This window comes from Sardina pilchardus, chromosome 24, assembly GCF_963854185.1.
Source record: "Sardina pilchardus chromosome 24, fSarPil1.1, whole genome shotgun sequence".
Classification (NCBI taxonomy): domain Eukaryota; kingdom Metazoa; phylum Chordata; class Actinopteri; order Clupeiformes; family Clupeidae; genus Sardina; species Sardina pilchardus.
Genome location: NC_085017.1, coordinates 14,127,613 through 14,198,380, shown reverse-complemented (window position 1 = coordinate 14,198,380; position 70,768 = coordinate 14,127,613). Strand labels below are relative to the sequence as shown.

Sequence of the window (70,768 nt, the reverse complement as noted above, 5' to 3'; positions counted from 1 at the left end):
AGTATGTATTGCATTTTGTGTTGGGATAACTTAAAGGAGTCAAGTAAACTACACTAATTTTATTCACCTAATAACAACTTGAGTGAATTATTTTCTTTCCACTCATGTCAAGTAAGTCATCATGACAAGTAAGAATTATGTAGGCCTACACACGAAAAAATGCAATGTACTCAATGTGTGAGCTATCATTTTCTATGGATTATGGGTAAATGCTTCTTTGATTTTCTAATAAGTATTTGTTCTCTAGCTGTTAATTGTGGCTTCTTACTGTTTACCTGGTGATGGGCAAAAATATTGTGTTGATGATTTTCAGAATATGGTCAGATATACCATTAAGGAGAAGCCCATTCTCAAAATATAAAGAACATTTTGAAGTTCACTTTTGCTTGATGGTGTGTGGTGTCAATGTAAATAACACAATAACATAACAGCTATAGTATAGCCGTAAATATAGTTTTAACTATTGCATTTAAGATTCAATTTCAGTCAAGATTAATAATATGTGATAATGTGTTAAGAATATTATGGACAGGGGCATTCTGGGAAATGTAATGTGTGGTCAGCCATTTCTTCTTGCCATGATTACTTAATTGAAATGAGTGTACTGTATACAGTCATGGCTGAAAGTGTTGGCACCCCATGCAATGAATAATGCATCATGAATAAATAAATGTTCTTCCTTAAAAGACTGGGGTCATACGTATTGGCACCCCTATGTTAACCCTATGTTCTCAACTCCCATAGAGGCAGGCAGATTTTTATTTTAAAAGGCCACTTATTTCATGGATCCAGGATACTATGCATCCTGATAAAGTTCCATTGGTCTTAAGAACTAAAATTGCCCCACATCATCACACACCCTTCACCATACCTAGAGATTGGCATGTTGTTTTGTTCGGAGAACGTCTTTAAAAATCTGCCTGCCCCTATATCAACCCTTTGTGTTAAATTCCCATAGGGTTACATAGGGGTGCCAATACATTTATTTATTTATGATACATTATTCATTCACATAGAAAGTTGGTGTCCTTAAAGGTTGGATATCTCCTACTTTTATTACTTAAGGCATTAAGATCAATTTCCAAAAGATGATTTTATATCCCTCTTTTTAGTCAACTTTAACATGGGTGCCAACACTTTCAGCCATGACTGTATTTTACTCAAGTTGAAATTAGGTGAATAAAATGAGTATAGTTTACTTGACTCAACACAAACACTTAACACAAACTACACACATAGAAATAACTCAGCTGAATGACTTATTTACACTTAAGTTAACTTCCCGGGTTTTACAGTGCAGCCAAGCAGTGGTTCTCAGGTAGGCGCCAGGCGGCCAACAGAAGGTACCCAGGGACCATGTCCATGTGCTCAGTCTGAGTCCTGGTCAGGGACATCGACACTGCCTGGTACTGCACTGACTTGCACTTTCCTCACATCCACATATCGTCAGCTCCAAGCACCTGACCTGTACTCACCAAGCTCCAAGCACCTGACCTCTGTGGTTAAAAGCTGGGGGGAAAGCATGCCATCCTTCATGTGCCATCTTCTGTTGGCTGCCTATACCCGAGCACCACTGTTTGGATGGGGAAAAATACCTTTGCCATACGACTATTACAAAGTTATTACTACTAACTAGTTACTAACCTCTAATCCTAAAGAACTGAGAGAGCAGTTATGTTTGGGTAGAATTGATAACTATAGTGATATGTCCATTAAACATAATTTGTCACAGCCTGGTACATTAATGAAGTCAAATAGCACCATAGACCACCATCTACACTTCTACATTTTCGCCATAACATTAAAGTATTACAACATGTGCAGCAGTGCACTGTCTCTCCCTACAAGCTTTAAACTTGGCTTGACTCATTCCCATAGATAGGGGTACTGATTCATAGAGGTTTTGGAATACTATGTTATGTTTCCAATATGATATTCACTTTGAAAACTGGTTCTCTTTAGGCGGAGATTGTTTTTTTCATGTTCTAGGTCTGTTGTCTCTTATACTGTACAATAAATGTTAATTCTGACACTTCAGCAGACATCCCACGAGTGTTAGCTTTCATTCGATACCATTTGTATCTATATGATCCTTGTGGTTGTGGAGATATTCAACATTTATCGTTGGCATGTCATGCTGAGCAGGAAACCAAAACATTGGCCTGAAATTGCCTTTACTCAAACTTTGATTTTTGTGTGCAATGCGCACCCTAACCGGCTAAACACTCTTTCAGGAATCAGGATAATGCAATAGGCCTACAATTATATGATGTTTAACATAGGCAATGTGAACCTACATGACCCATAGACAGTAAAAGAATGACCATAAATGCATGACTTCATATCACAACATAATATAGATGTTATAAAATAAAGCAGGCCTAGTTGCCTTTGGACTGTTCAAGAGCTCCATGCTGGTGTGTCATCTATATATGATCAGTTTGGAAATTGTCCTTACTGTCTATCAACACTCATGTCTAATTCAATTACTACCTAGGAACCTCCACCTTACTTTAGCAACCTACTTTATATAGTGTCGGGAAAATCTTCCCAATATTATGACACAAGAACCACAGACAAGTAGTATATTTTCAGTATACTCTGGCGCCAAGAGGAGAGACATAGAGAGGAAGTGCTTTACCTCTCCGAAACAGTCTCTGAGCTCTTGGACACAAGAAAGTTCTTTTATTTAACAAGCAGATCAAAACACATGAGAATGACCTTCAGTCAGGGGCTCCATCCTAACTCCCTAAATGTCTTATCTTTACCAGGTGCATAACTTTCCTGTGAGTCTCCCAAGTGAAACTGTGAATAACAAGTTATGAATAACAACTCTGTGAATAACAACTCTGAACACATATGAAAGTGGATTATAACTTTGACGCACACAAGTGAAGTTCATAATGATAAATACATAAATGTCTTTGTCATATAGCACAGTAACCACTATGAATACCCTATGATAAACCTAACAGGTATTTCAATTACCCTTGCAACAATACAGAAATCATCACAATCACCCTAATATTAACACAGACCACTTTCCATTCAATTCAACTAAACTGTCCTCCTATCAACATCCATTAATCTACCTATACATCCATTAAACCATTTGTCTATCAACATTCATTAAACTATCTGTCTTATCAAAATATTTACTGTAACAGTCTTACGCCCAAGTAGAAGGCCATCAAGGGCGTCTGGTTAAGTGGCCTGCAATATCACTCTCACTCAAAGGTCAGGCAAGACACACGTAAGATGTTAAGGTTCAGGGAAGATGGCCAAATCTTTTTATCCCTGACATGGAAAGCTGAATCTGAAAAATAAAAATAAAAAAGATGCAGTTGAACTACACTATACAAGAACTACCTCTAATTTATGTTTTCAGTTGTTCACATTCACACATTAGGGCTGTGTCTGAATCATAAGTACCCACGCTGGGCAGCGTGCATTTTCCGGAAGTTACGTCAGAATAGACTGTCCGAAAGTCAAGCGCTCTCACTAGATGGGTACTTCGTTTGGCATGATTTCCAAGCGTGCATTGATGCATCTTTTTTGGCCTCAGATATCCCATAATCCATTGCGCAGCGCAGGTCAAGCTCCACACGTCATGCAAATCGTCAAGCAAACACACCCCCCTCCCCGAGTCAGGTGACGCCAACTAGTTTGTGCTGTCCAAATGTAGGGACGCATACTGAGGAGCAAGCTAACTGACTGAGACGCTACTGGAAAGAACGGTACTATCCAGCATGCACCCTTGACAATTGGACACGGCCTAGATCCCAGAGACACACATACTGTAGGGGCCTATGCTACGTGCCAGTGGCAGCTAACACACCACCTGACCTGTACAGTGCAGATGCTGACTCTGTTCTAGGTCAAAGCCCTCAGGTTCTGTGCAGAGGGCGTGGTGCCGAGTAAAGATTCACTTTTATTGGTCCATTCCTGGTTACAACATACATTCATAGCAGAGAACGTAATTGTGTGTTTGCGCTATCACCGCCCCCAACATTCAAGACAACAAAGGCTGTTATTATGTCTCTTTCTTCACTCTGTGGACATAAGTATTAGCATTTATGCTACTGCTTGGTTGAATTTCCTATTGTGATGCACTCGACTCTGGTGCGCGTGATTGGCTGCATTACCACCTCACATGTGCATTATCTTGCTGATACCTGAATACCGTGTGGTACATTATCACTTACATAAGGACGCATAAAATATATTTACTGTAACAGTCTTACGCCCAAGTAAGAGGGCATCAAGGGCGTCTGGTTAAGTGGCCTGCAGTATCACTCTCACTCAAAGGTCAGGCAAGGCACACGTAAGATGTTAAGGTTCAGGGAAGATGGCCAAATCGTTTTATCACTGTGTTAACCAAGTTACATAATGAAATGGCTTTCAGATTTCAAGTCACTGATCATCACTGTTCAATTTAATTTTAAATAGTTTATCGGTGAATCAGACATTACCACCAAGCAACCCAGTGCCTCGTTCCTTCTTAGATTAGCAACATGTGGGGTGTGTTTTATGTCTTCAGAAACATTAAATATGCGTTCAGATAATAGGTCAACCTGACCTTATCACCATGGTGATATGGGAGGCTCAGCAACAAGTTATTCAGTCATCGCTATGAAAGCTCAGTCCAGGTCAGCATGGTTAATAATCTAATCTAAAAATCTTCATTTTAGTTTTTATCTTATCATATGGACATGTTTAGGATACATTTGATATGGTTGAGACGCAGTTAACTCATCCAGAAACTATAGACAATATCTCAATGAAGTGTTTTCTAAATTGATTTTTGAAGTTCTCCAACATTACATTTTAAGGACATTCTACAGTGATATGTCTGTATATTCTGCAACAACAGCAGGTCAATATGACCTACAGTAGATACAGTAAAGTGACAAAGGTGGGTTAAGTTAACCGAACCACTCACTAAAGCCTGCTGGCTGCCAAAGTTCACAAATGACAAAGACTGTAAACTCTTATCTTCACTATAAAAGTTGACTTGTGCACCTTACGTTTCTAAGCTCCTTTCTGGGAAAATATCTTTTCCATTTTCCATACGTAGTGGGTCAGCTTCACAAAGTGCATTATAAGTTACAGACATTAATGGTTACATGAGGTTACCTTTGTTGTCCACTATGTCTGTCAGAACGCCAACATGCCAATGGTTCTGAAAACAAAAAAGACTGACAGCTATTCTTTAGTAGATTTGAACAGCTGGTAAAGTAGGTCTCTCACACAATGCGTGTATGGATTTTCACCTTATACAGCGCCCTCCACAATTATTGGCACCCCTGGTTAAGATGTGTTCTTTAGCTTCTAATAAATTCATTTTTTTTCCAAATAATATAGGACCACAATGAAAAAAAAGCGTAAAATCCAACCTTTAATACAAGTGCATTTATTTAGAAGGAAAAAAATCCCACATTAAGAAATAATTATTCTTCATAAAATCACCTGTTCCACAATTATTGGCACCCCTAACAATTCCTAGGAAATAAATGTAATTAAAGTATTTCTGTCATTTCTGTCATTTCTACAGTAGTTTACAAAGTCAATCAGAGTATGTAGGAACATTTAATTAGTAATTCTTAACATCCTGTTTCCCTGGGCTATCAATATGACGTGACACAGAGGCCATTTCTCTTCAACATGGGAAAGACAAAGGAACACACTGTTCAAGTAAGGCAGATGTGTGTCGACCTTCACAACTAAGGCAATGGCTATAAGAAAATAGCCACTCGCACACCTGCCCATATCTATGGTCAGAGGAATCGTTAAGAAGTTTAAAACAACTGGAACAGTGGTAAACAAGCCTGGAAGAGGATGCATGTTTATTTTGCCACCACGCACAGTGAGGAGGATGGTAAGAGAAATAAAAAAATCTCCAAAACTCACTGTTACAGAATTGCATCAAATGGTTGCATCTTGGGGTCACAAAGTCTCCAAAACAACCATCAGGCACTATCTACATGCCAACATGTTGTTTGGGAGGCATGCAGGGAAAACAACCTTTCTCACTCAAAATCATAAGCACAAACGTCTGGAGCGGTACTGGGCCTTCAACTGGGACCGTGTGCTTTGGTCAGATGAGACAAAGTTAGAGCTTTTTGGCAACAAACACTCTAAGTGGGTCTGGCGTAACAAAAAGATGAGTATGCAGAACAGCACCTCATGCCCACTGTGAAGTATGGGGGAGGACCGATGATGCTGTGGGCCTGTTTATCTTCCAAAGGGCCTGGGAACCTTGTTAGGGTGCATGGCATCATGAATGCTTTGAAATACCAGGAGATTTTAAATCAAAATCTGGTGGCCTCTGCCCGAAAGCTGAAGATGGATCGTCACTGGGTCTTTCAGCAAGATAATGACCCTAAACATATGGCCAAGTCTACACAGAAATGGTTCACCAGACACCGTATCAAGCTCCTACCATGGCCATCTCAGTTCCCAGACCTCAACCCCATTGAAAACCTGTGTGGTGAGTTGAAGAGGAGAGTGCAGAGGAGATAACCCAGGTCGTTGGATGATTTGGAGATTTTGTGCAAAGAGGAATGGTCGAAGATCCTTCTTTCTGTTTTCTCTAATCTTGTGAAACATTATAAGACAAGATTAGGTGCTGTTTTATTAGCAAAAGGGGGTTGTACAAAGCATTTACATCAGGGGTGCCAATAATTGTGGCACACATGATTTGATGTAAAATAATTATTTCTTAATGTGGGATTTTTTTTCCTTCTAAATAAATGCACTTGTATTAAAGGTTGGATTTTACACTTTTATTCATTGTGGTCCTACATTATTTGAAAAAAAAATTAATTTATCAGAAGCTAAAGAACACATCTTAACCAGGGGTGCCAATAATTGTGGAGGGCGCTGTATATATAATATATATATATATATATATATATATATATATATATATATATATATATATATATATACATACACATATTTATTTATCAAAGTGAGATTAGAGAGCACTTGTTACCGTAATATTAACTCACAAATAAACGTCTAAGGTCTAAGAGTGCTCTGACTGATCTGACTGCTGATGGTGTGAAAAAAGCAGGTGTGCCTCAAAAGATTGATGAATTATACAAAACATCCTAATGACAAGGTAAAGCAAAATGGCCTTGAAGTTGTCAGACAACCTATACTTTCTCAGAATGAGTCATGTCTCTCACCCCTACTTCTGGTAACAACAGCTATTGACATGAGTAGAGAAAAGATTAGCCAGCAAAACCAACATAGCAATGTAAACACTATCCTCGCTCAGACACTTCTCAGGTAGACTCTGATATTAAGAGCCACTCCCCATGTAGACCCAGAGAAAGTCAAAAGTTCAAGTTAGTGAAACAAACAAAGATAGCTGAAGAAAAAAAAAATCCCCACGTTTGTCTGAATTATTGCCTTTGTTTACATTAGTTAATCATTCTGAAACGTGAGTTCCTTGGGTTTGGCAGAGGAGATAGGAAGCATTTCCCGCCAATAACATGGCCACCATTCAGAGATGCTTCTTAGGCAAATATCTAATTCCCGATTGTTCATTCATGCCCCTTGCGTCCTTTTTTACACCCTCATAAGGATGTCCCATCATGCTGATGAGCTTCTGTATGCACCAGAGCTATGACATATTTAAGAGGGAAGACCGGCATTTTCTTTGTTGCTACTGGCTTGCTTGCAGAAAGGTCACTTTGGGGATGATTTCTGTAGCACTGCTCTAAATTTAGCAGACTGCTATTTCTGAGTTCAGAGTCTAGAGTTTGTCAAAACCACCAACAAAAAAAAAAACAGTATCATCACTACAGCAATAGAGAAGGTGGCATTTGAACAACATGCAGTCCCGAAATCTATGCCATCTGAAGTAGTCCCATGCCATCATAAACATGACCTCTCCAACAATGCAACCCCATCCCACCACCATTCACTGATAAGAGAGAACGGAGTCAAGATAAGCTGTAAAATGTATATGACCAACTCTTCATAAAGTAAATAGAAAGAATGTTCAAATGAGTTGGAATTGGTGGGTGACAAGTCATCCTTGAGCAACAAGTACAAGAACGTTAATACAGGACCATTCAAACAGTAAATCTGGTCTAGACACGAGGTAAAAACAGAGCCTTTAAGATCAGGTCAAGTATGAAATGTGAAACAGCAATTCCGACTTGTCCTTTATATAGTTTGACCTGATTAATTAAATGTATAAATGACAAGAAATGTGCCCCCCCCCCCCCCCCCCGGCATGCTTTTTAAATAATCTGCCAGCAGTGAGGTCATTTCTGATGTTTTTTCTTCATATTTGATTGTATTCTGATGCTATGGTTATCTGTGTCACCACAACAGTGATCCTTTGGGAATTTCTGCCTTAATATTCTTATCATAGAGGCAAGATAGACATGAGTCCATTTCCAGATAAGATTGTAACCGTGCATTTGATTGGAACGTCTTCATTCGTGTTTTAACTGTAAATATGGGCATTTCTAGATTACCCATTTTCATCACCTGTTTTTTAATCCGATTTCTTGATTTGCTGAGGTTAATATAGTTCCCCCTTATTTGAATTGTGGATTCTCTTGTCTTTCCACTGAATGTTGCATTTTGTTTAAGATTTTCTAGAGGTGCCCATAATTGTGCCAAGTGTGTTTTTGTTAAGAATATCTCTTTATGGGGATTCTTTTCTTTTCTTAATACATTTGTTCCCTTCTGGATTCTCCTCATTGTTCTCATTGTACGTGCACTGTACAGTGTGTGGAGGGCGCTGTATCTTTACTGTACATCCAGAAAGCCAAGATGAGTTGCACACGTGAGGGAAAGCCGTGTTTGTGACACATTGTGAAGATCTGGTGTGAGTGGCTTGTCTACACTGCCCTCCTCTGGACAGCAAGTGCAATTGCCATTATTTTGTATGAAGTGTGTGGGAATCATAGTGGTGAATGACAAAGTGCAGCTTTCAGCTTCATTTTTTTCCCTACAGTAACTTTTGACGCACAATCAAGTTTACTTCCGTCATTCTGATTATTTAGTAGGTTAACCCTTTCCTACATTTCCTTCATGTTACATTGCTCCAATCCTGTCCTCCATTTCTTGAGCACCTCTTGCTATGGCACCTAGAGATCACACACTGCTCAGGGGGCCACTATTTACATATTTATTTTGTTTTGAGGTAGGATTAACTCTGCATTGACCTGGGACAATAAAGGATAACTACACATAAATAGATAAATAAATACATGCTTTCAAATGCATGCTTTTCCCTTAGTGTTTTAACTAAAAATGTAGTGGTCCTCAGTTGATAAGATTCTTTCTTGGATCTGGGTTACCGTTTCTGTTTCCTATTCAATCTGTGGTTTCTGTCATGCATAACGGTGGGCAATCAATGTTTGCAGCTAATTTGATTTGCTATTTGAGATATAAAAAAGTTTTTTCATAGTTGAATTTGCTAGCACAGTAAGCAACAGACATTAAAGGCTGCAGGATCTCCAGGTCTATATCATTTGAGTCACTGTTAGTCCTTCTTGCAATCAGAACATCGGAAGAAAAAAACAATCAATTCATAAATGTGTTACCACAACAAGTTCCAGACTTCTAGAATGTTCCAATGAGTATTATCAAAGATCATAGAGCGCTACGTGCTAGAATCTTTGGTATTATGCTGAACCCTCAATAACTCTGCATCCCATGTGTAAGTGAGCTGAAGAAGTGGTTGGTCCCGGGGTTGCACACACAGCAGCTGGGTAATGAGGTGATTCTGGCTTAGTTGTTTACGTGGTCTCTAGCCTTGACCACAGATGATCTCACCCTGTCTGGATGTGTCAGTGTAGACAGACACCCTCGTCCGCCTCACATGGATGATATTACTAATCAAACACCGAACCTACGTCAGAACGAGGCCTCTGACACGACTCTTGACGTGATACTGAAACTTAAGTGTGTCAAGGCCACTCTAGATGTTTAGCCCTGCAAACTACAAGCAAACCGGCAGAAACGAAATGATTTATGTTAGGGCGAGACAAAACTTAGATATGAGAGAGACAGATTAGGAACGACTAACATCACGCACAGCCTGAATACTTAGCATAGAGGGCATGACTTGGTTGTTAAACTAGATACTAACGACATTTTATTCTTTAATATCCCTACCACACAAATCAATAAACTTCTCAACAATGGTTGTGATGCTGTGCCTATGACTAATAGTCCAAAACAGCCTATTATAGTGAAGTCAATGACTTTGGCGCCACCAATAGGTCAGTATGGGCAATGCATCAAATACAAGTAAGTGGCTCCAGGGTGGCTCCCAGGCCCAGCTGTTCAGTCCCCTGGATCATTTCCCTGCCCGCTGAAGCACGTGCTCTAAAGTCATGGGACCGTTTTGAAGGCCTTGATGAGCTGAGTCAGGGAAGTGGCGCTGACCAGAAGCGTGGAGAGAGGCTATAAGCTCACAGCACGGAAATATCAATGTGCAAGAGCAAGGGCATACGCTACTGACAACACTGTGTCTGTGTGGGTGGATGTGAGAGGACACACTTAACTAGAGTCCACACGCTGCACAATGGCACTGTAAAAACAACATACATGAAAAGCAGATGTATTTATCACTGACCTAGACTACATTACAAATGGGGTGAACATAGCTGGACATTCTGGTCATCTTAACTGATACCCCCACTGAGCCCTCTGATAAACCTACATTACTTCCTGCATCAACAGTGGCTTCTGATTCCGTTCGGTGAGGTAACCTCACTTTCCATTGGCTGCCTTTCATGTTGTGGTACTGTGTTTGTAATACAACATTTTACAAACAAAAATTATCATTTTTCTTTTACATTATTGATAGCTAAATTAAATATTTGTGCACAGTATGTAACCAGTAGGAGCTGGTAGTTTTTACTAATGCAGATCTTGATCTTTCATTACTCAAAATGCTATTTTGAACAACTTTGTTTACAAATAATGGAGCTTACTGTCACTGGGACATGATCATTGGAAAGGCATTTATTAATTATATTAATTTGGGTCTTGGCTGACAATCTACTGTTACATACATTTACTGATCTAAATAAAATACCTTGAACCTGAACATGAACCACTCAGAAGATGGCAAGTGGAGTATTTGCAACTTTTATAATGTTTACGACACGTTCATAACAGTGCCGTAACATAACAGTATTATGTAGATACCTTAAAGTAAAGTGTAACCCTACTTTTCTTAACCAGAAATAGAAACTAAAGGATAGTTTGTTTCACTGACAACCAAAGAAAGGATAGTTTTGTTTTTCAATTGACAGTGATACCAGATGAATGCTGTGTTGTCAACATATGAAATCAATAAATAAAGACAACGGCTTTGTGCAATCAGTTCACATAAGAAAACATTTACTATTGCAAAATGTCAAGGCAGTAATGAATAATAAACAATGCTTTTGTTTGTTTTACTCAAGTATTACTTGTTTGCGACAGAAAACACTGTTTATCTTGTTTTTTGGGGGCAAGAAAGCTATCTAAGCACAAAAATGCATTCATCATCTCTACCAGCGAGAGAAGTGGCTTTTAAAATATAAAACATATATTTGAAAATATAGAATAAATAAGCATGACAATACAGTCATAATATTAGCATCATATACACAAAAGCTTAAAGCAAACAGTTTCATTTAAAAAAAATCATTAGATTGAAAGGATTGATCAGGCTGGCACATACAAAATACAGTTGTCGAGTGACAGCTTATTAAAGGGTTGACCATGACCTTTTGAGAACATTTCCTTTTCTAGATTTTTTTTCTTTTTTTTTTTGCAAGAGAAATAGATATGTTTTCAAGAAATTCTTTCTATTTTAATGACCTCACAACATAAATGTTGACATGTCTTATACAATGTCTAAGGAGAATTCCACACAATAATTCAGGACAATATAATAGAATACAATGCCTAATAAATAGGCAATTCTCTCTTTAACCACACGTTTACTTTCTGAATTGTGACCCTGCCAGGCGAAACCAGTTGCTTTGGTAAAATGTACAAAATTAATTTATTGTGCTCAAATGAACAGCCATAAACTAAGCTTTCCAACGATATGTTTATCAAGGGTATTGGACAAACGGTCGCTAAGATAACCGCATTCGAAGTTGACATGGGTCTCCTGTCATGACATGCTATAGAAGAGGAGAAAATCGCCTTTTTAAGTGGCGTGGACAATGGTCTGCTAATGTGTCGATACTTCACCGGATTTAAGAGTCAAAGCGTATATGTTTTTCCATGAAAGTTGTTCAACACATGAAATTGTAGACTGTATACTGTCGAATAAGGTGAAAACTTGAAATTCAACATTTTAGCCTGAACGTTTGTTTATTGTGGATTTTCTCAATACAGCATAGGGCGTAAAGCGACTGGTTTAGCCTGGCAGGGTCACAATTAGGAGGATTGGTAGATATGGCATACTTGATACTTGGAGATTTACAGATTTAGCTCTGTCCCCATATCTGTGCATCAGAAACATCTTCATGTCAATACTCTACATACATACTCCAGTCTAAAAATGGTGATCTGGAGATCACTGCATATCATATGGATAATTCTTAGTTGACATAATTACACTGTGATCATCACATTCATGGCGTCATACCTTCCATAGATAGAGAGGGGCTCTAAACCTGTAGGGAGATGACCTCCAGCTGACCTTCAGCGGCGTGCTCATGCCCGGGTCAGTTGATGGGGTTGTAGAATGCCCCCTCCGCGGCAGACTCGCTGGTGAACTCATCCCTCAAGATGCTCAGCTCCAAGGCCTCTTCGTCCAGCTCCAGCATGTTGCCAGGGAAACCAGCAATCTCCTGGTCCAGCCAGGATGCTGCATCTGGTCAAGGGTTGGGGGAAAGAAAGATTTGTTTTTTTTACCCAACAGTTTATTTAAATGTTCACAGCTGTGTTCAGACATCTGTGAAGGCAGCAATGGATACACACCACCGTCTAGTTTATTGCATGGACAGATGGACAGATTAATGAATGGACAAATAGACTGAAAGACAGAAAGATAGAAGGATTTAGGGGGAAAGCCTTGAGGTACTCATGCTGAACTATACCTGTTAGCATGGTATCAGAGAAGCTATGGCACAATCCTGTGTTGTGTTTCTGCTCCAGCCCAGGATCAAGGCCCTGGAAAGGAGAGACTTCTTTCTCTGTGGCAGCAGTCTGCATCCCCACCTCTGTGACAGCACTGGACCCAGGCTCTTTGCAAAGTTGACCCAACTGTAACGAGGTTGTGAAAAAAACAAGGGTAGAACTATAGTGAGTATGTGGAGGTATCCTACTCTTTCAAGTACACGCTACTCTTGTCTTCATAACAGCTCCCCTGTTTAAAATGAAACTACAATGAAAGTCACTGCTTCCTCATCTACAGCCCAGACTACTTCACTTTTTTTCTGTTGCCTTGGATGAAAGTGTCTACCGCATGAGCCAATGTAAGTGTAATGTGATGGTAGATAAAGTTGCGCGGGCGGCCCACCTGCTGGGAGAGGGCCTTGGTCTGGCTGGGTGTGAGGTGCAGACCCATGTAGGACTCCTGCGTGGACGACAGAAGAGGAGAGTCAATAGAGGGACAGAAATCACCACAGGAATCAACAGGCAACTTAAAGGGATGCAACCTTCATTAAACAATATTTTGTAAATGTAAATGTAACAATTTATCATCAACAATAATCATACAACAAACTGGACACAACAGCAACTGGACATTTCATCAACTGGCTGGACGTAGTGGCCATCACAGTAATCCCTTTTGCTGTAAAATGGCTAATTAGACAGCTATCAGTAACAGGCGACAGACAGGAAGATGAAGATCCCACTTACATTATTAAGGCCTATGCTGGTGTCCAGACAGGGCCCACCCCCCTGTGAGGAGATGCCTGTTGGCTGAGTCTGGGGCATCTTCTGGGGGGTCCCGGAGTGGGCACTTCCTGCCGCTGCAGTCTCCTGCAGCTGGCTCTTGGATCTCCGTTGGCTCTGCACCCTCATCGCTGTGCCCGCTCGGATGTGCTCCTGAGTGGGCAGAGTTCCCACACTGGGCAGGGGCCCGTGGAGGTCTGTCTCCTTCTGCCAAGGATGGCCCTGATTTGGGCCAGGCATGGCAGGGTTTGGAGAAGCCCAAGGTGGATGATGGTGGTGCTGTTGTTGTTGTTGTTGTTGCTGTTGTTGTTGTTGTTGCTGTTGCTGCTGCTGCTGCTGCTGCTGTTGCTGTTGTTGTTGTTGTTGTTGCTGCTGCTGTTGTTGTTGTTGATGGTGGTGGTGCAGCACATGTGGAGCATGAGGGTCAGGCTGGAGATGGTGCGGTGGCCACTGGCTGTGGTGGTGCTGCTGGAGGATAAACGGCTGGGCGTAAGGCTGCTGTGGTGGAGGTCCAACGTGGTGGAGCGGCTGGCTCTGCTCACAGTGATATGGCTGCTGCTGAGGAAGCTGCTGATGGTGCTGGTGCTGGTTCTGGTGCTGGTGTGGGTGGTGGCGTAGGTGCTGCTGGCTGGGCGGGGGGTTGGGGCCTGGGCCTGGGTCCTGGCCGAGGTAAGGTGGGAGCTGCGAGGGTGGAGGGCTCGGGGCCTGCAGGTGCTTGAGGAGGTGGCTCTGTGGCTGGGGTGGCTGAGCATGTTGACACTGCTGAGCCTGGCGCTTTGGGTACATGGGTGGCTGGTACGATGGATGCTGTAAGGGCTGCTGATGCAGTCGTTGGCTTGGCACGGGTGCTTGGTGTGGCTGCTGCTGGAGGTTGGCACTGTGCATAGGTGGCTCTACAGCGGACAGCTGATGGTGGAGCTGCCCTTCTGTTGGAGCGTATGGCAGGTGTTGCAATGGCTGCTGGGAAGATGGAGGACCAGCGTGTGGCTGTGGCTGGCTGTAGGGATACGCAGGAGGTCGGGAGTCCCGTGACATCTGATTGGTGTTGAGAAGCACCCCCTGGGAAGACAGAGAGCAACGCAGATACGAGATTTCAAAACATCTGACGTCAGTTTAAGTCAAATACAGCCCCAGTGATAAACATGGCTCCATGAAATAGGAAACTTCATAAAACTGAAGATACGAAAAGATAAAATGGCTGTTATTGTGTTTCGTACATTTCTTTGGATAAAACATGTCTTCTAAGTGATTAGATGCAAACGTTCGTGCTGCTAAAATACTGAGAGTTCAGAGAAGGTCCTGGGTAGCAGCTCTGTTCTTGTTTTTTTGCGGTTAAGAAAACCACCAGACTTTCAATTCCAGAATTTTGTTGAGTAACTGAGACTTTGACATGTCAGGGATATATCAAGCCATTTGTCAGTGCATTACACCAACCTGAAAGCTAAATTAAATTAATTTCTGTCACAGAAAGTCAAGATAATACAGATTGATCCAACACAAGCCTGTGACATAAAGAGACTAGTCTAGCTTTCACATGACACACGGACCATAAAAAAAAAAAACAGTTTTAAAATGCTGGTCTACAGTAATGTCCTGTGTATTAGCCGCATTGTGTCAGGATGTTTTTTAATAGGACATGATGTAAACATTGACCTCCATGTTAATTGCAATACCTGCGCACATGCACCGCACGCCGGCGACCCGGGTTCGATTCCCGCCCCTGTGGTCCTTTCCGGATCCCACCCCAACTCTCTCTCCCGCTCACTTCCTGTTTCTCTCTACTGTCCTGTCCAATTAAAGGCATAAAAGCCCCAAAAAATATACTTAAAAAATAAAATAAAAAATTGCGATACCTGAGTGATGGAGGACAGTGTTGGGGACACGGTCGGGGAGAACTGCTTCGGGTGGTGCCAGCGAGACTCCCCCCCACTGGGCAAGATGAGCGGGCTGAGCTGGTTCCGTTTCCGTGACGACGCCGGAGGGTGCGATTGGTTGGATGCCCGTGAGGAACAGGACAGGGAAGAGGAAGAGCAAGAACGTGATCCACCAATGCCGCTGCTGTAGCTGCAGTGGCTGGCAGCTGATTGGAGGGACTGGTTGCTGAGGGAGGAGCTGCTGAGAGAGGACAGCAGGGATTGGTTGCTAAGGGACGACTTGAGGGAGGAGTTACTCAGAGAGAGATGTAAGGAGGCAGAGCTCAAGGAGTTGGGGAGGGAGTTGCTGCTCAGAGACGTCTGGATGTTGGGGCTACTTAATGAAGACTGAAGCAGAGGGTTGCTGAGAGAAACTGGCATTGGTGATAAACCTGAAAAGACGAAGATTGGAAAAAAGTCAATCGATCAATCCATCCTGACCTTCAAGTACCTCAAATATGTCAACTTAAAACAACACAAAAACATTCACACAAAACTGCATCACAACAAGAGGTCCGTACGTAGCCTGAGACTACATATTAGCATAATACTTTATGTATAAGACATGTTACTACCTGTATGTACAAGATAATACAATTCAGTTACGTCAGACACAGCGTTAATATAGTTGATTGTACCTGCAAAGCACCCCGGCGACCCAGGTTCGATTCCCGCCCCGTGGTCCTTTCCGGATCCCACCCCAACTCTCTCTCCCACTCACTTCCTGCCTGTATCTCTACTGTCCTATCCAATTAAAGGCATAAAAATCCCCCAAAAAATATATAGTTGATTGACTGATACCAGGTAGGTGATAGGCATCGTCCGTCTTGAGGCCGGGGTGAGCGAGAGCTCCGGGCAGGTGGTCAGAGCTGCTGGAGGAGGTCAAGCACGAGGCCTGGCCCAGGGAGTCCAGCTCCAGCCTGGTGGGCTGGGAGGAGGGCAGGTGCAGGCTGGAGAGGTCCGGCAGAGAACCACTCATGTTCAGAGAGGAGGGCAACGGGAGGAGGCTGCCGCCCTGCTGGCTGGGAGGGGGGATGGCACTGAAGAGAGAGAGAGAGAGAGAGAGAGAGAGAGAGAAGAGATGTAATATGAGAGGTACAAAGCAGTGAAAGCAAGGGAAGGGAAGAACAGAGGAGAGAACAGATGGGAAAGAGGAGAGAAACATCGGAAATGAGAGGAGATGAGAACAGATGAGGGCAGGGCAGAAGAATGCAAAAGAAAAAAGTGCACATCAGCTGAGGATATTTGATTTGGCAGCTTGCATACGGGGAATATGACAGGAAATCAGGAGTGACTCACTGTTGGCTGAAGGCTTTGCCACTTCCTGATGGCACTTCGGACAACTGAGGACACACAAGACAAGTTCAGATAAACCATACTGTACATACTTACACACTTGAGAGGGGGATAACAACTGTGCAGTACATCACATCAGTGCAACAGGCAGCTTGAAGAGCTTGCAGAGAGTGTAGAGTAGAACTCTGCCAAAGCCAACTGCAGTATCACTCAATGTTGGTGAAAGTGAAACTAAAGTGGCCAGATCCACTTCCAGATTTAATAGGTTCCTCCTTGACCCATGCTTCATCTTTCCAACAAGTTTCATGAAATTCAGGCCAGTGTGTAATTCTGCTTTCAGACAGACAGACAAACAGATGACTGAAATATCAAACATAACATCCTTGGCGGAGGCATCAGGAGGGAAACAGTTACCTTTTTACAGTCACTTTTGAAAGGCCTGTTTTCCTCTGGCATATTCTCTTCGATGAGAGGCACAGGATATGGGAACGCTTGAGAAAAAAAGCAAGGACAGACCAAACAGTCATAAACATAACTCGGTAGATCATTTAAACAGGTCACACTAGTTTACATCATAGATCACGTTTCAAATCAATGCAAAGCAGCGTAACTCCGGGACTCCAGAGACTCACAAAAACAACAACAACTTGTGTAAACAGCAGAGCGCCAAGACAACAACTCGGGGAGGTATCGCAAGCTTCTAATTACAACCTTCTCCAGCTGGAGTGGGAGCTGCTAACTGCAGCTGGTGTGGGGAGAAGGGAGGCAGCACACTGCACTCACCACTGCGTCTATTCCGGGGCGTGAGACACTGGCCCGAGCTCATCTGGTCACCGATGTGTGTGTTACGTACAGTGGTATGCAGGGCCGAATCGGAATTTGTCCTGGGGAAAAATAAAATAAAATAAAGGTTTTAGGAAATCATCACTGACAACAAACAGTGCATATAAACGCGACTCTTACGTCCTGAATAGTTGCTTTGGTGAGAATCGGAAACCTGAGTTTTGCTGTGAGTGTTATAACGAACGTTGCCTTTTCTTATGAAAACGGACAATGAAAGTGTATATTTGAATTGACTTCTGAATTGAGTTGAGAGAGAGGGCAGTTAGGGATGGGCAGGCCTAAGGGAAGCCAGCGGGGCAACTGTGGACAAAAGAGCGGGTAATTACCTATTCAGAGCTGTCGCTGGGAGGCGGACCTCTTGGCCTTTGTCGGTGGTGCAGCTGTTTGGCCAGTTCCTTCGTTAAGCGAAACAGAAAAAGGGGTCACGTAGGATTGAATTTATTCATGGCACTCCAAAGAAAGGCAATAGGAACATACGGATTTCAATAGAAAAAAGGACACAAAAATGACCATTCAATGGGTGTGCAAAGCAACAGAAATCTCTACTGGTAGAGCCTGGGGTTTTCCTCTCAAACTCATTTAAAAGTCGATTGTACAATGACTAATCATAATTTAAAATATAAGACTAATTCTACCAATACCTTCGTCACACCATGACAACATGTTTCTTTAATGACAGTAACAAGGCAAATTTGCACAGAAAACTATTTTAATTTGGTAATGCAAATACACACCTTATATGAAGAGAACAATGAATTAGTTATCTAAAAAGAACTGCTGGCAGACTTATACAAAAATTATGTTACTGTAAAGCCTACTTTCATATTCTGGGCTGTCATTCAAACAGAAAGCTGACAGTGCCTGTGCACCCAGCAGGTGTCAATAGCCATGGCAACCTGGAGCAGCTGGCGTGGGCCTTGATGCTTACCTTCTCCAGTAGGAGCCAGGAGGAGGAGACTGGTGGACCGAGTGGTAAGGTGCACTATCAGTCTGCAGGTCAAAGGTTAAGGTTGACAGTTTTGACTGTTGACTGTTTTGTATAGCATGACCATCGGAAGCAAAAGTATGTTTGAGTCATACCAATCAGCTTCACAGGGATTCACAAGGGCTGCATTAAATGCAGTGAGAAACAAAATAGTGAATAGAATAAGAGATTTTCATATATTTTATCTGTTTTTTTCCCCTTTGAATCAAAATCACAATGGAAAACTCATGTCATCCTGAAGTAATCAAATGCTAGTATTATCATCAACATAATTACTAACATGGTACAACTATGAGTAAAATAAGTCAAATGTATTATTGTATAATGTTATAACATGTATTAATGCATTATTGTTATTACATTTTATAATAATGTAATTATATATAAATGCAGCTGTCAATATCATGTGTACGCCTTTGTTCTGAAGTAGAAGGACAGAAGGACATATGTAACATGAAGTGAAATCTCCTCAGAAATGCACACCATAAAAAGGGGGCTAAGTCATCTTTTTGGGCATGCATGTGGTACAGAAACAGAAAGGATGTGGTTCCCTCTTCTGTCCAGCTTGAATGTATATTAGTGAACGAAGAATGATAAAATGTGCATAAAAAATATACAGTGGACAACAGAGAGCACCCCATGTCATAAAATGTCCAATGTCATATATTTCAAAAGTGTAGAGATGAGAATATTTGTTTAGAATTATGCAACAATTATGCAAGTTCCATGCAACTAAATCAGTTCAACTTTTATTACTGAGATATATTAATTTTTCTGTCCTACATCCACCGTTATTTGTGATGACAGACTCAATCCTCCTCAGCATGGAGGATAACGTTGCACACATTTCTGGAGAGATGTGCTGCTTTTTCCTCAGAGACGGAGGAGTTGTGTTGCTCTAGCTTTCTCTCTAAACTACCCCAAGGTGTTCCATTGGATGACATACTTGGCCAGGTCCTTGTTTACCCAAATGTCTTCTTTTGAAACCCTTGCATGATTTTGGCAGTGTACTTTGGAATATTCCTCTTCTGCCAAGCTTGTATCAATGTCTGGCATTTATTTTATTATATTATCCACAGACACAGAAACAGTGCCGTCTATAATCAACTACAAGTCATCATCTCCCCAGTCTCTTTTGCAGTCATGCACTACCAGCATAGTATCATCACTCTCCCTCCGGCATTCCTCACTCTAACGGCTATGCATTCATTCACTGAGGTAGTCCACGTCACGTTTAAACCAAACATGCTGGACCCGGTGTGAAACTAAATACAATTTGGGGTCATATGATCAAGGAATGTGCCTCCAATTTCCATCAGGCTTTTTTTTTCATGTTTTTCCAAAAAGTTGAATCTTTTTTTTTTTTACTCTTGGTTGTGTCCATAGAAGTTGACGATTTGCCATGTCATGCTATCTGCGCTCCACTGATTCCAATGATTTCCACTGACTTGCCTGTCTGTTTTTCCAACTTAGATTTTGCAATTAGCACACTAGCTGTGGTGTCATTGTAGTAGGGCAGCCCCTGCATCTTTGATTAGTGGTATGACTTGCTTTATACCTCCAGACTACTGCCGGTAACTGTTCAAATCATTTTCGATTTCGATCGACTAGTCTCGCGATCATATTTTCCAATTCCACAAGCATCTTTTTGTATGTGACGAAATGATGCAGACCTGCAGCTAGATACAATTCATACGTAGGTCCAAAATGTAGTGTGTTCTTGTTCTGGCGTTCTGGAAGTCATGTTATATGTTGTCATGAAGTAGTCATGCAATTAGGCTAACTGGAAATCAGAACTCAAACTTCAAATCTCAATTTTGTGTCAATAATCACAGGTTTTCTAACTTACAACAGTGATTACAGGGATATTCACTCTCTCTACTTTGAGGCCTGTGTTGTAAATATTATCTTTCTGCATGTTTGTTTCATCATTATTGCTTATAAGAGGAAATACAGGTGTTACTGAGGTGATACAATTTTGAATCACTTGACATTTAAGTGATACTGCACATACTAACTTATTTATATTTCAGATATACACAGGAGAGATGCTAAATTCTTCCTGTAAAGTGTACATTTGTGTGCATAGTATGTATATACATTAACATATGCTAAATGGGTAGAAAACTATGTGTTCCACATCTCTTCAAAATATATCAAGGTCTTTAATTAATTCACACAAAATGTAAAAGTAAAAATTTGATGTTGCCATATTGTGTGTGCAACTTGATTTGGAAAAAGTCACAAGTTCCATTATTGAATATAATAAAGATAAAAAGAAAAACTAAACTCCAAAAAGTCTGCCCAGAAGCAGTATGTAAGTAAAGACTTGCTGATAACTGAAGCACATCTTATCTGACTGAAAAGGATACATGTCTTCTGTTGGGTCGGCCTGGTGACTCTCTATGGGACTGATCTGACATCAGGTGACGGCGAGGTACACAACTGTGCTCAGGGTTGTATGACACCTGACCCTATGTTGAGAGATGTTTGAAAGATACATATGCAGAGTCAGTTTGATACGAGAGTGTTGAGGGCATATACAAGTTTACAGGAGTAGTCAGTCTTTAGGCAGACAGGAAGACTTACCAGAAAAACAGTGGCACAATAGTCAATATGCTCTGATACAATGTGATCACCACAGAAATAAAAGTAGATACCCACATGGTACACCACCAAAATTAAGCAACACGCTCTACTTTGCCACTGTAGGCGTATTGGCACATACATGAATCCTAGTCTTGAGGTAACAGTGTGTAATTGTGTAGCACATTCAAGATTGGGATGTTGAATCATAACAATCTGAACATAATATAAATAGACATTATTTAAAATAAATACCCATAGTAGTTCTTGACATAGTGGCCCAAATGGTTAATGGAGCTAAATTAAATGGCATAACATTGACCTCACTCCATGAAGCAAGCCAGGTTCATATTTTTGCTGTTAAACCATGCTGTTGCCAATGTCATCCTAATGTGATCACCTTACTTTCAGGGAGTTGATCAGACATGCATTGCATGCCTTCAATGCATACAATTCTAAATAACTGTATATAACATATATATAACAAATAAATAAACTAACACAAAGGGATAACTGTTTGGAATCATCATGCCATTAAACCTGTAAATCATCTGATACAGGAAATATGACTTTTTACATAGCGATGAAGCCTCACCTGAGAATCACATGTAGCTCTTACAATCTGGTTAACATTGGGCAAGGAACCACCATAATATGGCGTCAGATTTCTGGTCTGACGAGCTCTCTGGACCTGTAGCTGAAACAGAAAAGGACTTCCATGAATTTCAGAAAACAGAAAAGCTCATCTGTCAATTTAAGCATCTGGCCCTGGCAATATAAATCTACTGGATTATGTTGTGAGGTGAACTGCAGGCAAATATTAAACTAAAGACAAGTTTATGAAGTGTCTCTTAAGGTTATCTGGGGCATCTCTGAAAAATCTCAGGGGCATTGTTGTGGAATTGCTAGTGTTGGTGGCAAGATGTTGCCTGGTAAATTTCATTCGAAAAGCACCAAGCATAGTGTGTGGCCCCCATTCACCAAACACACGCGCGCACGCAAACACACGGGCAGTACAATGGTCCCAGGCCGTTCTGCCTGTCAAGAAGACTGCAATAGCATAGTGTAGCATGTAATATTTGCACATATTACCCTCCTGAACGTGTGGCCTATATTCATGGTTGTTTGATTTCATTTTACTGTTACTCCCCCTACTCTCAGTTTCACTGAATGTTGCTGCCATGTCTTTAGACCGCTGTTTTCTTGTTCCACTGCGCTGAATCACTTCCTGCGCCCCCTCACATTGTACATTTCCAAATAAAGCGGTTCTGATTGTAAGGCAATGCTACCCTAATTACTGCACGCAGCCCGCTCTCAGGCTTGGTTGAAGCAACGTAAACAGAAAACTTTGCTAGCAAAGTGAACCTTGCTAACTTTTTCAGTCGACTTCGCAATACTTTATTATAATCAGAACGTTTGCCAATTTGCCATATACTCTAACTTCCCGTCTGTAGCTGTGTTGACTGCCACTTTCGTTGCGATCTCGGCCTGTCAAATCGACATCGACACTTACCTTGGTGGAAGTGATGTCCATCATAACCTCTTGGAAGGCGGCGGTGTCTTCAGCCTGGCGCTGAGTATGAAGGGCAATTTTCTCGCTGAACTTGCGTGGATTACATCCCGCAGAGCCAGATCCTGAACTTGGTCCTTGGTTACACCCTCGACCCCCAAAACCTGTACCTGCCATAAACATTATCGACCCAATAGTATTTAACAGTAGTGAGTGAGTTCTTCAGTAAGCTATCGGTGACCCAAACACCCTAGAGAGGTAATCGTGATGTATCATGGGAACTGCCGTTTTTTCTTCTGCGGAAAAGCGCTATTTTTTTCCTTTTAAAAAACTACACTGCCCACAGATGGAGCAACAGGTCTGTCGATAAACAGATTAGGAGATGTGGGAGATGTAGTTCGTGCACATTTTGCTACGAGATTGTATTTCTATGGATTGAAAACAACGAAGGCTACTGCCATTATGAACTTAACCTTAAAATTCCAAAAGTTTCGCAGAGTTGTTCATGCGATGTTTTTCTGCAAGATAGGCCTACGGCATTTACTGTTACAAAGTAAGGTTGTAAGCAACTCAAGAGCAAAGCTGACAACTAATTTTAACTTTACATTTAGATCAAACGTGTATGATTTCTCTGTTCATGATTGGCATTTTTGCCAAATATATGGCAAATGTGTGCCAATTTCCGAGCAATCTGCAATATATAAAAAACTACATTTCCCTAGATTAGCCCAGGACCGCTTTCAAAAGTGGCGGCTCACTTCCGCCGAAATAGTCGTCCGAACAACTTGTGTGAAGATGTCTGGAGATAACGTGGATGGCAAAGTTACACCAAACAGCAAAAATGTTTCACTGCCAATGTCCAGAGTGAAGCTGATAATGAAAAGTTCTCCAGATGTCTCAAATATTAACCAGGAAGCCCTCTTTTTAACAACAAAAGCAACGGTAAGGCTGCATCCCTGGCTGTTTGTTTGCTAACGTTAGGCTTAGGGACAAGCTAACACGTTTACTAGCAATGAAGTAAATCCAGAAAGCGAATTCAGGCTGTTTATTCATACGTATTATATACAGTGGTTGTTCAGAGGTTGCATACATTAACGTCTAGGTTCAGTATAACTATGATTGATCCGACGTGATAATGGTGGTGAGTATACAGTTGCCAGACCGCGAGCTATGTTAGCCATGCACAACTAACGTAATGTTATTGGCTGCTGGTAAGATGGCCTGATCAGAAAGGGCATCATAGTAGCTTAACATCAGTGTCATTGTCAACTACTGCGAAGCTTTCAATATGCTGTTAATGGCGGTTGAGAATACGACTTCACTCAACTCAACTCATCTCTATCCAGGAGCTCTTTGTACAGCATCTAGCTCGGTCCTCGTATAAAAATGGACCTGGGAAAGGAAAGAAAACACTCTCATACAGTGACCTCGCCAACGCTGCAGAGGAGACAGACAACTTTCAGTTTCTAATTGGTATGTACTCAAGCTTTACATTGTACAATTAAATGTGTTTACAATGTGTTACAGTTTTGTGCTGTCCTTTTGTTTCTAGTCCTTACGCCTGTGTTTTTCACTTATAGATATTCTTCCAAAGAAGATATTGGCAAGTGATTACCTGAAGTCTCTGGAAGAAAGAGGAGAGGAAGATGATATCTAATGAAAATCTGCAAAGTTTGCAAAACCTGGATCTGTTCCCAACCACTCACTCAGTAACTCAGATGGCTGAGTTCTCCGACCCTTTAACAGCTAAATCAGCAACCACGATCAGTGTGCTGGTTACAGAAAATGTTATTTTTCCAGCCAATCAAGGCACAGCTAAAATAGCCTGATTAGTTTGCCTTAATAGCTGTGTGTGTGATTTTTTTGTTTTGTTTTGTTTGATTTTGGCCTCCTTACTGCAAATAATGTCACATTGTGAACTGATATTCTCTTAAGAGGCATTGCAAGAGCCTGATCATGGGCAACTGATTAATTTGGCTTCCAGTAATTTACAGTTCACATAGACTTGTATTCAGGGATGGATTTCAACGTTAACCAGGTCATTCACATTCATTGCACTGTTTCAGGATTGTACATTCTCAGGTTAAATGGTGCTTTACTAACAAACTCCATTGGTGCTTCCTGAGGCTTCCACTCAGTGTGAAATCAATCAAAAAAGGGGTACTGTGTGTTTTCTCATTCTTGAATACCAGTGGCATTGACTGTTCAAAAAGCATGAATATAAAATACTACTGCATTTGTGACCAATACCTGAACTAAATACAACTCAGGGTATTTCATTTTTCTCTTTATTAGAGGGCAATACGAGAAATTTGTTTTTAATGTTTTTTTTTGTTTGTTTCTTTTATAATCATTTGTTGAATCCAAGAAAAAAGATTCCCAGTCTCATATTTCTGCAGAGGGCAAACACGTGTAAGAATTGTGCAAAAAAAATTGCCTAGATGAAAGGTAGGGGTATTAGGAATCCTTTTTTTTATTATTATTTATTTATGCTGTGATACATCCATATATCCTTTTGATATTTGTTCTCTAAAGAATCAGTGGAATATTCTGTATAAATGCTCCTATGTTTTAACAGAGGTGATGAAGTTAAGGCATAATTAGTCACTCTCTCCTTAACACCTAACCTTTTTCTCATGCAGAAAGCAAAGTGCACTGGATCTGATTTGTATAGCTGTTAACAAGTAGCGTAGTGTTCATATATGTTTGTATGAGAGTTTAGTCTGTACCATGTATGGAAATAAACATGTTTGCATAGTGGGACCGTGTTTTATTTCAACACTTACGATCTGAAGATTGTTTCTGTGTGGTCCACAATGAGACAGATAATATAGCCTAGCAGCAGCAAGGGGCTTCTTTTGTCTAAAGCTAACAATCTACTGCAAAGGCATGAACAAAAGTAACAAACATCAAAAGCAGCTATTTTGGGGGTAATATACTTAGAGGTGACATGCAAGGTTTTTTTTTTTTTTACTTCTTAGGAGTGGTTCTATCTGGACCACAAAACTGCGTAGTGCAGAGCCAAGCCTATGCCGGCAATTAGAATGACAGGTGCATGTCACATGACAACCATATACCTTGAAGATGATACCAGCTCCAGTTGCTTACAAAAACATCCTTCAAGTCTCTAGTATAGTTACATTTACATTACATTTATTCATTTATCTGACACTTCTCCAAAGCAGCTTACAGATACCAACTGCAGGGTCTCCGCAATTGCAGCATCCCTGGAGCAATTCAGTTAAGTGCCTTACTCACGCTGTCACAGCACTATTACCACCACTTTAAGCTCTCTATTTAAAAATGAGTATTATTTCCTCAGACTAAGCATTTAATTTGAGGCAGTTTCATAGCGTCATTACACTATGTAAAGGGAACAAGCCTGAAGGATGAGAGTATAAAAATAGATTTTATTATCAAGACTTACACTCTCCACCATAATGTATGATTCACTGGATCATTAGGATGGCGGGGCACAAAAAGATATAGATGAGAACCTAAATACCTCCCCATCTAACAAGCTCACCTATCAGGTAAATAGTACACATCTCAGAGAGAAATCTATGGTCAATGTAATGGGTTTTATATGTAATATAGGTCGTGCATAGTCATGAAAAAAGAAGTCGGCATGGCTACCATCTCCGTGCCAGCAGTTTGGCTAGCCGAAGTTGCATGAGGTCCAGGGACCTCTCTAGAACAGAGAGCTTGTCATCCAGAAGTGCAGCCAGCTCCTCTCGACTATGGAGTGAGGCTCTGGTGTTGGTCAGCTGCTCCTTTATACTATGAAGAAAAGAGTAAACCAGTTTTCAGTGTCTTGTTAAATAGTCTCGTATCAAAAATACCAATTGTACTCTGTGTTTTTAGAAGGTGAGGCATGCCTTTAGGTTTAAAAACAAATGTTGAATGCGGTTTTCTGAACACTGAAAAAAAAGTTTTTTTCAGAGAGATGCCATAAAACAACCTTTTGTAGTGCTTCAAAGAATCCTGAAGGCATTAGTTCTTTGAATAACCATTGAAGAAAATGTCTGAAAATAGTCTTTCTAAAGAACCATTTCCAATGTGAGAAACCTTTTACTTGATGTTCTTTATGGAATATACCATTTAATTACGTCACAACCTCTCAGGAATGTGTAGCGCTGTGTGCATAGACCTAAAAGAAGGCTGTGTGCTGTGTGGTCTTGCCCTTGTTGTGTATAGTACTCTTGTACTTCAAGTAGCCTATAGAAGAATATACCATCTAAACACATTTATTTCATACTACTAATAACGTATTGTGTGCCTCTTTATTTGTAGTTCCCCTTTATACTTTTCTGGAACTGTGACATTTTAATAAATCCGAACATAAGTTAGGCCCTACCTTAAACCATCTAAATGCAGCGATGTGAAAGAAGTGGAAACAATATGGTTTTTTTGCAGCTAATTTTCACAGCAGAATCATTATACACATTCCTGTTATGTCCTTCTAGCTGTTCCTTCAGTGTCGCTCATTGACTGTAACAGCATTTATTCAGTTGTTAACAGTGCTGCAGCTGCTTGTTGTTGAGAAGGAAACCAGGCCCTCCACAGTCAAGCACAGATCTGGACGCCTGGACAAGTGCTTTTGTTGGTGTGTGTGTGTGTGTGTGTGTGTGCTGGACATATCCAGAGCAATGGAAAAGATCCTGACTCTTGGCTGATGGCTGTGACCTCATGTTTGAGGTATGCAGCGATTCTGGTGTGGAAAAATGGTAAACTCACATTTGCCTACATTCCTCCACATGTGTTAGTGACTGAGTGAGTGTGTGTGTGTGTGTGTGTGTGTCTGCCTGCCTCATAAAAACCCTTTGTGTCAAGGCTTTTGTGGTAAATCTGAGCCAATAAAACAGGCTTGTTCTTTCCTGCAGGTTTTTAAGGCTCCGTTTGTTGACTAATTAACAGGCGACATGTAATGCAGCTCTCATGTCTTCTGCTCTTACATATGGATTATGATAAGGGATGTATAGTAATGCAAGGATAAAGCTTACTTGGAAAAGGTATAATGCTCAGTGCCCTCTCTCCTCTTGTCCTCTAAAGAGAAGAAGACCTTCTCCATGGTCTCGGCAGTCTGGACCACCTCTTGGTGATCCGCCTGAACCCCCTGCACATCCTGACGGGCCTGTTCATCGTACGAGAGCCCCCCTTCGTCCAGGCCGCTGGCCACCGACACGGCCTCCAACGCCGCCCGGTTCTGGAGAGCCAGCAGGCGGGTCTGCTCGAACTCCTCCTGCCCGACGACGTCGTCCCAGCAGACCGGGGAGGAGGGGGGCAGCCAGAAGCGCTGGGTACAGTTAACAGGCCTGCCCGGGGTCTCCGAGACAAAGGGACTGTCTGCAGGGAAGCCGGCCAGCAGGAGGTCCTGGACACCTGAGCCCCAGTCGTCCCAGTCGCCCGGCGTCTGGTCCAGCTCCTTTCCCAATGCGGGGCACCAGACACAGAGGAGGAGGCAAATGGGCAGCCAAGATCGCTCCATGTCCACCTGAAACAACAACATTGTGGCACTGCCACAGTGTATTTATTAAGTTGATGTGATGGACTGAGAGTTATTTCGGTGCCAAATCCATAAGGCTAACACAACTTAACTGATTTATCTAGACTCTACATGGAGAAAGAGGAGATCCTACATAAATGGCAATGCATCTTGGTGATAAACGAGATCTGCCTATTAGGATCCATAAATAGCTTATTTCGCTGCCTTTGTTTAAATGCATAAAGCATTACCCACACTAGATGCTCAACAGCTCTGAATACGACGGTAGCCTATAAGCCTGCTGTTCACTGAAAAAGACAGAATGGTAGCCCACATCTCACTTCATGTTCCATCGTGTCTTTTGTTTACGGTGCTTTGTCATACGTATACGTAACGGGGAAACCCTTCGTAGAATAACGTGCATGTTTAGTCAGACTTAGAAAACACAAGTAGCCTACCTTCAGGTTTTGCCGTTTTAAAGACAATGCAACTATTTATTCAAATAAAGCTATTCAAGCAACTTACCTTGGAGAAGAGCTCGAAGTCGAGCACCAGTGCAGCGCTCTCACGGCTGAGCTATTGGAAAGTCTGAGTCGGTGGAGACGGCGGACTTCGAAGTCAGCGACGCACCATTTGTGTGCCGGATCAGGTCTGGGAATGACTTTCTCCTACCAGAAGGCGTTCAAACCTGAAATCATGTTTTCAGTACGCGGCAATTACGTCACAACCTCTCAGGAATGTGTAGCGCTGCTGTGTGCATAGACCTAAAAGAAGGCTGTGTGGTCTTGCCCTTGTTGTGTATAGTACTCTTGTACTTCAAGTAGGCTATTTGATTTTATTGGACTTACCCATGTTGCACTCGGATTTACAGTAAGAGTGAATGCTTTTTGCATCTGAAATGAATGTGACGGAGTGCTACTCTCCAAAGATGTTTCCTTAAAAAAAAAAAAAAAAAAAAAAAAAAAAGTGACTATGGGTCAGGTTCGAGATTATTGGCTAAATGTCAAACCTGATGTAAGGTTAAAACCTTTCACTTGACTCACACAGTCTTTCCGCAAAAGACAAACCAGCTACAAATGGAAACCCAGTAACATCAATGCCAATGGTCGCAATATTGTGCAGAGAAATGGGATCTTTAAGAATAACAGTGCCCTCATGTTGGACTGATGAAGAGAACACCCATCATACAGTATATGGCAATGTCCACCCCCATCTAAACACTGGCAAAATTCGAGCCAGCGCAAAACTCCCGATTGTGTTGCCGAGCTCTACTAGAGGCCAAGACCATCTGTGTTTGTTTAGAATTAAGTGGCTTGGCCCTTTCTGCAATTCGGGAAAAGACTGTCTAAAAACCATATAACAATGATCTCAGAGAGAGAGAGATAAAATGCACATTGTTCTGGGAAAAGAAAAACATTGACATCAACCATCAACAAGTAGTACAATAAATGAAAGCAAATAGGCCTGGTGAGAGAAAATCTAATTTTATTTTTTTATTAATTAATGCAATATACAGTCAAGCCAGAGAGTGAACTACAAGTGATACATATTCACATTATGTCCTAATAAGGTTTACAGCATATCTTCGAGTTAATCATAATAATTAACAAAAAGTAAAATACAAATTGAAAGCTCACACGTTACAACATCAAGAAGAAAAACAACAAAAACATCAAGGAACTTAGCAGTGTATTCAAATGCATCAATTTGAAAAGAAAAAAAGACCACCAAGACAGGAATGACAGAAAATTCAAATTTGGCATGTGGTGAAAAGCTATGACGTTTAGAGAGTTTTTCAAAATCAATGACATGAATGGGAGGCTTGTAGCCAGTGGGCTGTGCAGGGATGCCATAACAATAAAATAAAATAAAAACCTTTGGTCACTTTGCTATTCCATGGCTTGAGTGAGGATATGGACTCATGTTTCAAGAGAATATATATTTTAATATTAAAACTGGGGTGTCCTGGAAATAATTAATTACTTTGAATAAAAATGAGAAATTATGTTGCCCAGAATTTCAAAACTGATATATTTTTTTAAAATTATTATTCCTGTTGGGCCAGGTGAATGTAAATGATTGTCTTAGGGGAAAATGGTTCAGGACACTCCCTACATTCAGGAGGTAGATGAAAAGCAAACAGACAAAGGGCATTGAATAACTACGGGCAACATTTAGCTTACACGCTGCAGGTCATAGTGTATTATTAAGGCCAGATGTTCAGAAATGTTGTTCCAACACCACCACATGCAATTAATTGGCTAATTTAAGACAAAGGTGAGGGAACTGAAAGGTAACAGAGCAGTGGCAGATATAGCCCTTAGTTGGCAATACCTGAGTCTGTAGTCACGTTTCATCAATCACCAATAGTGATCATGTCTCATCAGGATGTGTCTCTCCATGCCCATCTAGGTTAAAGTTTAAAGTTGGGCCGTCATCATACAGAATTTTGCCCACGTGACACTGAGTGCATCAGGACGCACTGTAAAACAACACCACATTGAATTTGTCAGATGGGAACATTTTGGGAAAACTGAAGTTAACAGAGTTTCTGTGTTTACATCGGAGGCTTTGATCAACTGTGCACCATGTAACGTACAAATGCACATGTTATTTCTATCAGAGGGAAAAAAAAGAAAGAAAAAAAAAACATCAATAATTAAAGAGGTGACGCTGTGCCAGGAAAGACAAACAGGCATTTGCACAACCGTGTGTGTTCAACAAACCTCCCAGGATAAAGGGATACTTTGATTTTGGAAAAAAAAATGCAGTATGCAAAATTAAAAAATAAAATGCAAAGTCAATGCAGCATATATCAGGCTTATGAGGTACTTCATGTGTATATACTTTTTTTTTCTTTAGAAAAGTTATCCAAGTCATATTATTCCTTAAAGTTCCTATTGTAGCAGAAAATACCTCGTTCTTTTCATCTTTCTCGCTCTGCTCGACCAGATGTGGGCGATTTCTTTTAAAAACTGCTTAGAAAGTGCAAAAGATAAATACTGATCATTCTATGCAGCATGTTCTTACAAGGTTGCATGATGAGTAACATAGAAATTATTTTACGTTGAGAGGGGGGGGGGAGTGATCGAAAAGGCACATAGGAATGAGGGGAGAAAAAAAAAATCAGATGTTTCTACCTCACACCTAACAGATCTATACACCCTTATCTGTACCATTCTGCTGCTCAATTCTTTGAAACGCCTAAAACCAACCAGTGCATTGGTTAAGAAAAGTATTTGTTACTCGATGTCACTTAGAATTATTCCCTTTATAAAATGCAATTAGCCGATCAATATGTTTCTTGAAACAGAGAACTGTCATAGCTTATGCGTGTTCTGCACTTTTCTCTAACTCGGGGAGAAGACAGCAGATTTGATTTTGACAACAGCTTCACTGATTTTATTGCCATACGGTTACAAAATGAAGTCAAGTAGAGGATAACAACCCAAATCCTTGCTATATTCGGCCACTATTTTCAGCTTACCACAATGGTACAGCTGATCAAATACTGCACACTATTGAGATCCACGCCACCTTGCTAAAAAGCTAAATCCAAAGTGAGAGATGATAGCCAATACAATCTCATCCATGACCATTCCTCCACAAGCTGACAAGCTGACAACCCACAATTATGGCACAACCCTGTCAAATAGCACAAATAAACGACTTTTTCAAATATACACCATATCATTCTGAAAACTATGACCGCGAACCTCCACAGACTTTAAGCCAATCACTGTCTTGACTTCAGTCATACATCTCATCTCAATCACACTATACGCTTAAAACGATTCTTAAGGTCTTCTTTGCTAAAAAGTCTTGGTAAAACCTGTTCATGAAGTCAAGTTTTGAAAGTTCCAGGACTCTTCAAAACCTGAGGGTTCCGTTTAGAAGCCCTGCTACCATTGACATTGTTCATCGCTAAAAATGTTAGAAGGTTTTTCCCAAAGACCCTTTGGCAGGGTAGAACTTTAAGGTTCTTTCTCTCTTCCGTTCCTCTGCGTAGTGTGCAGATCAGCGCTATCAAATGGCACCTATACTCCTAGCATCCTACACCCTCAGAACAGCTGCTGATTCATGAAAGGACACAGCAGGCCAGGTCATCATACAGTTGGCAAATAGGTCATCCAGTCTTGGTTGAGGCTCACTGCAATAAATAAGGGTGTTCACAGGCAGTTTTTAAGAAATTAAATATAGTTTTGTATCTTAAGAGAGAACGTATGCATGAAACAATGCCGTTGCCAAATACAACATTTTTGGTCCCCTGAATTTCTTTTTGGGTGATATAAAGTCCCTCAAATTAGTCCTCAACCAAAAACAAACAAAACAAAACAAAAAAACAATTAGAATGATCATTTTCTATACAAACAGTATTGGCATGTGTTGTTTGGTCACTGTTACTGTTCTTTGTCATTATAGAAATCAGGGGCACATGCTAGCACCCGACACTGTTCTGAGGTAGTGTTCCAAGTTGGTATAAAAAGCCAGATATATCCGAAGTTCTTGATGACAAGAAAAAAAAAATAGTTTGATTCATTTCAGATTTAGGTGCTTACTTATGCTTCCTAATTACAGTAATATGGCATTACTTTTGAGGATTGGAGCACTGAGTGTTTCCACAAAAAAAAAAAAAAAATCATTTATAATATGGCATTTGTCAACTATGAATGTCTAGTAACAGAATCTGGAATAGTATCCTCAGACACCAATGGTAATGCTGGTTTTACCAAAGAACCGGTCAGGGAAAAAGAGCATGTTTTGAAAAGGTGCGCATATCAACGAAGACCTGTCAGTCTAAGAATAGAAAAGCTTAATATGGAATAAAATAAAACTGTGGGTGATTAACTCAACTGTATGGTATATACCATCATGTAGTGAGGCCTTTAAATCCCACACATGAATGGTGATGGATTTGTTGAGACAATAGGAAAAAAAAGTTGATCAATAAAATCTAAGGTTTTCACTCATGACATTTTTGAGGAAACATCTAGATTGTTCTCTCTATACAGAAGAACTGCCTTGAAACATTGGAGAAAAAAAATAACGTTTGATGAGCCACACTGAACTAAATGCAATGAAATGTCATAACACTTTCTTTCTATTGCAGCTTACGTCTAGGTATAGATAGACAGAACAGAATCAGACATATAGGCCTAGAGTACACTGTTTTTACAATGCTAGCATTTAAAATACATTCACCATGTTATGCGGGATAGATCCTCTGGAAGGATCCATTAATAAGAGCAATATAAAGGGAGGGATCTTTTGTGTATTTTACTCATCTCAGCCACTGATGAAAAAGGCAATAGTAAAATTATTGGTGACAAACTTGACAAACTAAAATAAAGCTGAATCAGCAAGCTTCACTAGAAACACACACACACACACAAACACAAACACTCTGCAGCCTATAACCAAGGGAAAAGCATTCATACAAGCTAATGTCCTCAAACTGGAGCACTCAATAATAGTTTCTGCCTGCTCTCTGACCATATATATATATATATACCAAACCAAAAGTAAGCTTTATTTGCAGAATACAGAATAAAATGCCACAGCTCTTGAAAATAACCTGTTGGTAGTGTTTAAGCAGGTAAGTTATTTGGCCAAACATAAGGTAGGAGAGTTATTATCATGTAATGTTGTTAAAACCTTCAGTGTAAAATCTGATACAGTCCTGAGAACACTGTATGTGCTTACAAGTAATCATGAGATCTTCAGTCATATAAATACAGGGCAAGACTATATAGTGCTGCATCATTTATTCTGATGAAACCAAAAAAAAAAAAGTCTACAGCAAAGAGAAATAGCTTGAGCCTTAACATGTATACAAAAATAAGATTTGAATTGCGATTGAACAATCTACAGTTTTTGTTGCCTACACAGCACAATTTATCCACAGTGCCTGTATCTGTTAGTAGAGCACCACAAAATTCCATATGACAAGAGACCTCCAGCTTGCGCTCAAAACACAATACTATCTTTGACACACAGATATGTTGCCCGAAACATTTTGATAATATGGCAAATAACTAGAGGAAGGTTTGGATGACATCCAATGAAATCAAAAAGCAATGATTTTAAAATAAAAAAAGAACCTTACATGATTCCATTTTGACTATTTCCATCAATATCTCTGTTAGTACACTTTTTGCATAGGCTGTAACAATGTAGAACTTGGCATAAGTAGTTTGTGGTTCTCTCTTGTACCAATGTTTGTCTGTGTCTGTGTGTGGCTAATGTAACCCCAAGACCTTTAAAAGAAAAGTCACCAAGATGACCGCACAGCTACCCGCATTACGTTCGCCCCAATTCTGAGGTATACACTTCTTAACACCACTGACGCGATTCACAACTCCAAACTTCTTCTACTATAGTGCAAAACAATGTTTTTTTTTTTATACTTTTCATACTTTTCAGGAATTGCATATGTTGGAGAACATCTGGAAATCTAAGGTGCTGGTATCAGAAGGTAGAACTTGCAACATTAAAAACACAAAATCGGAAATCCTTTTTCAAGATGGGTTTGAGAGTAAATAAAAATTGCAATATTACTGACTAACAGATCTTAGTAAAGAAACAAAGTGAATAAATCTGGAAAGCGAACTACACAGGGTGTGTACTTGAACAAAGAGCAAAAAAAAAAGGGTGAAGTGTATGCAAAGCTGGTTGTTCTAACATTTCTGACTTGCTTTATACTGAATTACGGAGCAGTCAATTAAAGTCGCTGGCATATGAGCTTATAGTAATGAAAGTGTGATGCCTGAACAATGCATTTGCAAGGAAAGCATGACAGATTTGGTACACGGCACATTTAAAATATATATATAATAATCCCCCAAGACAGGTTGGAAAAAAAAAAATACAATGCCCTCTAAGCAAGAGATGGTTCTCAATCACCTCAAAATCTGCAGCGACTGCAGAATGTTGCAAGCTCCTAGCAAATCCAAAGCAGTCGATTTGGCACCGGTAAGCTTAATGACATGATTAGTAATAGTGGGAAATGAATCAAAAACCTATGGAATCCAAAGTCACCTCAGCCATTTAAAGCCTGCTGATAACAGGCATCAATTACAATCAACAAGAGGGTTTCTGGACCACAGAGAACAAGGGTTTGTAATCTTGCACTCAAAGGACTAAGGTAGGGTGATGTTTTCCTTTTAATCCAATCCAGGCCACTAATCCATCATCTAAGCAAGGAAACCAGCAGAGATTAGACCAGTTGGTGTTTGGTCAGATGGAAAACATCACCACATCAGCCCTTCACAAATGACAATACTCAACCCTGATATAAGGAAAGTAGTGATGTACGATCAGTGAGCATGACACCACCTAATGGATATGACGAGAAAAAAAAAAAAAAAAGAACTTCGGAGAATTACCACATTGTGACAATTGTTCAGTCTGCAATTGTGAGGAAATGGCCTATGCTGTAATGTTACCATTCTATAAGTAACAGGTAACAAGAGGTAAACACAAGGCCACTTCAACACAATTGCACCCAAGGGATAGCACAGTTTGGCTATGTCCTGCCTGCGACACAAACAGTTATAGAAACGGATGGAATATGCACCCTGTCCATTATTTTTTGAAGAGCACCCAAATGAATATGTTGCGATACCAGCGCCAAATAATTACAAGGAAAACCCCAGCTCTCATCAAGTACTTGATTAACAGAAATGCCCCATATACGTAGTCAGTTGGTGTTCGAGTCAGTTATGAAAATGGACAAAAAAATGTGTTAAAAAAAAAGAAGGAAAAAAATCAAATGTGACTGATTAGGAAAGAACAAGTTGAAAAAAAATAGATCTTAGTTAATAAATGAAGAACCTCTTGGACCTGTCCATTTTGAGGTTTAAGGTGTCGTTACATAGAGGGATGAAGTACAAGTTATTTCCCCCTTGTACACTGAGGGACTCTAGCACCTACAATTACAACATCCATTTGTGCTTCATATACTGTGGACATTGATAATGGCAAATCTTGTTTGGCTTAGGGGGGGGGGGGGGATTGATACTGTACAAATAATTACCAATTGTCTGTGTTGTCAGAATATATATCTATAAATACATATTTGGAAATGAGGACATAAAGGCAAATACTGCTACAAGAGGTTAAGGGGATTTTGTGCTAAGCCCACTACAAAAAAAAGAAAGAAAAAGAAAAGAAAAACGCACCCTTATCTCCCCATCTACTACGTTAAAAGGTTATCTAAAATTTATACAGACAACATGTCACAGCTAAAATCTCTTGGTTAAGAATGCATAGTTAGAAAAAAAAAAAAAAAGTTAAAATCTGACCGAAACTAAACGGAGTCTTTCCAGGCCAATAATTCGGTAAATACAAGTACAGTTACCAGGACATTTTGTGTAGTTTCTTTAGACCTTAATGATTGCTTTTCAAAAGGCATTCAAACTTGCACGATCAATCAATAAAAGCTTGTCATAAAAATGCAGACCAGCCTTTTTACTTTGATCTACAAAATAATAATAAAAGACTACAACTCCAGACCCTAGCCGTAAACGGCTCTTATTCTCATGGGGGGGCAAAGGAAATATCTTCTTTTTTTAACCCCCTTCCTAGCGCGAGATGCTAAAACACAGATGCTAAACACTGAAACAGAGAAAGTGGCATTATGTTAAGGGTCTTGGCATCCAATCTAAGCACAGTGAGACCATACATTGTATTACAGGGATTCAAACCCAAGCACAGTTTCTTTGCAACACACACGCAAGTGCCACCTAAAGCACCCGCTATCTGTTAAGATTCCATTGCAGTTTTCCATTTTTGTGAACTGGCATGCAGTGTCTCATCACCATTGTCCTGCAGATGTAGTGGGCTAAAGGCATACAAGTCCAGTCAACCCCAACCAGAAACTTGACAAGCCATGAAACTGGAGATGCACTTCCTCTCTGAAGAGTCCAGCATGATCTGACTGGCCTACATACGTTTCTATGCCAACAGCAGAGCATCCAAATGGAACTACATGCTCAGCATAATGCAAACTATTCTAGAACACTGGCCAACTTACGACAGGAACTTGGTGTATTTAAAAAAAAAAATGTTTTAAAAACGCAACAAACAAAACACAAGCTCAACAGGTCAAACACCCAAATGATCTAAATGCCGCACTACGAGATCGAGAGTTAAAATCCTGGTCAAATGTCATATGTATATTGGAGAAAAAAATATGATAAAAGGGGAGAAAAAAAAACTAGGTTGTGACAATTCATCAATAAAAGGGCATAATCATCTTTGTGATTATCTTGGCTCAGAGCACCATTGGTATAAGGACTGGGATCCAGTCCCACATAAGCAGTCCGAAGCCTCCCACAAGGGAGGACCACTTACTGATTGTACAAACAAATCCAAAGTGGGTGGGGGGAGGGGGGGTATAAAACAAATGGAGGTCAGATCCTTTTCGCACATAATTTAACCACCATCATTTCTGATTCGTCCTCCCCAAGCTCTGTAGAGAGCCAATATCTTGTTTTTCCACATTACAGTTTTCTTTGCCTTTCAATTCATAGCTTAGCAGTCCACCATTTCATCAGATGAAATTGTAGCATTCAGTCTGGCAAAAAAAAAGCCTGTTTTTTTGGTCACCTTGCATGAAGGGCGAATACAGTAGGTCTAAACAGGCTGTCAAATGACACTAACTGATGAAGTTCTGTTACACACACACACACACGCTGATTAAGTACTTATGGCATGCGCCGTATGCCGCTTTTCAGGGGCACGTTGCTGGTTAAAATCTTCTTCTACATGGGAAGCAGGGAGGACTTGACTGCCTTCCAAACAGCATAGCTACATAATTCATGCCCTTTCAAGTTCATGCCCCTTAGGTCTGTGAGTGCACTGCACACATAGGACTGAGTCGCCAACGGTTACAATCAGGTCAATGTAAAACCCACCCCCCCCCCCACCCCAGTCCACTCAAGATACTAAACACCATCGTCAGTGTAAAAGGGATTCTGGATAGGATTGCTCTCCTATGTAAACAAGTCAGCCCCTACATGTACAAATATAAAACATTTACAATAAACATATATATATATAAAAAGAAAAACACACACGCACACACACGCACGCACACACAATTTAGCAATGACCCCTTCTTTACATGGCCCTGCATCACATCCATTAGATGTTTAGATGGGGTGGGGGTGGCTGAGTTAGTTTGGATTTTGGAATACATGTTGTGGCCTTTTGGGAGTGCAACGGGGGGAAAGTTGTTTTGTTTTGTTTTGTTTTGTTTGTTTGTTTGTTTGTCTGTCCATGTGGGGTCTCAGACATGGCGCTGTGTAACCTGTTCTGAAGAAGTCCATAGAGCACAAGGGGGCCAGGGGAGAGGCAGATCTGGGTCTTTTTAGATCCATAGTTCATTCCTTCCTGGTGCGATGCTGCCCTAAGTGCTGCTAGGGCAGAGAGAGAGACAGAGAGAGAGAGAGAGACACAGAGATGCAGAGAGAGAGATGGAGAGGGAGAGAGAGAGAGAGAGAGAGAGAGAGAGACACAGAGATGCAGAGAGAGAGATGGAGAGGGAGAGAGAGAGAGAGAGAGAGAGAGAGAGAGAGAGAGAGAGAGAGAGAGAGAGAGAGAGAGGGAGGGAGGGAGGGAGGGAGGGGGAGAGGGGGGGAGAGAGAGAGAGAGAGAGAGAGAGAGAGAGAGAGAGAGAGAGAGAGAGACACATAATTTAGTTTAGAAAACAGTTGAGAAAGAGAAAGAGAACAAAAATGAGCACAAAAATGAGTACGAGTATGTGTGTGGGTGTGTGTGAGCGAGAGAGTCAGAGAGAGACAGAAAGAGGGGGTGGGGAGACAGACACAGAAAAATTGAGTCACTGGAATGTCATTAGCCTGTCTTACAACATTAACATTCATTTTCCAGATACACGTCTAGCCCTTGTGCCACGCAGACTTATATTTCTTGTCTATGGACATGTTGCCATGAGGCAGGCAAAGCAAAAGCAAACACGTCGGATTCTCTACAACATGAACCGGATGTTACACACCCAATGTTACACACCCAAAACAATGCAGCACAACTACCTCTTTTTTCCCCGATCATTCCAAAAGGCACACAAGAATATATACAGGCAGACAAACAAGCACAAACACACTCTGTCAAGTAGATCAGAGAAGCACGCTCCATCCAGCTTACCCACGGCTGATCCGCCGACTTTGGCTGGCGCTCAGGCAAAGTACATGGTGCGCAGCGTGTCCTGGTGGATCTGCACCGCCTTGGCCAGGGCCTGCTGGTCCCGTCCGTTGCTCTGGCCTGATGTATGGCTGCCCTCCGCACTGCCAAAAGACACACCGAAACATTAAGCCAAAGGTTCACACTGCCACCTAGTGTTCAGTCTGGATCACTAGCCTTTAATCCTCACAGGTGGCTAGGCACCTGGGGAATTTTTTGTTTCAAATAATCCCAAAATAACTTATCACCTTTATAAAACGTATTGTAGCACGAACATGTCCTTGTTGCAGTGTACCTTGATGAATTCTTTAAATTTGCTTTAGATAAATGCATCTGCTAAATGACTCAACGTAAATCTATAATCTTTGTTTAGAATAAACATGATGCAATCTAGGAAAACCCTTCACATAGTGCAGTACGTTTTCACCCCGTCTGGTGAAATTGAACCAGTTTATGATTCTGATACTAGCCTAGCAATATTCTGGAAACTCATAGCAAACTCCAGGAAACCATGGTCCAAAAATCTTGGATGTTGCAAGGACGGAATTAGAATCACAAGTTGGCAAAATTGCACCATGTTAAGTATTCTCCCAGATTGAATCACTTTCAAAAATTCAAAATAATTGGGAAGGCTTGTAATAAATCCTCTCCCCCAAAACACGTCTTGTTACGAAAGACCGTCTCTGAGTGAGTGTCTCTGCTCTCTTCACCCACCTGTCGTGCTCCTTGTCCACCAGATGGTAGCGGGCGCGGAACGCCACCAGGTGAGCGTAGTAGGCTGGCGCGGGGATGGACACGGAGCGGGTGCAGCGCACGTAGGTGTGGCACAGCTGGTAGGTGAGCACCTGCAGCTCGTCCGACGTAAAGTGGTTGTCGTCCCACAGCACGTGGTAATGCGAGGGCCGACTGGTGCCCTGGAGACAGGGGGAGCGAGGAGCGTGGATTAAGGACAGCATCAGGGCGTCGGTTTAAAAACACCATTCTGATTAAGAAGCTTATGCTTTTGCACACAAATGGCAAAAACACAATGTATGTACAGTACAATGGCCCGATGAGGCAGAAAATGTATTTGACGCTACTGGACAAAGATCTCTACAGCGTAGTGAGAATAGAACACTGAGGTTGCACAAATATGATGGACGCATTGCAGCAGCTACCTGGATGCCTGCATGGCTACAGAGGTAGAAGTCAAACTCTGATGGGTGAGTGATTTTGGTGTCCACTGTGGTGCCTGCAGGTATGTTGCCACTCTTTCCCACCTGGGAATAAAAGTAAAGCAATTTAAATAAAAAAAAATAACAAAAATAGGGCTCCCTCAAAAGATCTTTAAAAAATAAAATTTGCCAGTTTATCGCACTAGCCCAGATGACCCACCCGCTCATTCCTGTCCATGCAGAAGAGCCTGGTGTGGTGTCTCTTCTGCACCACCACAAAGGTGATGCCCGGCTGGTAGTCCTTCTCCAGCTTGATGCACGCCTCTCGGATAGCTAGCAACTCATGTTGGAGGACCTGCGCGCAAGCACCATACATCTTTCAGAAGATAATACCCGCCAGAGCTCGCTTTGATAATCAATAAGTCTTATGATCATGTGACAGAAATCATCCATACATCAACACAGGCTGAACATCTAATACATCTCAACACAAGCTGAACAAGAAAAAAATCTTCACAACTGGGCCCGTATTCACAAAGAATTTTAAGGCTAAAAGTAACTCCTAAGGCTAAAAGTAACTCTTTGTGTCACTCTTTAAGACTCTAACACTAACTTTAAGACTCGTAATTTTTTTTCACTAAAAGTAATTCACGAAGCATTTTAAGCCTAAAAGTAGTTCCTAAGTCTAAGACAGCTTAAAGGAATTCGAGGACTTCTAACTCTCTAAGACCTATTCACAAACAGCTTGAGGTGGCATACACGTCGCGATGTTTTGAAATGAACGTGTGGTTACAGAAGCGGTCATGCGAAGGAATAATTGTGCATTGCAACTAGTGTGCAATAACGTCACCGACAACCAAAACCACCATTGCATGTAAACTAAATGTAACGTCTCACTGTAGGCTTAAATTAAATTGTTTCTCCTCTTTGCGAATGTAGGCTACGTGTTTTCATACAGATTCATTTAAAACATGTTGCAAAGATACTGCTCCAGTCCATAGTGTTTCATTATGCTCCTAGGCTATTTGCTTTACTCTCTTTGCTCTTGCTTTAATTTAGGCTATGCCTATTTATTCATCATCTTCCATCCTTCACAGTCTGACAGCGCACGCATTCTCACCAGCTAAGACCTAACACCTGTCACTCAACTTCATCGTAGGGGAGGCTTTTGCCATCATTCCCGCGTTATAATCGTCAGCTAATCATGGTGGTCACTAAATCAAGCCTGTGCATGAGTAATGATGTCAACGGAGCTTTTATCTTAGGAGTTGTCCTTTCTCCTTACTAAAAGTAGGTCTGAGAGGCTTTGTGAACAACTTTTAAGAGAAAACTCCTAGCTAAAATGTTTTAGTGCGCTTTAGGAGTACTATTAGTTGTAAGCTAAAAATGCTTTGTAAATAAGGGCCCTGTCCAGCAGATTAAACAGTACACCTCATGCATAAAAAAAGAGTGAAGGACAAGGGGTAGAGTCACCTGTGGGCTCACCTGGTTGAACTGGCCCTCGGAAATGCCATCGCGGTAGTAGATGATGCGGGTGGGCTTAAAGCGGGTGGACTTGTAGAACTGGATGAGCAGCTCCCGCACCATGGTGGCGAGGTCCTGGATGATGTCCTGCCGGTGCTGCTGCACGCGGACCGTGGCACAGTAGCGGCTCGGGTGGGCGTCCATGCTGCCCACCACCTGCAAACATCACGCAGACAACAGAAGAGGTGAGGATTACAGTCATTTCCCTCATATATGTGCTACTTTTGTGGTAGCGCATTACTATAGAACGAAATGTGGTCAAGGTGTGAGGTTATCGTGATATTTACAACGGCATCGAACGCGATTCAGCCAATCACAATCAAGGACTGGAACTATCCGTTTTAGAGAGTAATTTCCCTCATATAAGCCGTATTGTGTTTATAAGCCGCAGGCAGGGCTGTACACTGCGAGCACCTCGTCGCAAATGCGAGGAAATATATATTTGTGCTACTTGAAAATATGAAATGGGAGCACAGGTGCTAGTACTGAATTCAACCCTTTTATTCGCATTTTGCTCCTAAAAATCCACACCAAGTGGATCAAAGTATAAGCTAGTACAAATTTCGCGCATCTGTATACCAATGTCATAGTTGACAACTCTAACGCTCCTGGCTGGAAACTCACGCTTTCAGCATCAACCTCGCTGTCTCTCACACACGCAAGAAATGTCACTCCAAAACCATTCTTCTTTTTCTTCAATCTGTTCGTTATCAGTTGGTGACTTTGTAGCGATTAGCCTACCGTTGAAACGGCAAACCTGTTGACTATATAGCCTATACAATTACCGTGTTCATTTCAAATATTATTATTATCACGGTTGATAAACACGGTGTGGAAACCGTGTTAGCGTCACCCCAGCCTGCATTTGACATAGGCCTGGTTGACTTCTATGAGAGAAATCCGACTGATTCTGTTGTCTAAATGATGGATTTAACCACGATTTGGTGTAGGCTACACCTGCTTTAAAAAGGCGGAACATTTTCATTGCAAATGTGCGCATCATATAGCCACTCTGCGTCTTTGTATGGAGGTTACATTCACATTAATTCCATTCCACTAACGTTATCAGGAGAATACCGTAACGTTTTATTTTGAGCTCTGGTTGTCACTCATTGGATATAACACATATAGCCTACCAAACTCCAAGACGAGTCATGGTAGAGTAAGTTAAGCACCCAGCCAATTAAACATGACCAAGGAAAAAGTGACAACACTCACGATGCCATGCCATGGTAGGCTACCTAAATCATAGAAGTTAACGTTACTGGACAGTGGACACTCATCTTTTCTATTACACCAGAAATATTTGTCTTTACCTTTGTTCGTTTTTTGAACATTTAAGTTATCTAATGAAAACATGATGTATCCTTCAACTATGCTTGACTCTTTTCCTAAAACCGAATGAAACCTAATTATGTTCACGTACATCTTAAAGTGACAGGCACTCAATTAGACCTACACACCACCCCTGTAATATCATTACAGTGTAATCAATATGAAGTATTCAGTTTACTGAATATTTTAAGCTATAAGTAATTATGCAGATCCTAAAATGCTATAAATTGATAACAAAATGTATACAAATTCTGAATTCAAAATATGAAATAGAAACAAGACAAGCCATTTTCTGTGTGTGTAGGGTTTGAGCAGAGACTGTGATTGCCACTGCTGTGAATGATCTGTATCCTGCTTAAGGCAAGGAGGTTTTCAAGGAAATTTCATAGTGCTCCTAAATTTCTTTCTGTGCTCCTAAACTTTTTCATTTAGGAGCACCTGTGCTCCTAGTGAAAAAGCTTAGCGTACAGCCCTGGCCGCAGGGCAGTGTTTTATGCAAGTTAAAAGAAAAAAAAAACAAATCAACACCATATTAACCATATCCCCTGTTTTGACCTAAAAGCTGAAAAATAATTTGCAAAATCAACGTATAAGCCACGGCTAATAGTCGGGAAATTACGGTATGACACGAGAGATGAAAGAACAGGAACACAAGCACCTGTGTGAGGATGTAAGTCGTCAATAATGGTGTCTTTTTTTCATAGCATTGTACATGAATTGTTCTTAAGATTTGCCTTACCGCAGCAATAGAGGGCTTCTTCCCATCTCCAGCTGGGGGGTGTGTGACATCTGCCCCCAGGAAGATAACAGGCTGCTGGAACACCAGTGGCCTGCACACATAACACAAATCCGTAGCGCTGCTTAGTGATTATGAATCCCTATTAGATCATTAATCCAAAAAAAGGACTCACAAAAACACTTCAAGTGTTTCAACATGACAAACATTTCAAAAGTATGCAAGAGGAAGTATCCCATGAATACCAAATATAAAATCATGAAAACACATAACCAGAGGTGGACATCCTGGGTCCAGAGAGTAAAAGTCCTGCCAAGTATTTGATCCAACCATTTTGATTGTCATAAACCAGCTCATCCTAATTAGCTGCCAGGTAGATCAGATAATTAGTGATATCACCTGTGTTAGGTGCACAGGTAGAAAGAATATATGGCAGGACTTTTACTCTCTGGAACCAGGAATGTCCGCCTCTGCAGATAGCACGACAAGATCCTGGTGTTGGCATTTCGAGTGACACTGACCTGCCCTGTGGGAGCAGGATGTTGTTGACTCCTCCGAGCTTGACGTTGATCTTCAGGCAGAGGTTGGAGAGGGTCTGCGGTGTGGTCTTCAGGACATTCTTCACCTGCACACACTGGGTGGCCATGCCCAGCACTGTGTCACCCACACGCTTCACCTCCGCTGCAGGACGAGAACAACGAGTCAAGTGTAGGCACACATACAGTATACAGGTTCAAAACAGAAAGTCCCGAACGTAGTCTTAAATAGGGTTCAGACCAAAGATTCCCGACGAGACGAGCCGAGACGAGCCGAGCCGCGACGTTCTAAAACCTTGCGACTGCGACTCAACGTGTTTAATGCTCTGCGACGCCTTGCGACGGCTTGCAACTATGTGCAACTTCTAATTCACACCACTGCAACTCAGTCTTGTCGTGTCGGGAATCTTTGGTTTGAATTGGGCTTTAAACAGCCATCCATCAACAGTGGTGATTTTTAGAGGAGACGTAATACATCAAGATGTTTTTCCCCTGCTCAAGTTCCCTTCCCTTCAACTCAATGGGCAAAATGTTTTGACCTCAAAGCTACATAAGACATTGATGTCATTTCACACATTCACAATAAGCACAATAAACAGAATATGTAACATAACATAATTGCACAGATTAAAGGCAGATAAGAGACACCCAATTATAGAAGGGGCCCAAGGACAGGCAAGCTCACCGTAGACCGGGGTCTTGCCAGGCAGAATGACCACCACGAGCTGCAGGCCCTGGTAGGTGTACTTGAGGTGCTTGAACATGGGCTCCACACTGTCGGCTCCCTGGGCGTACTTGCAGAAGCAGGGCTGGCCCTGGATGGGCATGCCAGCGTCCCGAGAGATCTTGCGCAGCTGGTCTGTGAACGCCCTGGAAAATGAGCAAACGTTCGACAGTTAGAGAGACATGAAGTCACTACTGAAGTCCGCAACTACATCAACATGTAATGTACCCCTCTTAAAGACAATGCTATAAATCTCTCCTGGGAAGTCATTTCTTTAAGCCTCTTTTGATATGCAGGTATGGTTTCTCAAAAAAAACACAGTAAGAAACTTTCCAAGGTTCAAGGAAGGGGTGTACCCAAAATATTCCTGGTATACAAGAAGCCATTTGTATCAAATTTGGAACTTGTTACTTGCAACATCAAAAGCTCACAGTCAGGGAACAATGCTCGTTTCACGGCAGTGTTTTTGAGAAAGTGAGTGTAACAAAAAAACGTCTGGCCTATTTGCTGGTGCGGTGTGGTGTGGGGCTTGGCTTACTTAAGCAGCAGCTCTGTGCACTGCCTCTGGGGGGCGAAGCACGCGATGGCCCAAACCTTGATCTCGATCCCTGTGTGGAACTGCTTATTCCTCATGTCCCACACGCCCTGGATCGGGGTGGCTATTGCTTTGTTCTGCAACACACCAGGCAAGAATTCAACAGAGTTCAAGGGAGAATACAGGGACATTCAGAGAACAGTTACAGGAATACAGTTCTCATAACTACTTATAACTACAGAGGCTACTTCAAGAACTATAGAGTTCCTATGGTGTTTTTCTGTCGGCATTCGCCTCAGGTAGGAACCCTGAGATGACTGGAGCACTCACAAAATGGAACAAAAACATTGCACACAAAATTGTTTAACTACAACTTGTACAGATTAACTGATGGAGCAAAATGCTTTCAATATGATGCATTATCTGAGATTCCACTTGTGTGACTGTTACCATCTAGTAAGCAGCATGTTTTAGATTTCTATAACTCTACATGCAGACCATAAAATGCTTACATGATGCACAATATAAACACTGACTATTAACTGGAGTGAGTGTGTAAGTGTAAATACTTGTGGATGTCATGATGGTGTAGAATTCTACTATGACTAGTACAAACATAGAGAAATATTACAAAGTGAGACTCACACATACCCGGCCCCCATAGAGGATCGATGGGGCTTGGAGGACACGGCCGTTGACCTCCGTCATCTCGTCTCTCACCATCACCCCAAACTCACGAACGTAAGGATCAGTGTTAAAGTTGGCACTTCTCATCTGCACGGAGAGGAGAAAAGCGGAGGTCATTGCATTGCATTGCACAAACAAGGATTGGATTTGCCCATTTAAAAATTATGTCTGCTGATGCTTGAGTGTGGATGACTCATTGGGGGTTCTTATATACTGTAGCAAGTACGTGCTTCAGTTAGCTGATTAATACTTTTTCATGTTTTTGGTTTACTTTGCCAAGATTCCAACAGGTGATGCCTCTACAAATGAGTTGATTACTGCCCTTTGTAAAAAGCCAAGAGACTCCATGACCTTCCATGCCACTAAAGACATAAGGATCCTCAAGGCCTTAATTGGCTTAAGTGTTGATCTAATCAAGAACAGGAAGCCACATTCTTCAGCTCATAACAGCTTGAGACGGTGAAAACTACAGTTATAATCAGGGGAGCTCAAGCAGGCTTGGTGTTGCATGCTCCTTCAGGAGAGGAGGAGGACTGGGGGTGCCACCCCACAGCAGACTCACCAGCTTGCTGATCTCGTCTTGGCGGTCAGGTGCGGACCGGGCAGTGGCGCGGATCATAGTGGAGGTCTGATTGTCAGTCAGCTTCTTTATGCACCTCTGCCCCGCAACTATGTTGCACACCTGAAAGGAGTCAGCATGGAAAGTTAGAACACCAAACACAGTACACAACCACAAAGCTAGTGAAACCCTCCTCCTTGGAATCTGGCCTATCTATCCTATTTAACGCTTGACTAACTGACTACATGAGCTCTCCGGCTAAGCTTAACAAGGGGAAATCTTGTGGAGGTTACTTGGGGTCAGCTCACATTAAGTCAAACCTCAACAGGGATGATACAGACAACATAAACAGTCAACAGTTCTGCTTTCTAAGAACTATGTTATGATATGATATTTCTCACGGAATGATTCACATCTCTTTCAGGTGAAGGCAACGTAGATGGGTCAACTCACCTCAAGAGGAAGGTATGTGTGCTTCTGCTCCTGCCCCACCTGTAGGCATGGCAGGTGAGGATACCTCAGCACCAGTTTGTACTTGTCTTTGAAGTACTGAGCTACAGTGCATTCAATGGTCTGGCCATTCTCCTGCTGCAGAGGGAATCTGTTCACAACAAAAAAAAAAGAACAGACTCAGAAAACACTTACAGCACAGACTTAGACCGTCTACAGAGACCGCTTGACAACATTAACAAAGGGCATCCATTCAACACTATACTCAGCCAAAGTGTGATTCAGGCCGAACGCCAGCAGTGTAAAGCCAGTGTGTATGCCAACAGTAGAAAAATGGAGGGATGGGCCTCTTACGTCTGATGGCTGGCGGGTCTTCTTGTCACATTGCATACTCTGTACTTCCTCTTCATCTGTCCACAGTGAGTGATCTCAACCTTCAGGCCTGCGGGAGTGAGGAACAGTGCAATCAGCACAGCAGAATTTGCCAGCAGTACGCAGTGCGGAGATCCACAAGAAACACAGACATGTTCAGAAATGACAACTTGCATAACAATGAAAAACAAATCGCAGCGCAACACAGATAGTATGCGATAACAGTAGGGGCGGTAGAGGAAGAAAATGAACTGCAGATCATACAAAGCACCACAGTCATCGGTCGTCACATGATGTGCCTTCAGCGACCCCTGACCCCTGGTGACCAAGCACACAGCTCACCTTTGATTTCCTTGGTAAACTTTACTCTCTGGGAGTCGGTTAAGGGCTTCTGTTGTTCTTCAATGCTTTTGAAATCCAAAACTTCACACATGAACTCAATCACAGGCTGGGCTTTGTAGAAAGCAGTGGCCGACACTGAAAAATACAATTCAGAAACAGCATAATTAGGCCCACACAAAGTACTTGCAAGTTCACAAACGCGCACACACTGAGGACAGAAGAGTTTGTTGTGCTACTGTTCCTGATATAATATTATAAATACATAAATATAGAATAAATAATAAATACACCACAATTAGCCTCCTAGCAATTCTTCTTTGATTACTTTGCATGCTGCTTATCAATTCCTGACACTATTCCTATTATATTACTGCAGTCAAACTAAATATCACCATACATTCTATATCATAGTTATTGTATTCCAACCTACCATCAATATTCAGCATCATTTTCCACAAGGAGGGTCTGACAGACTGGTGGAAGCCAAACCAGACCTCTCTCCCGCCCCCTAGGGGGTTGGAGCAGCCCTCTGAGGAGGTGAAGAAGGAGCGTCCGACGGGGGTGTAACTACAGGGCGGGGGAGGGGAGGGGAGGGGGAGGAAACAAACAGAGGAGTCCATTCAAATGATCCACACACTTCCAGGGTACCGCTGAAATATCCAATCAGGCGCTTAACATGCAATTTGTTTGCGAAAATATACACAGTGTGTATTTTGGCCTAATTGGACACTCGGACAACGAGTCTTATAACTGTGTCTGCCCCTTCCGAGTTGATTCTGCTCTACTGATGACTCATTCAAACGCAACAACGACAACAAATGCAGACAAACATCAGGGAGTGGCATCAACTAGGGCCCCTGGTCTGGCGCATCAGCCACACCGGTATGAACACTTGATTTCCGGCCCTGCCAGCTTCATGTTAGCCTTGGGAGGTCATTCTCTTATCTGCTGGCATTACCTCCACCAGTGACAGTGAAGGCGGGGTGTATAGAAGAGACACACATTTCGACACACACACACAATTTTACTCACTTCATTGAGGGCAAATGCCTCATGACCACATCCAGGGCCTGGATAGTCTCGAAAGGAATACTTGGCAGGCGTCCAGACAGCGCTTCGTGGAGGGCTTGCAAGCTGACACACGACACCCACTTAATGGCCACCTTGAAGCTCCTGTCCTTCCCCTCCCCAGGGATGGTCACCTCAAGCTCCACCTGTGCAGGCAGATTCCCACATCAGTCAACACACTTAAGAGCACAATACTCTGGAGTGGTGTCCTTGCCAAATGTGTGTGGTGCACAATGACAGGCAAGAATAAAGAGAAAAAAGTTATACATGACTAGGAGTGCTGTACTCTCGCTTTCTTTGATTTACTCCGTATGGGCACAAGTATCCAGTCAGCTTAAATATTTCGCTAGTTGAGCGCGTTCTATGTACTTTATTGATTGCACAATAACACCACCAGTAAAATGGCATGCTGACTGCTTCAACCTCATTAGATTAGATGAGAGTAGGGCTGAGCGAAATGGCAGAAAAATGGGTTTTATTTGTTTGTTTGTTTGTTTGTTTGTTTCTTAAAATCGTTTTTGTGCTGTGGATGATTCATATTTGTGAATATTTCCCTCTCTAACACAACTCAAAACAAAACATAATTTAAACATTTTAACTCTCATTTTTAATACTATTGGCTAGACATCTCCAGAGCTATATGTCTCATACTGGTCATATCAGCCCTTGGCAAACATTATAGGCTACGCATTTTAGTATTTACAACAAGCAATGAAAACTAATTTTTAAAAAGTCTGTAGGTGGCAATACCATTCTGACTAGTCTATCCCACAAGTAGGATTTTGGATGTGATTCATTTTAGACACTTGACTGTTCTTAAAAACAGGCCCATGATCTATTAATAAGAATAAGTCATTCATAGATTCAGAGAAACGGACGACAGAGAAAAGGGCATATCAGGATAACATGTAGACCAGCACCAAGAGCGCAAATCTGTATCAATCCTAAATGACCTATTTTGCCATGTTGCTCAAGTCACCTCCAACATTTAATTGGTTCTTGGCTCACACTGCTCCCTTTGGCTGTTTAACAGCAAGACGATTATATATGCTTGACATGTTATGCTTCATAGGCAGGATTTATTCAGAGCCTACACCGCTGTTGTCGTGAGCATTTGCATGTGTATGCATGGAGCTTCTTGCTATGCAATTTATCACCAAAACCGTATGGTTGGACAAACAAAGCACCTATGGCAAGTGCTGGCATTCAACTGACGCGGCAGGAGCACTTCTAACCTTGATTTTTGCGATTCAAACTTTTCACATATTTGCAAACTATTCTTTCAAATTAATCCAATATATCGTCGCCCAGCCCTAGGTGAGAGTGAATCAGACTTACTTTGTCCCTCCCTATGGGCAATGGCATAGCTGTGTAGAGGTTCTTTCTCCCATCGTAGACAGGCTTCCGATCTCCGAAGATCTGTGTTTTAAAGTGCTGGACCATGTGCGCCACAATTTCACTACACGGAGAAAATGAGAAACGAAACAAAATATGTTTAACAAAATATAACAGTTTACAAAACGCTTTTGCACACCTCTTTTGTAGGGACAGGTGCGTCGGAATAGGTTACCCAGTTAAACTTGTAATTCACCTGAGGAAGGTCTATGACCAAAACGTTGTAAATAAATATGCATGCGTAATGGACAGAGTGCGGGATTTTCTTTCACAAGTTTAACAAAATATAACAAAAGATATTTCAACAGAAAGTGTGCAAATGAGGCGCTTCTCACAAGTAGACCCTACCGATTGACTCTTCTAGGGCATTTCTCGGGCTTGATGTCGATGTCGTAATGGTACACCTCCAATTTGGGTATCTCCATCTCGAAGAAGTTGGCCTGCAGCTTAATCGGCCGGCCCATGGTGCCGAAGTCCGGCCGCGGAGGGGGTTTGAACACATACTCTGGAGGTGGAGGGGGGGGAGGAGAGGAATCTGGAGGAACAAACACACACACACACATTTACTGAACACATCCACTCAGGATCTGGCAAATGACAAGTGGCCAAGAATCTCACAAGATCACAAATTCCATGCCATGATCACAAATTTTAAGTTACCTAAAATATGGAAGAAAAGATGCCAAACTACACAGAGCGGAAGCAAACAATTGTTTTATGAGTCTGTTGTTAAAACTCTTACTCCTACAGTAACACACATTTAGCCTAGCTACCACCAGTCAAAGCTCAATCTGTTGGAGTCTGCGCTGTATTTCTACTGCTCAAGAGGCAGCATCGTTCAAAACGTTTGGAGCGCCCTTCAAACAATCAGACCAACAATCCAGGTACCCCAGGTGGATAGGCCAGTTTGTGATTGGTCCCCCACAAATTTGTAACGGAAGCAGGAGAGATATGTGCAAGTTTCCAGCCTGTGCTGCAAGGTGAAATCCAATCGCCGGCAGATCGGACTGGGTTTACCCAGTTTAACACACACACGCACACACACACACTGACCATTTAACAAAACAAAGGGAAAAGCTTCCTGAAAGCAACAAGTGCCACTTAACTACATTTTGCACAATAACATGACAGTCCCGTGGTCCTACCTAGCGCCTTGAAGATGAACATTCAACAACTTGTGGGACACCGTCCTTATTATCATAGTTTATTACATCATAATGTAATAAACTTGAATTGGCCGCAACCATCTTGGACTGTTACAATTGATGGCACAAAAGGATGCAAGGGAGTTAAAAATACTTTCTAACCTCCCATTTTTCATAGCTAGGAGAGATTTGGCTCTTCTGTGTTGTCAAAGACAAACACATTTCATTTACAAGCTCCCTGATCAAGTACCGCATACTATGTAAGACTTAAGCCTTGCATTTCGTAACTTGACATTCGACAAATGACCAAGACACCAGCTCCTTACTTCACCCAAAATATGAAAAATATGAAAATGCTAGTCCTAACTTGTCATCATTAAACCATTACAGAGACGCAAGTAAAACAAGGCAAGGACTGCGGACACTCCAGGTCTAAACAAACCTTTGTCTTATCCACTTTCCATGTATTTTATAAGGGTGATGCATGACCAGACATGAAATGACCAGATATGACATGCTACCTACTTAGTCTTCCCTCATTTTTGCCTAGCCGACAAATATCAGCCATCACCTGTAAATAAATTATGGGCAGGAAAGAAAGTGTTTACACAAGTAGGCCTACTTTAAAACATAGCTGGTTTATGGCCCAGATCGCCAACAAATCATTTTGCATTACTTCTGGTCGAGTTAGTTACTCAAACATCTTTAGACACTTAAAAACTGTAACTAACATTTGGTCGACGCCCGCTACAACTTTACTATGATGGACAGCAAACTGCTGCTGTAAGCAGCATCTCTCTGTGCAACAGGTACACAATTCACTTGCCCTCAGTAAAACAGCACCAAGATCCCCCAAAGCATAAATGTACTACCACACAGCATGACCCCAAAAAATCAAACAAGGTATGTTTATTTACTGCGTACATAGCCCAAAATCGTAGAAAGACAATGAAACAACTTATGTTTTTATATATATGATGAGAACAGGCCATTAATAGATGGCCTTATAGAAGTCAGAGAGCCTCGACATGCACTACTCATACATTTAAGATCTGAGGACCATTTGCAATTTTGTGACTCCTTGCCCTTATCGGCCACTGACCAGCAACCTGCGCGAGGAGATTCTGAGAACAACATCACAGAAGACGCCCTGAGGGCCTTATCAACAAGTTCACCCCAGCAACTTAAAAACCTGGAAGTCAAGTTAACTTTTTCAACCACGCCTTAAACTAGTCAGGCAACTGAGGACACTACTACCAGGCTTGGTTATAAACCTTGAAAGCATTCACAGCAATGTAATTTGTGTGCCAAGGCTTCGCATTAGTGGGACAGAGTAGTCAGGCTAAGTGCAGAATAACTGCCGTTAACGTTGCCGTTTGTACGGATGAAACTGTCCAAATTCCTACGTTATGGTTTGGATAATTAAGCGTGATTGTGGGCACTAGGTAATCCAACAACAATCCCAACATAAAGCATAGGACATCTCAAGGAACATCAACGTTACGGCTAGCAAATCAATTGGTGAAAGCCGTTTTGTTGACCAAGGTAGCCAGCTAATTGCCTCGACTGCAAGTAGCAGGACAATCAGATTCAGTAGATCAACTCGATGAAATAAGCTTGCCACGCTAACTCAGGTTAAACCAACAGTAAATCGAAACACCCCGAATATACGACACCTCTAAATAGTTTTTCATGCGATACGAGTCCGTTTCTGCCAGATAACATTACATTCGAATGGTGCTACTGCCTAGGATCATCTACAACGTTAGGACTGTAACTAAACTTAACAATAATTTAGCTAGTCAGCTGGCAATGTTGATGAGCCCACACAGGTAGCTAGTGTTAACTTGCCAACTGGCTAATTCTAGAAACGCGTTTCTTCTGTTGCCAAAAACAGGACTCAGTAAAGATTGAGCTTTCTAACAAGCTAGCAAAAGTATCGGGCTAGTTAAGTTAAGTAACTGATTTTACCTACCCAACATGTTCCTAATTATCAAACACGAAAATACGAGGAAAACTACAAATCGAACAAATACGAAGGTACTCCTCTCCTTCCAAGTGTCGAGTTAAAGCTCGTTAGTGTTACCCAGGTATGCAATTTACCGCCTAATGAAAACAGATTAAGTTAGCTAACATGGTAGCTTGCATGGTAAGATTGCTAATGTTAGCACAATGCCTACTAGCCAACCTTAATGGCAAGAAAAACAACTAGGCCTATATCTTCAATACGGCGACAAGTGCAGCAGCAAACCCTGTTCGTATTACTTACGATATCATACTGTAAAGGTAGTTAGTATTTACACACGTGTACTTTGCATTCGTGTTCTCCAAGACAATTGTGTCTTCGCTAATGTTAGCTAGCGAAATTATGGAAGCAAATGTTTGCTAACTCGCGAGCTAGCTACTTACCCCCAGCTGCTCCACTCGGATACATTTTGGACGTCCTCCTGCAGCACCGTGTAGTTGCAGTTATTCCACTACGGTTATTAATAGCTATAGGAACACATGCACTGGTAAATAATTACTTTAAAACAGTATGGTCTGGCAGGGACAAAAGGTTTAACACACTAAAATATTCCACGAGAGGCTGTTGATCCCTGCCCCTGTCCCCTGCTAAAATGGCCGGCTGGCAAGGGTTCCTTCAAAATAAAAGGCCCAAAGTGCACGCCTCTCCTGGTCTACTATGCTGTTACATTTTGCTACATTTTGTTCATATTTGCTGCACTTAATGCAACATTGTTTCATATATTGTATAGAGCAGAACTAGTGCAGGATGTTGCATAGTGAGCATATTTACGTAAATTATGACCGTTCAGAGCACAAACATAGGTATAAATGACTATGGCTACAAATTATTTTCATGATTGATTGATCTGTCATTCAATTTTAATTTCTCAATGATTGATAAGTTGTTTGGTCTATTAAATGTTAATTAAAAGTGTTTGACAAAGGCAGAAAAATAAATAAAAATGTCAGTCACAAATATACATTCAGTAGGCCCTAGACTATAGTCATTTTCAAAATAAAATCAAATAGCCTAAGATAATTAGATTTGTAAAGCAATAAATGCAATATCCAATATCAATAAAGGCTTAAATACAACAAAACAATTGTGTAGGCCAAATAAAATCAATTGATATTGAAGCGATTATCAAACTTAAACAAAACTGGGATAGGCTTTCTTCGGGCCCTGACATTGCGCATAACCTGTCCCGTTGTCTATAGGCCTAGTCTTTAAATGAGCTTCTAGGAAAGTAAAACAAATGCTACCAGAGGATCTCAATGTAGGGTGTAGTGGTAAAATGAGAGGTGGGTAAACTATTAATTCTGTGATCATGGTAAGGTGGAATGTGCCATGCGGTATTGGATGTTATTCAGTTTGGCAATGATGATGGAGGTTATTGTTCAATGTTCATCACAGCAACAATGGTAAATGGTCCCTAGAGTGCTGACCTGTGATTTCTGAATGTTAAAAATTGCAATTAATTGAAATTAAAGTAAAATTCAAATAAAAGGTCGATAAACTCTCTCTGGAATTTCAGAGGTGGACAAACTGTGTTTACTTGCATTTAGCCTCCACTACAACCCTGTAAAGTAAGTCAGGAGGTCAGATAGGGAGAGAGACCATTATGAGTTTTAAAAATATTTAGAAGAATCTTGGAATCTATTCTAGTACAAACTGCCGCAAGGCTAAAACAGGAGTGATGTGATCTCATCTCTTGGGAGTTAGAAGCCTGGCTGCTGAACAATTAAAGTCACTTAAAATACTTTTGGCTGAGGCCGGGGAAAGGCTATTGCAGTATTCCAGGGGTGTAGAGACAAAGGAATATGCAATAGTCTCTGGCTAGATCAAGCTGGATCATATGCTGGAATTATTTTAAAGGTGCTAAAAATATGATTGTACACATGCACATTGTGATGTGTAGTTCAAAACTTAGATCACTGTTAAACCAAGGCCAGACATGATCCAGAGAGGAATATACAGGTGTCCTCCTAGTTTTGCCATGTGCTGGGATCCAATGACAATTTATGGATCTATGTTTTTTCTGAGTTTAGCTGAAGAATATTTTTGATGTCACATAGGCAGTCATTTATGAATTCTGCATCGTCATCCGTCAGCATAGAAATGAAAACAGACACAACAATGTTTCTGAATAAGATGCACCACACTTAACAAGGGAAAGGGAAGATTTATAATTGTTTACAGTGACCAAACCTCCAATTTGACAGATAAGATGAAACCCACTGTAAGGCCGTACCAGATATTCTCACCCAATGCCAGTCAGTATGTTGTGATCAATTGTGTCTGCACCAGATCCAGAAGTGCAAAGACAGAGCGCATCAGCTGTTCTTAAAAGATCACTGGTAACCTTCAGCAGTGCCACAGCAATGTGCAGAGGCCATTGAGTCGTCAACTTTCTAAGACGCTTGCCTGTTGTGTTGGGGACTGGCATAGTTTCATCTCACTATAGACCACCCCTCCCATGTTATCTCATTTCCCCCTGCGTCTTACGAACTTTCTTTCACTCTGCTTATTTGACCACCATTTGACCGTTGGACAAGATGTATGCAAAACATGTCAAATGGCTTGGAATTTAATTCCAGAGTGAAAACATTATTGCCATTATTACTATTGTTATTGTTATTATTATTACTACTAGTAGTAGTAGTTATTTGTTTGCATTTTGTCTGATTTGTCATGGTATTGCTTGAATCAATGCTATGTGATATGTTCATAACAAGACTTTTTTGCAGACAATATTCTGTCCGTTCTTTAGTTTTATTGTGTGTTAATATGAAACAGATTCCATTTAGATTTCATATCAGACGATCATCAGCCATTTCTATTCCGGTTTTAAGATATTATTCACACGTTAGATTACCGGTATGTATATTTGACCTTGTCAGCTTTTGAGGTTAAAGTGCACTAACTTTGAACACTGAAATGCAGTAATCACAGTGTGTCCCCTTAAAATCACTATGCTTTATTCATTATAGCGATACCACCAATGTGTCCAAAATTATGAAAAGAAATTCCTCAATTTCTTGATGATTTTAAAGTTTGGGGGAGAAGCATTCATGGGTGGGTAGAGCGAATAGTGCCTTATACCAGTAGGGGGCGCCTCATATTGCAAAACCTTTCTTTGGGTGAAAATAATAGCTGTTCGAGACACATACTTACATAACAGTCTAGAGGTGCATGTACAGCTACACACACACACACACACACACACACACACACAGAAAGAGAGAGAGAGAGAGAGAGAATAAATGGGCAGTATTTCTGATTCAAAATAGTATTTTGTTATTTGTGTTTTATTGGGCTAAAGAAAATAGCATTGTATCTTGTATGAAAATACATTATTGTTGTGTATTTTTGTATATTACAAATACAGCAAAATACTTGATGCTGATTGGTTCTAACTTACACCAAGCATACATAGTACAGTCTTGACCCAATTGTAAGCCAGAATCAGATAGATCAGACAGCATTTTGAATCTGGTCCGTCTGATGTGTCATGGAGATTGAGCAGGATCACAACGGATGTAAAATGGCATGTGTCAGATCCAGCCCGATCTGATTGGATATCTGGTATGTCAGAATTATTTGTCTGTTGTCTTATTGAGTAAACAGTGGAACATGGACCTACTGTATAGTGTCAGTACATTGATCGCGATCCAACTGAAACGTGTTGTATGAGTTATGCGAGAACAACGCATAGTGTCTGCCTGGCTTTTAGGTGGGACTTAGTGTCTTTGGAACAGTAATCACCTTTTTGTGAAATTTAACACAATCACCCCATTCTCTGCCCCAGAAGGGCATTTACTTTTCTTTGGTGGATTGATCAACAGGCTTCAACAGACTTTTAGAAAATGTGGTTGTATTGAAAGGTATCAAGCTGAAGAGACAGGATACACACACACACACACACACACACACACACACACACACACACACACACACACACACACACACACACACACACGCACACACGCACACACACACAATCATTCATTACACTCCCTCTCTCACACCCCCTCACTCAGTACCAGTTACTTGCTCACCCACACCAATGCAAGTGCCTGTTTTTGGTAGAACTTTTTAACTGTTGTGGCATTTCTGATTATGTAGTATTTCTGTGTTTGACTCTGATAGCAATAGATGGTTCATGAATTAGTTAAGACTGGGCTGAAGACCAGGCGCCGATATTCTAAATGGGCACTTACTGTACATCCAAATGCTTCTGTATGGTGAGTATGAACACAATCACCTAATATGATCACGCATTGGTTGACACTGATCTTACACTTTCCTGCAGAGGCAGCCCACAAGAAACACCAGCAGCCAATATTGTGCAACGTTGGGATTTGGAAGCATTTTCAGCTCAGCAGAGAACATTCTTATCATGACATGAAGATGGATGTTACCTGTCAGAGTCCGCTGTAAAACACGAGGTTTACTTGGAAATCTACCATGAAGAGTAATATTTCTTATCAAATGTCAGTCATTGTATTTGATGCACACCACAAATTAAATGCCAAAAAAGTGATGTCATTGCCATACACTAAAATACTCTCCATGCATCTATGCTCATATTTGGAATTTTCAGAAAGCATTCTCGGCTCATTATAAATTCCGCATTATTTTTGGCTATATGTATTATCATAATGCAATTTAGATGGACTATATAATGCCCATCCTTGCACTGGCAGTTTCAGCACACCCAAATACACGGTGATTACTTTTGGTGCTGCAATTAAACATGCGCAGCTCAGAGGACTTTGAACTGCCATACTTTAAACTTGGTCTATTAGTGACTTTCTGACTATATGCTCAGGTGTACATAAGCACGAACAAAAAGCAGCTTTGATTCGGAATTAACATGAGATAGTTAAACAGATAGACTAGCCTAACCGGGCCAAAGACAGGGCATTATAGGTAATGTACATTATGCAACACACAGCCACATTTTTTTCTTTTTCTTTTTATTTGAGGGACGAGGAAAAGAAGAACGTGACATTTAACATTAATGAAGTATGGCAAATACCGGGCAAACGTGGCAAGTTGTTTGACCCATATTGACGCAGAAAAGTTCATGCAAATGTTATAACTCCCACTTTGCACCAACAGACGGCGCTATTTTACCGTGAATTGGATCTAAGAGCGCATGTATAGGCATAGGCAACTGACACGCTATTAGGCTACTGAAGTGGATGTAAAGAACATTACATAGCCTACTAAGAATTAGCTAGATCTGATAGGTTGCCAGTCCTGACTAGCGTTAAAAGGACTGCTGCTTACACTGTGCTTGATATGAGACATGATTCTGACTGTCATTCTCCTCAACCTAATTTCACCTTTTGTTTCACTGAATTGACAATATACAGTATATATTAGCCTAGGTAGCATGCTCAGGTCCAAAAAGCATGTTTGAATTACAGTCAGAAGTTGCCTTCCAGAGAACACAAGGCTGAAATGTTTATGGCTTGGCAATGTCTCCTGTGAGCTATTTGAATTAAACAAAACATTGAAAAAAAGCATTATATAGCCTACATTTCAGGTAAATCAAACAGAATGCAACAAAAATGCTTTCAAAGTAAATTAAGATGCCCTTATTCTGTAACACCAATTACACATTCCCAACTAGAAAGAACAGTGTGATTAGATTTAGGGATTATTGACACAAACATTTGACCACTTTCCTATATGTCTGTTGTTTTACTACAAAATAATGTAGCCTATATTGCTTTCTGTGCATTTTTTTTTTTACTGCAAAACACCACAAACATGTTCTCTTAAATACAAAACGTGTGGAATATGGTTACTGCTAATGTTTGCAACTGCATTAACCTATACACATTTTTGATAGATTACTTAATCCATAACATTGACTGGTTGCATGTTAGCACCATCAAAGAGGTTGCCTATATGGATTGTTTGTAAACACACTGCAGATACTGACAAGCAATGATTACTTCTGCTTGTGCAAACTGGCGGAACAAGTTGGGGTGTAGCTGCTGTCTGCGCGCCTCGGCCAATGGAACTAGGTCCTCCCTACAGCGCGTAAGAGCGCAATTTAGGATTTAACCAAGTCTTTGCTGCGGGGCTCGCAGCAGTCTTGAAGAGAGATCGTCGACGCCTGTACACGCAATGACAGTATAGAATCTAGACCCCCGTTAATGCAAGACAGACATTTTTCGTCGCCTGCACCTCTGCGCCCTTCGAATTATGACTGGAGTATTTGACAGAAGGATTCCGAATATCAAACCTGCAGATTTTCAAAACCCTTTTCAGATTTCGACCATGCACCACCCGTCTCAGGAATCTCCAACACTACCCGAATCAACGGCCACGGATTCTGGCTACTATAGTCCTGCCGGTGGAGTTCACCATGGGTATTGCTCGCCCAACTCAACCTCCTATGGAAAATCGCTTAACGCATATCAGTACCAGTATCACAGTGTTAACGGATCGGCTGGAAATTACTCTGCAAAATCTTACCCAGATTACAGCTCTTACACCACCGCTGCCTACCATCAATATGCCGGAGCGTATAGCAGAGTTCAGTCACAACCCAGTCCACAAGGTGAGTTCATCCAAAAGTATAATAATGATAATAATAATAATAACCACAACAATAATATTAATAACAACTATTATTGGTATTATTAATATTATTGTTGTTACATAAATTCCTGCTGTTATCCTACAATAGAAAACAAAGGAGGGGGATGGGATGGGGGGGGGGGGGGGGCTCAGATATAGTAAAATTCTTAATTTTACGGTTCATGGTGTGGAAATGTTAGCTATTGTTTGCGTTTCGGAAAATATTGTGACCCAGGTCCTGTGATAGTATTCTGAAATCCAGGCCCTTACTGACAAAGTGTCTTCGTGTTGGAAATAGTCTACGAGGAAATTTGCTCAGCAGCAGCATGAACCAAATGTTCTTCGTCTATATTCTACCAAAACCAAATTATTTTTTGTGAATGCTCCTCCAACGCGTCCATTTTATTTTGCGCTTACAGGCCCTATATTTTGTTGCAATATCGTACTGTTTTATGATCAACTGTGCATTATTGCCTATATGATTTATGATGTATATTACATATATTTTTTTCTCAAATTCAGAAAAAGAGGTAGCAGAGCCCGAAGTAAGAATGGTAAATGGAAAGCCCAAGAAAGTCCGGAAACCACGAACCATCTACTCCAGTTTTCAGCTCGCCGCCTTACAGCGGCGGTTTCAAAACACTCAGTACCTCGCCCTTCCCGAGAGAGCGGAGCTGGCCGCGTCGTTAGGTCTTACACAGACACAGGTAAATGATTTATTCTACCTTTTTGCTGTATGGTAACACGTTTGTAATAAATGTTGTTCGATCAACGGTATTAATAGGATAGCTCTATTTAGACTGCACCCCATGAGTTCAGAAAGGGTGACATAAGTGAGAGGTTAAACGTTCAAGGATGCTGCGGATATTCAATCAAACCTATTAATGTTTAATCACCCAACAAGTGCTGTTGTATAACCTCTCATGTCGGAACCATATCTAATTGCTGTAACACGTTTCCCCTCAGGTCAAAATATGGTTTCAAAACAGGCGATCCAAGCTGAAGAAGATCATGAAGAACGGGGAGCTTCCTCCAGAGCACAGTCCGAGTTCCAGTGATCCGATGGCTTGCAATTCCCCTCAATCACCCGCAGTATGGGACTCACAAGGCCCCCCGAGGCCTCATAACCACCAGAATCAGCAAAGCATCAACACGGCGGCTTCTACCTTTTTGGAGAACTCTAGCTCATGGTATTCCAGTGCTAGTAATATGAATTCACACCTCCAGGCGCCCAACTCATTACAGCACTCGCTCGTTCTTGGATCAGGAACGTTGTACTGAAAACCCCTCACTTATTTTTTGTTGTATCGGACTGGTGTGTAAATTCTTTTTTGAGGAATATGCAATGTATTAATATGACAGTCATAGAAGAACGTGTAAAATGTGTAAATGTGTGCATGTAATTTATTGCATTTGGAAGACTTATTAAATGTTTTAAATGGACATTGGAGATCCAAATACTTTGGTGCCTTGAATTTTGACCTCAACACTAACTTAACATTTCTTGTATAATTTTTCAGTATAGCCAAGATGGCAATGGAATTGTATATTGCAAGGACTACACCGAAAAAATAAACAGCTGACTTATGATACTATATTTTATATTTGTCTTTCAGAGATGAAGTCTTTTCAGATCTCAATTGATCTGCTAGATTTACGCATTAGGCCTATCCAATTTTTGTAGCACGCTGCAGAATAGGTGAAGATTTTTTGCATGTTATCATCAACACATTACACAAAACAGATGTCTGACTTTATTTTTTCTATTACATCAGCGGAATTTCGTAGGCCTACATTGCGCAAACAATTTACAACTGGCCATTTGTAAATGTAGGCCTATTTTCGTAAAGCTATCAGGGTCTGATGAAAACCTAAATCCTAACTGCATATGAATAGCCTACATGCATGATTGAACACAAAATTATACATTTGAAGAACACAGATATACTGGGCATACTTTATCATTGATGGAATGTCTCCATGAATGTCAGCCAGGGCTATATGTCGATGAAGATCATTTGCTGCATGTTATCGCCCAATTCTTCTTCATATTTTTGTTGAGGTTGTTGAACATCAACTGGATTTCAGCTTCCTCTCGATAAAATACGACTGTTGGTCTAGAAGACAGCCAGCAGCCTCTTTGTGTCCCTAACAATTAACTGCTTTGAATGGCAGTGAGGAGGCGAAGGGGCGGCACGGAGATCTGAGGCTGTCCGCATTCCTGTGGGGGCAAGCCGGCTCCAGTGCTCTGCCTCTCCCGGCCACAGCCCCCTCACACACATCTTCTCGGTACATTTGAACATCTCATCATAAGCTAGCGTGGACGTAGACACTGCATGTGCCGTTAACGGCCTCTCTCTGGAATGAAGCAGCCACGATGGTGCTAAAATAATGGCGCTAACCTCAGAGTTGTCCTGCTAAATGTAAGGTGGGGGTTTCTTTATAGACTGGCATTCGTCGTGTGCAAATCATGTATTTCATATTATCCTGTGTGTGTTTTGGGAGTGCTGAATGTGTACGTTGTTACGGAGTGTCCATAATCCCATGAGAAAACAGCTCTTGGATGAATGCACATCGAATGTCATACAATACTGTGAGAATGCGGCATAGCTCTTATTTCGTACAACTCGACACCTGATTTATTCTCTCAGAATCCGTGGCATTGTTGTCTTACAACCCTAGAAGTGGGAAGATTTGAAAACACATGTTGAATAGAGGAAAGGAATTAAAATAGGCCATCCCCCACATAGCTATAGGCCTACACACACACAAACACACGCGCGCGCGCGCGCGCGCGCGCCTTCTTGTGCGATATGCATTGGTCCTGTCCATCTCGAGATGATGTTGACAGGTCCTATGAGGTAAGCAGGTCTAGCCAAAACTGCTGTTTATCTAAATTATTTAGTTGATAACACATCTATTTATCGCAATATTTTGCGCTCTCTGCAGCAGGGGGCATCAGCAATGACGTCGAGGCAGGCTTTCTCTACTTAGTTGGATCATCATACTGTTTATGGCGCAATTCATAGAAGCCAGTAGCCTACGTACACACACACACACACACACACACACACACACACACACACACACACACACACACACACACACACACACACACACACACACACACACACACACACACACACACACACACACACACACACACACACACACACACAAATCATCTTATGCCATTATATCGAGAGCCTTGTTAAATTCCAACTGAACATTTTCCACTCGGCCGCTCTGATAATCGAGTCTAAATAATGACAGTTAGCTTTACTGGACAGCTTCAACTGTAACACTCAACAATAATTATACTTCCACCAGGATTAGGCTTCCATTATCATAATCTGGACATTTACAATTATCTATAATTTGCAAAGATGCGCCTGGTTCTTGATTGCAGAAGGCTTTTTTTTCAGCTCACCATCACTAAACAGTGACAGTAATAACAGCTAATTTTGCAGCCAATATATAAGAGGTGCTGGGGTGTGCAAACAGTTTCACACCTGGATTTGCTTACTCAACCACACGCAGTACACAGCACTGTTCATATTCACTCTGCAGTTTCTACCGACATTCAGAGCCTTTTCGAGAGCGACAAACGCTAAATAGGAACTAAACCAGGTAAGCAACTTACCCATATCTCTGTATGTTGTGGGCTTCAGATAGAGTTGTATTGCGCTACATGTCATAGGCTATCTATCAGACTCGTAATAGATGTTTAGTTTTAGTCTATATACTTCTTATGTCATGTGAATATTAATTTCTTTAAATTGTGATTTTAAGGATTAGCCTATAGCTGGTTTGTGCGCTCTTAAACCAAATTCTGTGAGTTGCATTCCCCATTGTTTTCACGCTATTGTTAAATTGTTTTATGTCATGTCATGACCCTGTTTTGAAAAATGATATCATTAAAACCAGGTTACAATCTTATAGGTTTAGGCATAAAGCGGCCGACATGCAACATATAACAAAACTGTTCACCAACGCTATATGTTATTGAAATCGCTGGGAGGCTAGATCAAAGAAAGTGTGCCCTGACAAGATTGCCCCCCCCCCCCTCCCTCCCATCTAGCTCTCTCACACACTCGTACACACGCGTAATGTAGGCTACACAAGAGGGAGAGAGAGAGAGGGGGGGAGAGATGGAGAAAGGGAGGAGAGAGGTGTGCGAGTATATTGACATAGGCACGCTAGCAGGCATGCATGCATCAATCTTTAGTCCCCATTCTTTATTTCTCATCTTCCTCTATAGGCAGGCATATCCCTCACGTGTCGAGGTTTTATTTTTGAACAGTAGGCTATTCTTCAATATCATGTCTCTAACATTCTACTTTACAGCAAGTTCCATTTAAATTGTGTTTGGGAGGCTCAACAGTTATAGGCCTCTCGTATTAAATGATAAGCGCCATTACATTGATGGATATGCATATATAAATTAACATTTAAAAAAACAACAATCAGACTATATGATCGTGTCTTTCAAAACTGTATTTTGGAGAAAATACGTATCTTGTATGACCGGAGCATCCCCGACATGACAGCTGCTGGGTCTTTCTCATTCTTCTATTCAGCATTGTAATTTCACATTATATCCCAAGCGTTCACTCCCCTCAGCAATTTGTACATGAATAACGGAATCATTTTTGTCTTTTGTTTCGTCTCTGCTACCTCAAATCCAAATAAAGATGGCTTTTAGTATTAAAAGTGGTAGAAAATTACAGGTAATTATCTTTGACGGTAAAAACGCTGTAATCAGCGGGCTACATCAAAAATTACCCTAATTATGTCTGCATTTATGAGAATGAAAAAAAAAACCTCTCTTGGATAAAACCCATAAATTGTCCCAAATATCTCCTTCATATTGAACGAGACTGCAGCTGGATGTTTTGTTCAGGATTGATCCTGTGGAGAATGGCATTCAGAGCCTAGCAGATAGGAACGGCAGAGAGGGGGAAAACATTTAGTCAATAATGCTCTAATAATTGAGACAGAGAATCACAAGATGGACAACGACTAGCTTTTCTGGCAGAAAATTCGAAATGAAACAGAGTGTGTAAGGGTAAGTTCCTTTCTTGATATTTGTTTTCTTTAGACATGTGATGTGGTGTTTTCCCTTAGATCATAATTAAGAAATTGTTCAGTTTCATGCATGTGGAATTGCGTCTGCATACATAAGCTATTTAACCGTCTCCATGCATGTTAACACTCAATGCAATTATTTGATGGAGGGTATATGCTATATAGACCTAATTCATATTCAGAGACGAAAGATGCATTATTTGAAGCCATGGTTTACTCCATTTACGAAAGACAAAACATAAAAAGTATATGTACAACAAAAGTCAGACAATATATACACAGATTGCTTTCTTTTGCATTTTCCAAAAACAACCATTAGTGACGCAAAGACAGCAGTTTGAGTTCATTCATTTTCAGTTCAGACTCGTGACGTAGTGTAACCTGTATTAAGTTCTGTTCCAAAAACGTGGTATTTGGTGGTATATTTGGTTTCTGAAAATGTCTCTTTATGACAGGAATTAAAGCATATTAGATGCAATCCCACTGAACAGCAAATGCAAAAGCAATGCAAATGGTTAGTTCCTTTGCCCCTCGACCTATATCGAAAAGGGCAGTCTTCTGTCATCCTTCAGTATATTTGTTGTAATCACTCCTTCAGGTGAACGGAGTCTTTCTCTTGAGGCTTGAGGATGTCATTGTGCAGGTAGATTAGAATTACAAGATCTTCGGGGAGGCCTCGGGCCTAGTCGATACTGGCAGCCTATCTCTGCATTGATTCTTGATGCGGTGACGAGTACCAGGGAGAGTAGCCGGGCATGTAGCTATTGGGCGTCATGTTCACTCCTTTGGTCGAGGCTGAGACGTCCCATATTGGGGGGATCGCAGGAGAGCGCGGAGAAAGGGCGATGGACCCGGGCAGTGGGTCACTCTCATGCGGGTTGCCTCCTTGTTTTAAAAGCTTCTTGAATTTCGACCTCTTGTTCTGAAACCAGATTTTTACCTGTGACAACAACAGCACACAGAGTTACAGGCAAAAGTCAGACATAGGCTTATATGAGATTCAAATAATGTTACATTTTAACGAATGCAATTCCACGCATTTAACCACAGAATTCTGTCAAATCCAATAATTGAAAATTGGCAAAGCTGTATGATAACAATTCTAATTCTTCAATAATATTATACTGATATTATTATTATTATTAATAATATATTAGGCTATTATTATTATTAATAATAATAATAATAATAGTACTGATAATAATAATAATAATAATAATAATAATAATAATAATAATAATAATAAATGTTTAGGTGTTTGGATAGGACATTTTGTTTTTTTATAAATATTACACTTTTTGTCATTCCTCACCTGCGTTTGTGTTAAACCAAGCGAAGCTGCCAGCTCGGCCCTCTCCGGTAGTGCAAGATATTGTGTTTGCTGGAAACGGTGATTTAACGCTTGGAGTTGAAGGCTGGAATAAATGGTCCGGGGTTTTCGGATTTTTTTGCCCTTCCCGTTGAATCGGATTTCTCCATTTTCGATCACTGTTGTTTTCTGCTGTTCTGGAAAACACATGATTTTAATGTCAATCATTTTTAAGGATAAAGAAAGCATTAAACATCAAAGTCCACACTGAAACAGCCTGTCACATATCTATGAAACAATCTGTCATTTGTGTCGAGGCCATTGACAGTTAATAACCTACTAAAATCCCACATATTCACCATCATTGTTTTCAGTGGGTTGAAATTAAGGCTAATGGCGTTAATAACACATTGAAAGGGGTTGGGAAATTGCCTGTATTATAATTCCGCAAATAATTCTTGGTCATTCCAAAGCTGTCATTAGATGTTGAGTGTGGCAAATTACGGGGAGCACTCCAGCGCAAGAGTAAGAGTAGACAAAGACGAGCCGTGGAGCTCGGGGATATGATATCTTACATTCGAAGCGCAACACGAATTTTAACGATTTCCTCCTTCTGTGATTAATTAACCTTTCGCAGTGGTGGATATTTTTTTCCGTAAACAGTTTTGCTGCACATCTGCTTTTCTCTAGTAGGCTAGTTCCGCTTACACGGTGGAAAGTATTCTTGCGTAATCTAGGCTAATTTACTGGACAACAATGGGTAGAACTAGAATAGTTTCTTACCTGTGGCATCTAACCTTGTTTGACCGCCGGTGCTGTTACTGTGGTAAGACGGAAGGTATGGGCTGTGATGGGCATGGCTCACGTACGAGTACGGTAGGGACCTGTTGTACGAATTCGTGGCGGAGTACGGCGAGTTGTCGTGTTGGTGATGAGCGTGGGACCCGGAGTGAAGACAGTGGAGCGGATAGTGGCTGGCAGCCATTGACGGGGAACTCTGTTGTGAGTGCGACTGTTGACCAAACTCCATGAAAGCAGACTTGGACGAGTCCTGAGCTTCCAGCCCGTCAGCCATCGTAGTCATGGTCATCATCAAATTTTCTGCTTTGAGAGCACTTACTCGCCCCCCTCCTCGTCCCTCAATTCCAAATGGATCTCTCGAAGTGTCCTTCTCTCCAAGGCGATATTACCCTATTAACTCCAAGTTTTCTTCGTGTTTTTTTCTTTCGGCTAATGCTCGCTCAGTGTGGCGGAAGGTGAGCATGAGTAAAGGCAGAGATTTTAAGGTGGATTCTGTTAAATTTGAGTTCTGGCTTCCAGACTTGATGCAGACACTACAAGTAAAATGGTTTGTCTCCAAAGGGCAGCGCCTTCCTATTGGTCATTCAACACAACGTCATCAGCTCTCAGCTTCGCGGAGACTTCACAGTGAGTTAACCTACCTTAACAGCTCCCATCGTAGCCATAACATAGCCGTATGGGGAATAATGATGGTAGGATATCCCTGATTTTTGACAGAGCACGACTTAAGAAACAGAGATTAGCATTTCCAGCAAGATGAGCACGTAGTTACGTCCCCACAAAGCCTACTATACTCGGAGCTTCCACGGCAATGAAAGAATCTCATCACTGGGTTTAGACTACATGCAATCCCTACATGAAAACAAACTCGCTCAGATTGCATGTTTTGGGTAACATCAGTCCTGTTATTCAACCCCCAGAGTGCCACAGCGACATTACAAGCAGGATTAGCCCACGGTTATGCTCTGCGGTTTGGGTGTAGGGATGTCCAGATACACTGACAGCATCATCTTCCCCCCAGAAAACGAGCTTGTTACTGTCTCAAATATATGTAAATCATACGTGTAGTTAGCGGTTTGGCAAATCCCACTCACAAAATAAACCATTGATGCAAATATGCCCGGAATACTATGTGTCTTAATTTCCATTTCAGTGCTTTTCTATTTTATTGTCAACATCCTTCACCGGGATGTGACATTCATTTACTTTAAAATGATGATGAAAAAGTAATTATGACCGCAATCAGCTATATCCGAACCTTTGATTAAACGCTACACTTTATTCAAATTGCTGCTGTAAAATTAAGAACAATTCGCCTGTAATGATTATGGACAGGGTTTATTTTGGGGAGGTGGAATAAAAGTGGATATAGCATAAATTATCCGCTAATTATACGCCAGTGTCGCCTTAATTATCCTCTTATCAAAAATGGTTGTCTAAATGCAGCGTTTAGTTTCAATTTTCTGCCTTTCTGTAACAAGAACTTGGTACCTTGCTATTATTGCCAGGGTTGCTATTTACTTTGCGGGATTTAAAGGTGCACAAACGGGTTGGGATGACCATTTTCCACGGTGGAGTGAAGAGAAACAGAGAGACAGACAGCGAGCATACAACTACTGGACACATAACTTTGGATGTAAATCTGCATCGAACTTCTGCAAATATTTTATACCTTTTGGTGGACAGTGCCAAATTGGATAGGTAAGACAAACAATAGGCTATTGTGTTACATATTAGTTTTATTTCAAGCATACTTATTTTAAACGCATAGACTTCTTCTGAGGTGGGACAAGTGATTCATTAGGATGTGCATGGTTAGCTTATTGAAATTCATTACATGGACTGTCGCAAGTCTTTCTCTCTGACACACGCGCGAGATGGCAAGCGGATCCGTTCATTCCTCAGCTTCTATCGTTTCCTCCGTCTGCCTTGGCTTTTAATTACTTGGCACATTGCAATATTGTAGTTTTTCTGTGCGTAATCACCTAGATGACAGCTTTATTATCCTTAAATAGGTATTTAAACGTAAGATGTAAGGTCACCGACGTCGTCCTGCAGGCATGCAGGCATATCAGACAGCTTTTTCCAGTTCAGGTTTATGTGCTCAAGTGGTGCAGCAGACAGTTGTTTTTACACCGAGTAAATAATGGCAAATGGATAGGCTAGTCTTTTTTTATTTTTATTTACAACATGATTATAAAATCAGTATGCTGTCTTTTCAACAAGAGTAAAACTGATGTTCTCTCTCTCTCAGGCAGTATGTCAGATGCTGTCATGAAGAGTAATCGAAAACATTACGTTTTGAGTTGGAGTGCGTAATAGTAAAAACAGAAAATGTAGGTAAACATTTGAGTCAATTAATATAATTGACACATCAATGTGCTATCAACAAAAAACAAAAGTCTTGCAAATATGCAAAATGCAAATAAATACATAATGCAAAAACATGCTAAATACTGTATGTATGGGGTGCCTTTTGTGCATAGCTTTCTAATTTCAATGTATCAAACTAAGCGTAAAAGTATAATGTAATTATTCTAACTCAAGTTGATGAGGGCATTTAGATGGGGGAAAACACATGATACACTTCAGGAATAATCTAGCTGTCAGTATCCTAATTATTAACCTTCAGCGTACAGTTAATCGGTCGGGTTTAAAGAGCAAGTGTTTGATTGAAGTTGTCCAAAAGGCGC

General features: G+C 41.1%; 6 protein-coding genes across 11 annotated transcripts; 2 read left to right on the top strand and 4 right to left on the bottom strand.

The window, feature by feature from the left end:
• Window positions 1–11,368: 11,368 nt before the first annotated feature.
• On the bottom strand, window positions 11,369–23,263 carry crtc2 (CREB regulated transcription coactivator 2). The gene is made up of 14 exons (XM_062529715.1): window positions 23,024–23,263; window positions 22,106–22,207; window positions 21,297–21,398; window positions 18,868–18,929; window positions 18,266–18,334; window positions 17,880–17,980; window positions 17,511–17,587; window positions 17,100–17,143; window positions 16,602–16,840; window positions 15,741–16,192; window positions 13,852–14,946; window positions 13,508–13,564; window positions 13,086–13,251; window positions 11,369–12,859 (listed from the first exon to the last, which is right to left on the bottom strand). Exons 1-14 carry the CDS (start codon window positions 23,201–23,203, stop codon window positions 12,711–12,713), a joined length of 2,895 nt encoding a protein of 964 aa, XP_062385699.1. The 5' UTR covers window positions 23,204–23,263; the 3' UTR covers window positions 11,369–12,710.
• A 485-nt stretch (window positions 23,264–23,748) lies between these two features.
• On the top strand, window positions 23,749–25,780 carry chrac1 (chromatin accessibility complex subunit 1). Its single transcript, XM_062529731.1, has 3 exons — window positions 23,749–23,962; window positions 24,367–24,493; window positions 24,601–25,780. Exons 1-3 carry the CDS (start codon window positions 23,816–23,818, stop codon window positions 24,675–24,677), a joined length of 351 nt encoding a protein of 116 aa, XP_062385715.1. The 5' UTR covers window positions 23,749–23,815; the 3' UTR covers window positions 24,678–25,780.
• Window positions 25,470–29,178, bottom strand: si:ch211-57n23.1 (uncharacterized). Of its 2 annotated transcripts, none has more exons than XM_062529729.1 (3): window positions 29,031–29,178; window positions 28,024–28,536; window positions 25,470–26,800 (listed from the first exon to the last, which is right to left on the bottom strand). In XM_062529729.1, exons 2-3 carry the CDS (start codon window positions 28,527–28,529, stop codon window positions 26,653–26,655), a joined length of 654 nt encoding a protein of 217 aa, XP_062385713.1. In that variant the 5' UTR covers window positions 28,530–28,536; window positions 29,031–29,178; the 3' UTR covers window positions 25,470–26,652. The 2 variants fall into 2 exon arrangements, with proteins under 2 accessions (XP_062385713.1, XP_062385714.1); XM_062529730.1 differs by having other exon boundaries at window positions 28,024–28,514; window positions 29,031–29,120.
• A 9,305-nt stretch (window positions 29,179–38,483) lies between these two features.
• ago2 (argonaute RISC catalytic component 2) lies at window positions 38,484–54,867 on the bottom strand. 5 transcript variants are annotated; one of them, XM_062529063.1, is made up of 20 exons: window positions 54,679–54,867; window positions 51,473–51,659; window positions 51,068–51,188; window positions 49,694–49,875; window positions 49,092–49,228; window positions 48,662–48,796; window positions 48,302–48,389; window positions 47,951–48,098; window positions 47,501–47,620; window positions 46,897–47,025; window positions 46,255–46,388; window positions 45,678–45,862; window positions 44,978–45,137; window positions 44,460–44,550; window positions 42,335–42,541; window positions 41,082–41,216; window positions 40,865–40,966; window positions 40,422–40,621; window positions 39,672–39,811; window positions 38,484–38,926 (listed from the first exon to the last, which is right to left on the bottom strand). In XM_062529063.1, exons 1-19 carry the CDS (start codon window positions 54,701–54,703, stop codon window positions 39,703–39,705), a joined length of 2,595 nt encoding a protein of 864 aa, XP_062385047.1. In that variant the 5' UTR covers window positions 54,704–54,867; the 3' UTR covers window positions 38,484–38,926; window positions 39,672–39,702. The 5 variants fall into 5 exon arrangements, with proteins under 5 accessions (XP_062385047.1, XP_062385046.1, XP_062385049.1 ...); XM_062529062.1 differs by having other exon boundaries at window positions 38,484–38,923; XM_062529065.1 differs by having other exon boundaries at window positions 38,484–38,923; window positions 42,347–42,541.
• Window positions 54,868–60,398: 5,531 nt separating this feature from the next.
• Window positions 60,399–62,479, top strand: dlx5a (distal-less homeobox 5a). The gene is made up of 3 exons (XM_062529398.1): window positions 60,399–60,857; window positions 61,400–61,584; window positions 61,844–62,479. The coding sequence occupies exons 1-3, from the start codon at window positions 60,500–60,502 to the stop codon at window positions 62,156–62,158; spliced, it is 858 nt and encodes a 285-aa protein (XP_062385382.1). The 5' UTR covers window positions 60,399–60,499; the 3' UTR covers window positions 62,159–62,479.
• A 3,681-nt stretch (window positions 62,480–66,160) lies between these two features.
• On the bottom strand, window positions 66,161–68,605 carry dlx6a (distal-less homeobox 6a). The gene is made up of 3 exons (XM_062529437.1): window positions 68,058–68,605; window positions 67,278–67,471; window positions 66,161–66,905 (listed from the first exon to the last, which is right to left on the bottom strand). The coding sequence occupies exons 1-3, from the start codon at window positions 68,365–68,367 to the stop codon at window positions 66,666–66,668; spliced, it is 744 nt and encodes a 247-aa protein (XP_062385421.1). The 5' UTR covers window positions 68,368–68,605; the 3' UTR covers window positions 66,161–66,665.
• Between the last annotated feature and the right edge of the window lie 2,163 nt (window positions 68,606–70,768).

Coding starts and splice junctions, on each gene's coding strand:
- crtc2 (XM_062529715.1), bottom strand. CDS start 23,203: ATGTTTATGGCAGGTACAGGTTTTGGGGGTCGAGGGTGTAACCAAGGA. Junction 18,335..18,867: donor CCTGGCTCCTACTGGAGAAG/GTAAGCATCAAG, acceptor CGCTTAACGAAG/GAACTGGCCAAACAGCTGCA. Junction 16,193..16,601: donor CGATGCCTATCACCTACCTG/GTATCAGTCAAT, acceptor TCGTCTTTTCAG/GTTTATCACCAATGCCAGTT.
- chrac1 (XM_062529731.1), top strand. CDS start 23,816: ATGTCTGGAGATAACGTGGATGGCAAAGTTACACCAAACAGCAAAAAT. Junction 23,963..24,366: donor TTTTAACAACAAAAGCAACG/GTAAGGCTGCAT, acceptor ATCTCTATCCAG/GAGCTCTTTGTACAGCATCT. Junction 24,494..24,600: donor CAACTTTCAGTTTCTAATTG/GTATGTACTCAA, acceptor TTTCACTTATAG/ATATTCTTCCAAAGAAGATA.
- si:ch211-57n23.1 (XM_062529729.1), bottom strand. CDS start 28,529: ATGTTGTTGTTTCAGGTGGACATGGAGCGATCTTGGCTGCCCATTTGC. Junction 26,801..28,023: donor GAGCATTATACCTTTTCCAA/GTAAGCTTTATC, acceptor TTTTCTTCATAG/TATAAAGGAGCAGCTGACCA.
- ago2 (XM_062529063.1), bottom strand. CDS start 54,703: ATGTATCCGAGTGGAGCAGCTGGGG. Junction 51,660..54,678: donor TCCGAGTGGAGCAGCTGGGG/GTAAGTAGCTAG, acceptor TTGTTCCTCCAG/ATTCCTCTCCTCCCCCCCCT. Junction 44,551..44,977: donor ATCCTGCTCCCACAGGGCAG/GTCAGTGTCACT, acceptor TTATGTGTGCAG/GCCACTGGTGTTCCAGCAGC.
- dlx5a (XM_062529398.1), top strand. CDS start 60,500: ATGACTGGAGTATTTGACAGAAGGATTCCGAATATCAAACCTGCAGAT. Junction 60,858..61,399: donor GTCACAACCCAGTCCACAAG/GTGAGTTCATCC, acceptor TCTCAAATTCAG/AAAAAGAGGTAGCAGAGCCC. Junction 61,585..61,843: donor TAGGTCTTACACAGACACAG/GTAAATGATTTA, acceptor GTTTCCCCTCAG/GTCAAAATATGGTTTCAAAA.
- dlx6a (XM_062529437.1), bottom strand. CDS start 68,367: ATGATGACCATGACTACGATGGCTGACGGGCTGGAAGCTCAGGACTCG. Junction 67,472..68,057: donor AACAAGGTTAGATGCCACAG/GTAAGAAACTAT, acceptor TGTGTTTTCCAG/AACAGCAGAAAACAACAGTG. Junction 66,906..67,277: donor TTGGTTTAACACAAACGCAG/GTGAGGAATGAC, acceptor TTGTTGTCACAG/GTAAAAATCTGGTTTCAGAA.